This window comes from Sciurus carolinensis, unplaced genomic scaffold, assembly GCF_902686445.1.
Source record: "Sciurus carolinensis unplaced genomic scaffold, mSciCar1.2, whole genome shotgun sequence".
NCBI classification, from domain to species: domain Eukaryota; kingdom Metazoa; phylum Chordata; class Mammalia; order Rodentia; family Sciuridae; genus Sciurus; species Sciurus carolinensis.
The window spans coordinates 561,974-634,062 of NW_025920213.1; the positions used below are offsets into that span (position 1 = coordinate 561,974).

At 38.2% G+C, this 72,089-nt stretch overlaps 1 protein-coding gene across 1 annotated transcript; it reads left to right on the plus strand.

The window, feature by feature from the left end:
* Positions 1-863: 863 nt before the first annotated feature.
* Positions 864-39,014, plus strand: LOC124975119 (zinc finger protein ZFP2-like). The gene is made up of 3 exons (XM_047538003.1): positions 864-987; positions 20,859-20,985; positions 34,455-39,014. The coding sequence occupies exons 1-3, from the start codon at positions 985-987 to the stop codon at positions 36,410-36,412; spliced, it is 2,088 nt and encodes a 695-aa protein (XP_047393959.1). The 5' UTR covers positions 864-984; the 3' UTR covers positions 36,413-39,014.
* The last annotated feature ends 33,075 nt before the right edge of the window (positions 39,015-72,089 follow it).

Below are 72,089 nucleotides of genomic sequence, written 5' to 3' on the forward strand. Positions count from 1 at the left end.
GTTATGGAAAATAATATTCCTACAGAACAACCCCCAGGAAAAAATGAAAGGACACTGTGGCTTGGGAGGAGGGAGGAAAGTTGTTCAAACATTAATCATCCCCTGGTACACCTTTTCCCAGTAATAATGGCCCTGAGGGAAAAGTAAACTTTCATTCATTCCTAGGTTCATCCCCAGCCTCTCCACCAAAAGCAAACATTCGCCCCTTCCCAACCACAATGGGTCCTGAATGGAGAGGCAGATGCTGAAATCTGGGTCTTGAATTTTTACCCTTTCCCATTACAGGTCGAGTCCTGGAAAGAGAAAAGCAAATAGTGACGCTGTAGGTAAGTGGGTCCCAGAAGAAGGAAGATAAAAAGCGAACACCGAGTTGTCTTTTCCCAGTGACAATGAGTTTCAAACCTTTTATAACTGCCTTGCTGAGTTAGAATTTTAAGCGGCACGACTAGTTTCCTGACTGAACAGTATGTCCGCAGTCTCCAGTGACTAATTCGTCCTCATTGTAGACGATAAATCCCAGACTCCTGTAACCCGCGGGCACTTCCACGCCCGGTTGACGGACTTCACTGCAGAATAAAGGGAAGCCTGCTGGCCGTCTGAGGTCTGCTCCGCCCCTTGTTGTGTTTCCTCGTGGCTGCTTACGGTCCTGGAGGAGAAAGACCAAGGAAGCAAACCCGGCCGAGAACCGTCGTCCTGTTGGCGAGCGCTCCGTGGTTGGATGCCCTCTGCCGTCACTCAGGCCTTGCTCAATGGGCTCCGTCGCGGGCGGCCTGGAGTCCGGTCCAATCAGGTGCGTGCGTGAGGTCCGTCCAATTGGGCACGCAGCCCTGAAGGGGGCGGGCTTCCGCATCCAGGGCGCCGGGTCCCCGAGCGCCCTGCGGCCTGCGCGCCGCTGGACCGCCGCCCTCTGCGCCTGCCGTCTGCGCTGCTCTACCGCCGAGCGGCTGGAAAATCCGCAGGACGCTGGGCGCCCGTGGCCCGGACATGGTGAGTGACTGGTGGGGAGGCAGTCTGGCCCTGGGGGGACTGGCCACGGCGGGACCTGGAAACGGCGGACGGAGACTGCGGGCCGTCACCTCCGGAGTCTGCAGACCTGAGCCCTCTGGGGCAGCTCAGCCCTCGTCCTCTCTGGCCGCGCTGGTGCCGCGCAGGTTGGCGCAGCCGGGACCCAGCACACCCTCTCCGATCCCTGCACGGCTGCCTCAGCCGCTGAGTGGAGCCCTGTGTTGGCACCAGCTGCCCGCAGCCTGGTATCTGCACAGATCTTGGGGTGGAAATTGGGACGATCATCAGGAGAGAGCCCCGACTCTGTGTGTGGTTCCTGCGTGAGAGAAGCTGAGGTCTGGGGACCCCAGTTCCTCCTCCCTCCCTACTTTCTAAATGCAGGGGAAGCCGATTTCAGATCCAGCCGGTCCCGCAGCCCAGCTCTCCATTAGCCGGTGAATGAACTGCCCTTTCCAGCTTCCCTTCTACACTCCAAAGGCCAAATCCTCCCCTCCAAATTGTCAAATGTTTGTTTCCCATGCTACATTTGAAACGGACACAGTATTTTTCTAATATTTTTCTCCAAGTACTGAATGGCACTTTTTAAAGATTTTGTTTTCTGTTTTGAGCAATTTTTCATGAGAGGAAAGCAGAGAATTTTTTGACTATTTGTGGAAAATAATGTGTCTGCCTTTCCCTTTGTCTTTCCTCTCCACAAAAACTTACAGATGTTTCGAGTTGAGGTTCCCCCAGCAGAGGTCACTGTGCGAGGCGTCCTCACTCCGCCCTCCCATCTTTCCAGGGCCCTGGGTTTCAGAACTGCCTGACACAAGGAGCCACGACTCCATGTCTAAGACCTGGAGTGTCTGCTGAACACCATTCCCGGGGTCTTGTGCTCCTGGAGAGTAGTTGGAATTGTCAGGTTGAGGTTGGAGCCTCTCAGGGGAGGAGCCGAATGTCCTGCCCTGGTTTCTCCTTCAACTAAAAGGCATCTCTTTCTTTTAGCAGCTACTGTGCATAGCACTACAGTGAAAATGAGAGCGCAGTCCTTTGACATGCTGATTCGGACCCCTTTAGATGTGTACCCAGAATCGCTGTTACTGGGTCATATGGCAGTTCTATTTTTAGTTTTTTGAAGAACCTTTATACTATTTTTTAAAAAAACTGCCTACAGTTTATATTCTAACCATCATTCTATAAGGTTCCTTTTTCCACGTCTATACTGTGGAGCGCTTGTTGTCTTGCACCTTTTAGATATTGGCCATTTTGACAGCCCTGCTCAGGCTGCAGGAGGTTTGCTCTTAAGTCCCTGATGCAGGTTAGAATCCAAACTGTCAAGTTGCCACTGGAAGAGTGTGCTGAGAGTTTTTCTGGGATCTGAACCTTTTAACCCCTTTTCTTCACTACTGGTGGGGATCATAGCCCAAGGAAGTCCTTGCACACCAGTGTAAATCCACTTGTTTGTGATCCAAGGAAATTTGCACATGCTCAGTTACCTTTGCTCACAGAACTCAAGTTGGGATGGAGTCCCTGAAAGAAAGACTGAGGGTCCCAGTACATGGGCAAACTCCTTACAGGAAGAATTGGAGTAATTACAGGGGTGAACTGGGGGAGAGAGCTTAGGAAGTGCCAATCTCCCATTCAGGTTGCCAGTGGCAGACATTATTTTCCTCTTTACATTTATGATTCCAGCTAGATAGGAGCTCAATGTCTGCAACTGCCGTCAGCAACAGAGTATGCTGGCAGATCCAGAGCTGTTCTAGGGATAAACTGACACCTTTGGCATTTAACTCACTGTCTTCTCTGGTCTGACGTAATGAAGCCATGGAAGTACTTGCATGTCCATTAAAAATATATATATATATATATCACTTTTTCTGTGGTCTTATTTTAAAAAAAATTTTGTTGTTGTTGGACATTTATTTATTTATATATTGTCCTGAGAATCAAACCTGCTGCCTCACACATGCTGGCAAGAGCTCTACCACTGACCTTCAACTCCAGCCCTTCCTGTGGTCTTGATACTTGTGGATATGTGGTCTTTTCCTCTCTGAATACTGAACAGATTAAGATGCAAACCACAGAACACTTTAGAATTAGGATATGTATAGTCCCAATCTTCCTCTCCTAAGTCTCTCAATTCATTTGTGACATGACTTTGTCTAAGGACTTGAAACACGAGTAGATATTTATTCAGTGTATCCATAGGTGGAGGGAGAGTCAGGAGTCTCCTATTCTGAATTTCCTACATTATCCTCCATTAACATCTACTTTTTTTGTGGTGCTAGGGTTTGAACCCAGACCTTGCCTGCTCTGCATGCACATTCCACCAGTGAACTGTGTGCCCCCAGCCCCAGCACCTGCCTTTGGATTGGGCTGATCACCGTTCAAATCTAGTGTCATTCTTGACAGACCTTTATTTTATTCATTTATTTTTATGTGGTGCTGAGAATTGAACCAAGTGCCTCACAAATGCCAGGCAAGCACTCTACCACTGAGTCACAAACCCAACCCTCATAATTCTTGATATGTTTGGATTCACATTAGCCTTCCTATGGCTCTTGACAATAGAAAATGTACATAAATGTGGATTCAGCTATGCATTTTGTTTGTAACATGAATCCTTAGTCATTATTAATGCATAATTATAGTTTTATAACATGTTAGTGTCAGGTAATGATAGCTATTTGTTTTGCTGTACCAATCAGAGGGTTTTTGTATATAGTTTTGTATATACTTTACTTTGCAGATGAATTGTAGGGTGTTTTGTTTTGTTTCTTCTTTCACTAAAAGGAAAGCATCCTGAAATTTTGATGGATATTATTGAAAATTAACTGGTAGGAAAATGATCATCTTTGTAAAAGGATGAGTTTTATCATCTACAAGTGGTGTGTGTAATTGAGGTCTTTATTTGGTTCTGTAAATTTTAATTTTCTGGTAAATTGTACATAGTTCCTTTTAAAGCATGCATACATGTGAAGTAGCACATGGATGAGAGACGGCTCTATAATACATACCTCATGATTTTTATGGTTTAATTGAATGTAATGTGACCAAAATTGTGGCTGGCCCGAGTAACCATTGCTTCCCACTGTCTTATTTGTCTCTTCTTAAGGGTCCACCCTCTTTCCCCACCCTTTGCATTTCAGTTGTCTGGCCCAGTACTGCTGTGTCCTCATGTGTTCTTATGGTTCACGTGTGCAGTTCTACAAGTCTGTGCTGATGGTGAATCATGTATCCTCATACATGATACAGTTTCTGTAAGCATAGAACAATAACTTACGTTTCATCTTTAGTTCATGATAATTTACTTCTTCCATATCTTGTTTTCAGTATTATTTAATTTTATCTATCTGATGTGATTTTGTTTTACATTTTTCTAATTTCTTAAGATTTGGAAACTCTTATGACTATTGATTACTGAACTATCTCCTAAATTGCTTACGCCTGCTTTTCTTTGGTGTCCTTGTCTTTTCCTTTTCTATTAAAAATGTTTGGTTATATGTGAGGGAATTATTTTCAACTATGCCACTTCTCTTTTTACCTTTTAATGGTAACATTCAATGAATAATTTTTTCTTTTAATGTTGCTGAATTTTATGATTTTTTAGTATGTTGTTTTGTATAATTTTGAAAATAACTCAAAATCATTTTGGTTTTTAGAAGTGAAACCAAAGGAGCCCTACCACTGAGCTACATTCTAGTCCCATTTGAAATTTTATTTTAAGACAAAGTCTCACTAGGTTACCCAGGTTGGTATAGAAATTTCCATCCTCCTGCCTTAATTTTCCAAGAAGCTGTTATCATAGGTGTGTACCACCATGTCCACCATGTAACTCCCTTTGTTATAATAATTTTTTAATGTTTTATGTTTTGCATTTATATTTAAGTATTACCTCTGAAAATGATTTATGATGTGATATGAGGAAAGGTTACAGTAGCATTTATCAGTCACACAGATATCCCATTTCCCAGCAGAATTCTTTGGAGAAGGTGTCATTTTTCTACTTTCCTGCAGTGCAAACTCTTGTCATTTAGCACTATCTAAATTGCAAGTGTCTTTTTAAAGGTTCTGTCTTTAGATCAACAGTTCTGTTGATTCAACTTATTATGAGGTGTACACTGACTGCTGTAACCTTATAGCATATAGGCATGTATGGCCTAGTGACTTTGGGTTGGTGACGGACTGCATGTATAGTGAGAGTTATCACATATAGCCTCGGGGTGTAATAGTGTATCATCTAGGTGTCCTGCCCTCGGGTGATTGCAAAATGAAAAATGACTTTACGGTGATTTACAGCATTATCATCTACATGCAGTGTAAGAGTTTTTTATTTGCTTCTGTAAATTTTAATTTTCTGTTCAATTTTACATATTTCCTTTTTTAGCTGTAGGTTGACATAATACCTTTACTTTTATTTATTTTACTTTTATGTGGTGTTGAGGATCAAACTCAGTGCCTCACACTTGCTAGGCAAGCACTCTACCACTGAGCCACAACCCCAGCCCAACATATTTCTTTTTAAAGCATGCACACACATGATTTACCATGGTATATTTTCCAGAATGTTTATCCTACATTAAATGAGGCAGCCTTGAATATGTGTGTACATATGTAAATACGTATATATCATATACATATACATATATATGTATGTATGTGTGTGTATGTGTGTGTGTGTGTGTGTAAATGATACATAATTTTTTTCTCAAATTTAACCAGAACTCTTTCAATCTTATTTGTCTGCTAAAAGCATGAACATTTGACTTTGCTGACATTCTGTGGATATGCTTATTTTCATTATCTTAAAATTTTGTTTTTTTGTCTCGGACTGTTTTTTGTACTCCTTTTCATAAAATTTGCCTTCTCCAAACTATTGAGACTGATGATTAGCTAATGAAGTCTTAGACTCTTTATTAAACCATTGAAGAATATGTGTTTTCTTATTTACTTCAGCTTTAGGTATATCCCATTTTCATAGCTTTATTATGGTGTTCTTGACATATAATAACCTGTGCATATTTCAGGTATATACTTTAATCTTTTGAGATATGTGTTCATCCATAAGACCAGCACCACAATCAACATAGTTAATATATCTACTCCCCTAAAGTGTTCCCTGGTCCTCTTTTAAAATCCTTCCTTTCTGCTCTTCACCACTTTTTAAAACTAATTTTGATCTTATTGGACAAAGCAAAACATAGAATTTGTTTCAAAATTATAGATCAATGAAATTATCACAGAGGGGACACACCTTGTAGCTACTGTCTACATCAAGAATCAGAACTGCAAACCATGGCACATGCCTGTAATCCCAGTGACTCAGGAGTCTGAGGCAGGAGATCAAGTGTTCAAAACCAGCCTCTGTCCACTGTATTCTCCTTATTTGTAACTACAGAAATTACCTTTTTGTTCCAGTGAGTACTGCTAAGGTGTTCTTTAAAGCAACCTAATGAAAAACAGAAGTGTACAAATTTCTTTATTCAATTATAAGAATATAAGCTACTAGGTGCAGCTGTGGGCCCATTGTCACCTACCTGCTGTATCAGGACTTGTATGTGCACATCTCATTTTATTTTCACAAATATGTAAAGTATGAGTACTGATTTTTAATTTAGAAATGAGGGAAATTATTTTCCAGGAGCTAAGTGTACTTCTCCCCATTGATAATTACTTATCAAGAAGCCTGTGAACAGCAGTCACCTCAGTTTCATCCCCTGGGGGTTTTACTCACCTGTGAAGGTCTTCATTTCCTAAGTGTTACACAAGAAATGCAGTAAAAATATGTAAGACGTGTTGAGAAAAAAAGAGCTTCTGCAGCAATATTAATACAATGTTACTAGAAAAAAGATGAGATGTAACAGAGCTACCTCCTGTGACCTCCAAAATAAGATTGGCTTCAGAACTAAATTCTCACGTGGATCAAATGAAAATTCATTTTAAATATTAGAGTCATTTATAGGGTTGCAAGATTAGTCTGCCTTAGGACTTAAGGGATGTATTTGGAAATAAACATGAGATACTCAAATTGGGAGGTTTCTCAGGGGAAAATGTCTTATATCCCATTCCAACACGTCTCCAGAGGAGAGAGGGAAGGCTTGTTGAGTCGAGCGTCCAGGACTGTGGCTGGTGAAGGTGGAAAAGGCAGTCCCAGCTGTTAAATAGATTAGTTCTCGAAGGATATATTTTAAAATTTACAGGCAGAGTAAATTCAGTGGATCTTCATGAATTCACTTGTAAGATGAAGAGAATAGGATGTGAAATAACACATCAGAGACCATCACACTTTGTAAGTAAAGTTTTGTTTAATTTTTATTTCAATTTTTTCATGAGTTTAGGTGCCTACATACAAAATACATTTTTTATCATTGGCCAAATTCCAAACGTACCTGAGAGCCTCACATTACTCTTAGTTCTCTTAGCTACCGAAGGTCTCACGAGTTGCCTCTTGTTTATAATTTGGTTGTCACACAGCTCCTGTGAGGAGGTGACGTACTGGCCTCAGTGAGTCTCGGCTCTGTGCCTGTGTGTGTGTGTGTGTGTGAGTCAGCCTCTTGTGTCTTGCTCTGCCTGGAATAAAGATCTCTTCACGAACACACCTTCAGGCAGTGTTCAGATCAGATTGCTGGGGAGGTGTACCAGGAACAAAGTGGACAATGAGATGATGGCTGAGGAGGCTCAGGTCCCTGTGGTGCAGAGGCCACAGGGCAGAGTCGCACATCTGACAGGAAGTGCTCCCTCTCACATAGCAAGAGCTTTCCAGTCCTGCTTCTGGAGCCCTCTCAGTGCCTCTCCTCTGACCAACTGAGCCCTTCCGCCTTTCTCCCTGACCACTTACAGTGTGCATGTCTCCCTGAGCTCCGTGCCAGGTTAGTTTTCTGCCTTCTGATAGCTATCTTCTGTTGGGCTCAGGAAAAACCAGTATTTATTTGCAGTTCATTCACATTTTTCTTCTTTAATGTATCAGAGCAAATCTGAGAAACTGATTATTTTAAATATGTATTTTCTATATGTAACAAACGTACAGAATATTCTATATTTAAGTATAAATTATATATAATTAATGACTTATTTATATGTAATTCATTATATTTTACATGTAATTTATTCATTAATATATCTCCTTACATAAATTCTGTTTAGAGTATGTGCTTGAACTATGTACTTGTGTAGTATTATATATCTATACATCTAAGTTACATCTGTACATATATATAGATAAACAGATGTAGATACAGATACATAAATCATGTATCCATATATATATTTCTGATTTGAGGTGTTCATACATTCATTGAAAAGACTATATTTTCTCCATTGAAATTTTCTTGTGAATGAACAGTTATGCTTGTTTTAGTGTATTTCTAAGTTTCCAGTCTGTTCCACTGATTTGTTTGTATATTCCTTGCCAAATATCTCTCTGTGTTGATGACTGTAACTTCATAGCAAACCTTAAAGTCTATAAGCTTGTTTCAGAACCTTTTGGTTCATTCTTTCTGTTCTACAGAAACAATTCTGACATCTATGGGGAAAAAAAGCAATTGTCCTTCTTCTTTCTCAAACTCAGAACCTTTTTTTTCTCTTTTCTTTCCTTGGTATTTTTCCATAACTGTTGATAGGAATAGTTTTTTGTTCTTTAACTTGTTAGTATGATGGATTATGTGATCATATGAATTTTGAATCAGCCTCCCTTGTGTGAAATAATCCCTATTTGATTCTAGTGTAAAATTTTGGAAATGGAGCATGCAAAACAAACCTATTTTGTGCTGGAAGATATTAAAATACTTTAAAAATAAATTAAGGGTTTGGGACATATCAAAAAAGTAAGTCTAAGATGTCTCCTAGTGACCCAAGCTTTAAAAATGTGGGACACAAAATAAATAATGACAGCAGTGGTTTGCTATCACCCAAATATCCATGAGTTAACATTCATATATAATGGTTACATGAGAAAGGTAGGAAGAAAATAAAGTGGGGACAGATCATCCTTTGAGAAAAATTCTAAGTAATAAGTATAGGGGGATTATAGATAATAGAAAGTCACTGGTAAAATACTGTAGTAACAGCTCCCATGAAAGGTAGGAAGAAAATAAAGTGGGGACAGATCATCCTTTGAGAAAAATTCTAAGTAATAAGTATAGGGGGATTATAGACAATAGAAAGTCACTGGTAAAATACTGTAGTAACAGTTCCCATAGGCAATCTTCACTGAGGAATGCAATATTTGTGGGTGAAACAAGTGAGAACATTATATTGTTTAGCTTAATGTAAAAACTCTTAAACACCCATTAAAATAATTTTCTCTTAATTTCTTTGACATCTATGAAGATTTAGAGCAAAAATTATAAAACTGTATTGTGGAATTTATACTGTGAAAATTCAGCACTTATAATTCTTGCACAAAGGATAGAAAAAAAAACAGTCTAATGTCTTTATATATTTTATTATTAAAATCATACTATAAGAACTATGCAAATTATGGTAGATACATGTTATAATCCTTATACTAGTGGGTAAAAATCAAAAGCTATGTCATTGAAATACTGGTAAGAAATTAAAGTGAATCGAACAGGTATTTGTTTAAGAATATGCTTAGACCCTTCAGTTCTAATGGTACAAAACAGGAAATAACCCAGATGTTTTTCAGTGCTGAAGTGAATGAACACTTTGCCATGCATCCACATAATAAAACACTTCTCAGCAATACCAAGGAGTATATTCTGAAGCACACATCCTTACTGAATCTCAGAAACATGGTGTGCTAAGTCAGATAATCCTAAAATCATGCTTATTGTATAAATTCAGGCACAATGAACCTGTGGTTCAAAACTCCTAACTGTAACTTACATTTGGGGGAGGAAAATTTGACTGGGAAGAACCACAGATACTTTTCTTGAGATATTATAAATATTCTGTGCTTAAACACAGTAAGCACAGTTAATTTTTGTCACATTTGGGATGTGTACATCTGAACTCACCCAAAATTAAATAGAGTGGGGTGAGACTGGGGAGTGGGTAGACACATAGGGGAAGTAAAAATGGTGCATAATTAGCAGATGTTGAATCTGGGGCAGGAATATTGTACTATTTATGTGTTTTTAAAATTTATATAATAAGCCATTTGTGTAAACATCAATATCTTATCTACACTGTTAATTCTTAATATCTTGGTTGCCTCTCTGGATCATAGTGGGAGAAATCAATTATTGGTTTATCCTGAGCAAGGCTTATTCTTATTCCTTTGTTATACAAATGTGTTTGCTTTGTGAAAATTCATGAAGTTTCACATATGTGCTTGTGTATGTTTTTGTGTGCACATCATATATTAGTGTAAATATTAAGTATGATTGATTTGCATAAAACTCAGTGTCTTAGAATAACAGCAGCATTTTGGTTTTTGTTTTAGAGTAGGACATGTTTGCTTATCTTATGGATTCTAATATTCTGAGGAATTTATCTACGTCCTATGTCCTTGGGTGGCCACCTGTATTTTTTATTTCAGCCCCAATTTGGTTGATGACCTTGTTTATACTTTTATTTTTATTTTATTTTATTTTTTTACTACAAAAGTGCTTTACTACTGAGTTGCATCTCCAGCCCTTTTAATTTTTTTTCCTTGTGGGACAGGTTTTCACTAAGTTCCTGGGATTGCAGGCATGTACCCCTGTACCCAGCTTAACCTTTCTTTGGATTGAAATTTTTCCCAGGAAAATCCTTTTACACATTGATGCTCATCATGAGCAGGCTACATAGTGCAATCTCAATAAATATGAACTGAGTTCTATGAGTAAAAATAATGGCTATAAAAATGAATTTTTGCAAAGGCTACAAATTAAGTAAAGCAGGTGTTACAATTTGGATAAGTGTTCACCAAAGTCAGTGCATTAATGGGTTGGTTCCAAGTGTGCTGGTGTTGGGAGGTGGTGAAACTTTGTGGAGAGAGGCTGAGTGGGTGATCATTGGGTCATTAAGTGGAGAGCGTGCAACTGAAGGGGGTTGTGGACTCCTGGTGTTTTCTTTGTTCTTTGACTTCCTGGACATGAGGTGATCATTTTTGCTTTGCTATGTGCTTCTTCCATGATGTGTTCCCTTACCTCCAGCCCAAAGCTACAGGGACAATCAGTTATCAACTGGACACTCCAGAACTGTGATTCAAATAAGTCTGTTCTCTATATCAGTTGATTATTACAGGGTTTTTTTATGGTAATAAATAACTAACACTTTGGGTGAGCAAATGTTTTATGTATATTTACAACTAGTTCTTAAAATTTTTTTTCATTAAAGCAGCAATTTTTAGGTTTATGTGCATATGATAAATTCATTAAAATCTTTAGGAAGCCAGTGGCACACACCTGTAATACCAATGGCTCTAGGTTGAGGCTGGAGGATTGCAAGTTCAAAACCAGCCTCATAAACTTAGTGAGGCCCTAAGTAACTCAGCAAGATTCTGTTTTCAAATAAAATATAAAAAGGGCTATTTTTTTCAGTGGAGAGATGCTCTTTCCATGCTGTCTTCAGGCTTTCTTGATGACTTTTTGTGGGACTACCAACACAATGCAAGCTGGCTTAAGTTTCTTTTCTTCCCAGGCATTGCCTTTAAGAAAATACCAATTAGCTGTGAGGGTGTATGTCAGTTTGCCCCTCCACCCATCACGGTTTTTTCTCTATGTCCAGGGTACTCTGTCCAATGAAGGTCACATTGACTGTACTGCACCAGGGATTGAACTCAGGGTCCCTTAAACCCTGAGCCATATTCCCAGCCTATTTTATGTTTTACTGTGAGATGGAATCTCCCCAAGTTGTTTAGAGCCTCTCTAAATTTTTATGACCTCACTAAGTTGCTGATACTGGCCTCAAACTTGTAATCCACCTACCTCAGATTCCCAAGTCACGGGGATTAAAAGCTTGCACAACCACAGCTAGTCCATACAGAGATTTTTAGGGGCCTCCGTCTTCAGAAACCAGCAGGGCCAAAAGCAGGTGCTGTCATACCTGGGAACCCCATGAGGCCATTGTACATGCTGAGGTCTGTGTGCAGAAGGCCGGACTCCATTCAGAGCCATCTGCTTTCAGGCAATAGGGCAAAGGACCATAACACCAGAGTTGGTGGAGTTGCCTCTCTTCATCTGCCTTGGCCTTGGGTCAGAGCCTAGGGGTTGGACCTGACCTCTGAGGCCAGACCAGGGGCTCCTATTTGTCTCTGTGGGTAGGAACCTTGCTACTTGTGGTCAGCTGCAGTGCAGCCTGGTTAGTCCAGGGCCTTCAGCCTTTTTAGTCAGAACTTAGCTGATCCTTTTGGCCAGAGTTCAAGAGGTTGCCATTTTCTCTCTACTCCAGCCATTTGCTTTTATCCACAGCTGCACTTTTCTTTCTTGTCTTGTTTATCCTGTCCTTCTTCCTATACATGTGGGTTGATGGGTCACTTCACAGGAGAAAATGCTCTGCCTGCATGATGAGTGTCTTCGGAGCAAACGAGGTGTCCTGTAAATCCTAACGAGGAGACTATCCCTGTCCCAGGTCATAATCTAGTGGTTCCCACACCACTGATATGTCCTTTTGAGTCTTTTCCCAACTTGGGCAAAGGAGGCAGAAGGCAGAGCAGAGACCAAGTCCTCTTCACTTCTCTAACCCCAGCAGATTTTCCAGGATTTTCCTTCTGATGTAGGGATGGTTTCCTGACCAGAGTGGATGAGCTGCAGCTGCCTGGAACTGGGCTAAGAGTGCAGTAGACTTGTTTTTGGTGTCTTGCTGACCTTGCACATCAGTGGCAGTGCCTTCTTACACCATCATCTCAGTTTCAGGCTGGTCAGACTCTTCCATGTACTTCCCTCTGACGGAACAATTCCAACAGCAAGATCAGAATAATTAAGGAAATCATTCAGTGACCTGATTGTTACCATAAAACATCAGCTTTTTAAATGACAGACTTGTACTTATTTGCGGCCCTCTCAGCCTGGATTGTTCCTAAGCATCTACTGGTAGAATCAATGCAGCATTGTCCATCTCGTAAAGGGCCAACAACATTCAATCAAAAACAGACACAACAAGAGAAGGTCCCTTAAAATAGGGCCAAAGAAGGGAGCCTTTGAAAAGACCTAGGGGGAAATGATGGGGGAAAATCTCCTAAGATCCTTACTCCCACCCACATAAGCACAACTCCGATACCAGTGGTGACATAGATGTCCACAGAATGAGGGACCAGATGTGTGAAATCAAGGGTCTCCATGTGCACCCTGGAGGAGCTTACCAGATGTCCATGTTGGCATGACTTTACTGCATTCATTTTCCTTAGTAGACCCATGGTGGAGCAACCCACGCCATTCAGGGAGAGATGCAGGAGGTCCCTGAACCAAGGAGCCTTGGCAGCTGCTGGGAAGGCCCCTCACACCCTCTCTTTACTTACAGGAACAGAGCCTCCAGGACAACCTGAGCAAACCCACCTGGCTCCTAATCTCCTGGCTCGGTTCTCCATGCGCTCATCAGCCACCTTGCATCCTCAGTGTGGAAGTGGGGTTGCTCAGAGTGCCAGGCCTGCCCACGCAGGCTGGAGCAGGCCACTCAGTTTTCTTCTTGGTGACCAAATTTGATACTAAGTGCTTGGTCCTTGTTCTCAACAGTGACCCAATAATGAGAACAATTTTGTGAAAAAGGAATGTTATTCTTTGCTACCAAATGAGAAGCATAGTGGACTCCTGTCTCAGAGGCTGTGAGTCTAAATGCCAGGTGAACAGATTACCTTTGAAGCCGTGACTCAGAGCTTACCCTCCATCGTGGTGAGGAGTCATAATTCACTTGTATCCTTGAGAGAGCCATTTCTTAGAACTTCTGGTGCCAGTCCTAATGTCTGCACTTCTTTGTTTCTGTGGTATTTGAGCTAAAGGACTTATAACCTGGCTTAAGTCCTGACTTAACAGGAAAGTTAATCTAATTTTCCCCATGGTTGTGGAGGCATACAGGGAAAATAGAAAGGAAGACACAGGTCTGTTTTTTAAAAAGCCACAGTGGTAGAGCAACAAGGGTTATGTTCAAAGAATGAAGTGGACCTCTGTTACATTCATAGGCAGAAGCTAATAGAACACCTGGCAGATGGGAAGATGGGGGTTGATGAAGAATGCAACATTAAATCTATCTGAGCATCATGGTGGAGGCCGGTAGTCCCAGGGACTCAGACACGGAGGTAAGAAGGTTACAAGTTAAAGGTCAGACTGGGGAACTTGGTGAAACTATGAAAGATCAAAACAATGGAAATGGCTGGGGATGTAGCTCAGCTGTGAAGTGCCCTGGGTTCAGTCCTCAATACCATGAAAAGCAAAAAAAAAAAAAAAAAAAAGCAGACATAAAATCAAAGAATCATTTGCTGTGGAGCCAGCATGTGCTTAGGAGGGCACAGGAAAAGAGTGTGTGTTGGCTGAGGCTCAAGTGGGTCAGACTTGATGGAACTGTAGGCAGGAGGAGAATTTAAGCCAATTTTAGTTAACAAATACTCTGGTCTATCCACTAAAGCAAACTGTTCAGGTAATTGTTTATGAATGTTTGCATTGCTATAATTAAGAAGGACAATCTGAAGTCATAATGGGATGGGTGAATTTTTTTTTTTTTTTTTTTTTTTTTTTTTTGGTACGGGGTATTGAACCCAGCATTGCTTAACTACTGAGCTACATCCCCAGACTGTTTTATGTTTCACTTGGAGACACAGTTTCACTGAGTTGCTTATGACCTCACTCAGTTGTTGAAGTTGGCTTTGAGGTTGGTTTTGAACTCATGATCCTCTTGCCTCAGCCTCTGGAGGTGCTCGATTACAGGTGTGCATCACGACACCCAGCTCAGGAAGGGTGACTCTGTAGTAAGCTGCTGTAGAAGAACACAAAGCAGGGGGGAATATTTTCACTCAGCTCTTTCCTAGGATTACCTACTTGCCCCATCTTCTGCACTTTCCACGTTCTGTGTTTCTGTTCTATAACTTTCTGAGCTACGAGAAGCTGGTATACATAGTCAAGTGTTTTTCTTTATTCTAAATAGTTATGTCAAATTATTCAAAATTTTAGGTAGTTGTATGATCCTCCATTTTATAGACAGTTGATAAGAGGTGTAGAAGATATTATGAGGCCTGTAACTGGATTTTAATTAGGCCAAATACTGTAGGTTTGAGCCCCAGATGTGTGGTGTTTCTAACAACCAGTGCCAAAATTGAATTACTGGATAACTAGTTGTTAGTACATTGGTTGATATTTTACAGATTCACACTTTTGTTGTTAGAAATGGTTGCAGAAAAAAGACATTATATGTTGGGACCTTAAACTGACTCTAGCTATGTGTCATTCACTGGTGAGAATTGTGATCCTGGAAGAGGGAGCATTTCCACATTGTGAAAAAGAGACGTGGGGTGTATCAACCCTTTTAATTCTGTGTCTAGAATTTAGATACAGGAGTAGCCTACTTAAGAAGGGGGAGAAAACTGCTAGCTCCTGAAGATCAGAGTGAAGCTGTGCCAAAATGCAAAGGTCCCTCTGAGCAAGGAACTGGCTGAGAAGAGCTGAAAATAAGAGTGTGTCATTCTGACATTATTCACACAGGGTTTGGATTGCACCTCCTTGCACCCTATTCCTGTGTGGGGCCTGACACTTCCCAGTCGTGAATTCTGGGTGGGAATTGCCAATCAGGCCTACAGTCAGAAAGGAGGGGTGTCTTTGCACAGTTTCATTGGACTTCTTCTGCCATATGTCTAGAGCTCTGGAATGTCCTCTGTTTATGAGGCACAGTGGCTCTGCTGGGGCCTTTTCACTCTCTGAACTGCAGGTCATGCAAGACCTCTAGGAAGGGTGCTAGGATACCTAGGATGTCAGAAAACATAGAATCTGCAGCTTTTTGGAAAAAGGAAGAGTCATCTGTGGAGGGGACTGTGACCTGCCTAAAATTAGCTCCAGATGCAGCTGGTATAAGTTTACTACTGTGCCTTTATGGCTTTTGAACACTCTGGATCATGCAGTTTGAGATCAGCAGATAGCTGGAATGTCAGGACGTTCTGTCACTAAGCACAACCATCAGTGGTTATCTCTAGATCCCCCCAGTTTGTGCAGAGTACACAAAACATCATCCTGGGAGAAGCCAAATTGGTTGATATGGTTCCTGTATTGGAGGTGCTTTGTTGACAGCAGACGGCAGCTTTTCCTTTCTCCCCAGGGTAATTCATTTTGTGTTATTTTTCCACAATGAGTGGCAGGATCACTAAATTTAGAAACTATTTTCTCTATAACTGTTTATAGGGCTAACAGCAGATCCTTCATTTTTGAGTTTCCTCCACAGATGCCAAAATATCAATTTTTCCCTTTGCGGATCAAGGATTATTAAAAATGCTTACCCATGCAATATTTGAAGCTGACACAGTGTTTTGTTATATACCCCTATGTAATGGATGATGCTTTTGAAAATGTTTGTTTCAGGTTAATTTCACATGGATAGAGAGCAGAGAATAATCACTAGACTCTGCTTTAAAAAATCTTTCTACCTCCTTTTTCTTTCTTAAGGAGTTACCACCATATTTTGGAGAAGTATTCTGGCTTATATCTGGGGTGTCTCCAAAATCTCACATGATGAAATATGGTCCCCAGTTGCAGCAAGATGGAGAGATGTGCTTTTAGACCATGCCTGGATCATGGGAACTCTGTCTTGTTCGTGGACTAGTTGAGGTAGGCCCGAACAGGGTCATCTTCTCCCAGTGCCTTCGGATTTCTCTGCTGCTTGCCTGCCTTGAGCTGAACACCTTTTCTCCACACTTTTCTTTTATGATGTTTCTGTTTTGGAGTGAGCCTACCACAGACTGAGTCCTCTGAAGATGTGAGCTAAAATAAATGTTTCCCATTCTAAGTTGTTACTTTTAGCTATTTAGGTCACAGAAATGAAAAGCTCAGTACAACAGAAACTTTACTGGGTGGCATGTCCTTATCCAGTGTCCCATTTTTTCCCCATGTGCTGAATTTCAGAACTAAAAGAAGTATTTCTCTTAGGTTGTAGACCATCAGCCTCCTAGTTGTCTCTTTCCAGAGGACAGACTGAGGATTGGGGTGGAGACGTGGCAGAAAAACTGGTGGTCCTGGGGCTTAAAGCCATCTCCTTATATCCATTTTATCTATATCTAGTACCCCTTGGAACATGAATGTTTTTCCCGTAACCTCCATTTCTAAGAGATTTTTGGTAGCCTACAAATTGGATCATGGTGGTGAGGGTGAGATACAGAATTCATTCTCCTCTCTGTATTATCTCTGAGTTGTGAATGCAAGGAGAATATCCCAAAGTTCAAGAAAAACCACGCCCTTCAGGATGTAAAAGAATCCACAGTGTACTTCAGTGAATAAGAATAGGAATGGGAGAACGTCCAAGGTGTCAGGACGTCGTGACTTTAACCTTGGGTCTGACATGTCTGTATTAGTCTGCTCTGCTCTTCTGGGCTCTTCACCTTGAAAAGAGTTCTTTACTTACTTCAGTTTCAACTTTTCCCCAAGTGTACAGTATATTTTATTAGTAGAGCTTCAAAGATAAGAAAATATATCCAAAGCTACAGGATAGAGTTGGATTTTAGTAAAGGAAGTCAGCCTTACATCAGTTTATCTAAATGTTTTATTTGCATTTCTTCTTTTCTAGAGTGTTCTTTCTGAATTTCTCATGGGCTCCATATTTTAGGAGATGATTTCAAGTGAATTCCAGGGCTTAGCCTTGAACATTATACCAGCAATTGTAAATAGGGAAAATCTCTCTCCCATTTTGGCTGCAGAAAAATGGATGCAGTTTTCAAAAATTGAGTGGCAGCTTCATAGCTGAATTTCACATTTACCAAGTCATTAGCTCCTCATACATGAAGGCCTGTGACAGTCAATCTTATCATCTGGGTATTGGAGCTTAATACTAAATCATGTGATATAAATTTTGGTAAATTCTAGAATCATTCATGTGATTTGTTTTAGTAAATGGTTTGTTATCATGGAGATAGCAACCAAACATTACATTTATTTTCTGAAAAAGATGGATGCTTTTGCTTGTCTTCGTGAGGTATGAAGTTTAAGTGCTTCACACACTTGTTGCCTCTCACAGACGTCGACACTGATTTTGGCCAGGCGTGGTTGGTGGTATATGTCTGGGATGCCAGCTACTCAGGGGGCTAATGCAGGAGAAGTGCACATTTGAGATCAGCCCTGGCAGCTTGTTTCAAAATAAGATTGTTTTGGAGATTGCTTCAAATGAAAAGTAAAATGACTAAGGATGTTGCTAGTAGTGAATCTGCAAATATTTCCTGGGTCCAATCCTTAGTACAAGACAAAATTCATTGAGTGTGGACTTCTGTGCATTAAATAGTGGGTCCTTTCTCATTTAAAACTAAATGGATAAAGTTGGGAAGAAGAGAGGACTGAGCTCGATGACTCTTAGTTGAGTTAATCTTGAACCTATGAAAGAAGGTCCTTGGGACCCATGTGTTTTGTTTTTTGAGACCCTTGTTTTCCAGGTATGGGTTTGAATTTTAAGCAGTCACTCCTGAGAGGGAAGTCTAGAGAAGGAGGAGGTTTCCAGGTGTGTGACCCAGGTCAGGGAGGCACTGAATTTCCCTCCCAAACTACCTTATGTTTGGAACGTGCAGACCTTTGCTTCTCTACCACTGAGGTTTGTGTTTAACGTGTTTCAGTCACTTTGCTCCCTTTTCTTCTCACAGTAGTCAACTTTAACTCTTTAAAGTATGTATCCCCATATATACCCCATATGTCAGGAGGCTTCTCTTTTTACACTTTCATTTGGGCCATGCCAGGCCTGCAGGATTGAAAAGGTTTTCTTTTTGATAAATGGACATTGGGAAAACTTGGTGTCTTAGATTCCCATTGGGGATGTTTTCAGGCTATTTGATTTTGCTGAAGAAGTGAACCATGCTTTGTTTACTTTCTATCTGGATGCTCCATCATCAATAAATACACAAGTATTAATAAAATGTACATCTTTGCCCCTAACAAATTAGTAAGTCCTGAAAGAACAGAATGATTAGAGGCAGCTCAATGGTATAGAATGCCAAGGGAAGTCTTCTGCAATACCCTATTATGTCATTTTGTTTTGATTTGGCCACTGATATAACAGCCTCATGATGTATCCTCTTATGTTGATTGACACTTTGTACCAATTGTTCTGTTTGTTCTACAGCTCTTTTAACCTTATTTGCTTGGTATAAATGCTGTCTACCAGACCTTCCCTATAAACTTGCTTTTTCTCTTTGTCTTTAGGCATCTTGGTAGAATTTTTCTAAATGATCTACATAAACCATCAGATTTGATACAGAAACTCTTCTTTCTGAGTAATTTGTGTGTGTGTGTGTGTGTGTGTGTGTGTGTATGTGTGTGTGTGTTTCTTGCTTTGGGGAATGTAGCCTCTACCTTTTGTTTACCAGAGACACTGGCTTTATTACTGGAGGTCCTGAAGCAGGCCACAGTCCTGTAGACTTTCATTTTATTCTACCTGCAGCTCAAAGACATACACCTCATAACCTCCTTGCATTTTTCCTGAATGAAGTAAGAGTCATCTTTTCAAGTGTCTGAAAATTTTCGATCACGGGAAAAATTGAAAAGTATAAAAGACTCAGTAACTGTTGCTCTTATTTTATTTGCTATCTTTAAATGTGTGCATCTCAATAGTGTCTTTTAAAATTGCATCCACCCCAAATTGGTTTATATGTGTTACATGGAATATACTTCTTTTTATTTACATAAAAAATTGTTGTTTCAATGTATAAAGTTGACATTTCTAGGTATGTGTACATAAAACCTAAATATCATTTGATGAATTTAATTTTGTTTCTACTTATCATGCTTCTATTAGTCTCCTCATATTTATAATCACTGCCTTGCTATGAAAATTCTTCTAACATTCAAATTTTATCTTGACTTTAATGCTCCTTTTTTACTGAATTACAAGTCAAATAAATTTGAGTAAAAATCACACTCTGCCATTTTCTGGGTGTTTGAAAAATGTCGTAAAAGATTAATACCACTTCTACTATCACTCTTCTACTTTTGGTTTTTTGCATTGGTACACCAAAAAACTCTAACAGTGAGAAATATATATTTGAAAGAGCCAAAAAGAATTGTTGCTGATAGTCATTATTTTGGGAAAAGTACATAAATTCCTTAAAATACTTGAACTCAGATTTATCAATAATTTTTTCCTGAAGTGGTCTACCTCATTTCTAATAAAGAGTTTCTCTTGGAACACTAGCACTAAGATCACTAGATTGTAATTATTGCTACATATTCAGAAAACCAGGTCCCATCCCAGAACTGCTGAACCAGAGTCTACATTTTAGTAAATCTCTGATTCATGGTTGTGCATTTAAAATTTAAGAATCACACTTTTTATACACCATAACTTTTTTTAACCATATCTTCCTTGTCTGAAAAATAGACAATTTATCTTATATAGTAAATAACAATTAAAATGCATATTATTGTGTTAATGCCTTAACTTTACATTTTATTTCATCAAAGTGAAGTATATAAACTTTTTTTTAACTCTTGATCCTCTTGTCAGTGTTAATAGAGAATATGAATGTGTTACAAAGTGTTTTCTTTTTTTAAAAAAATGCTTTTTTTTAGATATTGAGGGACCTTTGTTTTACTTATTTATTTATATGTGGTGCTGAAAACTGAACTCAGGGCCTCACACATGCCCAGAAAGTGCTCTACTACTGAGCCACAACCCCAGCCCCCCAGGTATTTTCTTGAATAATAAAAGCCACTCACCTACTTGAGAGCCAGTTCTACTAACTTTCATTTCATCTTCAGTCAACCTACAGCTCTGTGAATGATCATGTGGTCAACGTGCTATGAAGTTACCCTTTCTTATTGCAGGAGCCGTTGACACTCAGGGACGTGGCCATCGATTTCTCTGAAGAGGAGTGGGAATGCCTGGAGCCAGCTCAGAGGAGTCTATATAGAGATGTGATGTTGGAGACCTGCAGAAACCTGGTCTTCCTGGGTGAGCAGAGCTTCCTTCAGAATTCCTCATTAATCAGAATTCCTCATTGTATAATTTCCTTCCCTTTCAGAATATCTTTTGGGATATTCATGGATGAGTTTCAGATTTTTGCTTTCAAGAAAAAGGATTGGGCAGTTTTTGTTACAGAGAAGAAAATGTTAATGCCATTTCTTTCAGTCCTTTCTAGACGTGATGTATACACTTCACTTTAGGTTAGTGGTACTTTCAGTAATTGAGTGATATAAAATGATGTGACCTAAACGTCAAAGTGCATCTTCCCTTTATGGTACCATCAGTGCTACTACTATTAAGCGTCAGTTGTCACAGGGAAAATCCAATGAAAATATCTTATTTTCTCTAAGCTATATTTGGGCACCTTCCTCTGGAGCAAAGGAGAGAGCCCTGAGCCATTTCCCAGGTGGATAGATATTCATGAAGCAGAGGACACAGTTGAGAGATCCAAAAGTCAAGGAGGAAGCCAAACTTCCAAATGATTGTGGAGAAATTATTATGCCACAGAAAAGATTTTCTAGAAGCTTAGGTTTATTTCTCTTACTGTTCTGGAAGGACACGTATTGCCCTATGTTTAGAATGGTTTCACCTTCTTTAGTCTCTTCCTTCTCCTTGGTTGATGTCCCAGTACATTCAAATTAACAGCCTACCACTCCCCTTTGAGGGGGTCAGCATGCTGTGACAGCATTCCATTATTTGGGTGAGTCTCTCAGAAATTCATGCACATTTCTTGAGACCTCTAGGTGAAGCCATTGTGATATATTAGCATAAAGCAATTTCTCTAATATTGCTTATACATTTATTCATTGAACGTCCCTTATCAAGCTCATTATGAATACTTATAATGAATTTTCTGTGGAATTTTTCTGCCATATAATGAATGTCAGTGATTCACAATGGCTGCTCATTTTGTACATATGGTCACAGGTAAAAATTCTAGTTTTATAAAAGGCTTTGTAAAATAATACATCCATGGTTATTTAGATTTCTTTTGGTTAAATTTTCTTTTTCTTTTTTTTTCTTTTTCTGTGTTTTATTTTATAGGGTAAATTTCATGTTGTAATGCAATGTTTTCATTTTTTACCTAAACTTTATGATTTGATGGCAATTTCCAATATTTCACAAATTAGGGCTATGCAAGATGAAATTAAAATATGCCTGATGCTTGTTTCCCTTGCCAATAAAATTATATTTCCTTCTATTTTTAAAAAAAATTTGTTTCTATTGCCAATAAAATTATATTTCAGATAAAATGTGTCACATAATGTTTGTTTTAAAATATGTTTTGCATATGATAATTAATTGCCACACCTGCTTCTGGTCACTTTGTGTGTGATATTCTTATATGCTTTTCCCTTCATATTGTGTCCATAGATTTAGTGTCTCCTGTATATCGCATGCACTTGTATTTTTTTTTGTAAGCTTCCTTTGCTTCTTTTAATGCTTTTTCCTTGTTTTCTTATTGCTTTAACTTGTGGTCCACTGATTTTTATGGTGATAGTCTTTGATTCCTCTTTCTCTTCCCTTCGTTCTATGCATATTTGTTTTGTCATTTATTTTGAGATTTTGTAAAAATTATTTCAATCTTATACTACATTTTAAAGTGGCAACAAATTAACTTCATTTCATAACAAAATTCAAAATTTCTATCCTTTGAAAATTGTTATCAATGGCACAATTATTTTTATATTGCATACCCATTAAGAGTTTTACAATGATTTTTATGTTTTTGTCTTTCAAATTCTATTGAAAAAGTGTTGTATAACACATCATTCCAGTAAAATTGAATTCTCTATTGTTATATGACTTTTTCTTGCCAGGAAATCTTTAAAATTTCATATGACTTGTGTTGTGCCCATTTATTTTATTTTCAATATGAAGCACTCATGTGGTACTGAAACCAGAAGTTCTTAACCACTGAGCAACATTCCTAGCCCTTTTTAAATTTTCATTTTGAAAACGTTGCTTATGGCCTCACTAAGTTGCTGAGGATGACTTTGAATTTAGGATTTTCCTGCCTGCCTTCCATCTTGTGGGGAGTCCAGGCTTGTACCACCACACTTGGCTAACATATTTTATTCTTGATGAATGCTAATAGAATGACTGCAGTGTTTTCTAAGCACTAAAATGATAATTATATGAAATAACACATTTGTTAATTAGCTAGATTTTGTCATTTCACCAAGTATTTATATTTTAAAATATCATGATATACTTAGTAAATGCATGTAATTGAATTTGTAAATGAAATGAATCAGTAAATAACCAAAACTACAAGACTTAGAAAGCAAGGCTGCCACCATCTCCAAACCAGACCCTGGGAGTCCATTGTCAGGGTGCCTGCAGGTTTGCTTGCTCTCAGTCCCCTCTATCTTGGGATGCTGTCTGTTTTAGTCATATATTTCACTGCTATAACTAAAGGATCTGAGCAGAACAGCTGTAAAGGAGGAAAGGCTTACTCGAGGGTTCATGGTTTCAGAGGTCTTAGTCCATAGAAGGCCAGCTCCATTCTTCAGGTAGGGGAGAGGCTGAACATTATGGCAGGAGAGCGTGGCAAGGGGAAACACCTCACATGGTGATCCGAAAGCAGAGAGACTCCACTTACCAGGTACAAATATATACTCCAAAGCCAGGCACCAATGCCCACCTCCTCCAGCCACACACCACCACTTCAGTTACCACCAGTTAATCCCTGTCAGGAGATTAATTGACTGATTGGGTTAAGACTCTCACAACCCAATCATTTCTCCTCTGAACCTTCTTGAATTGTCTCACATGTGAGCTTTTACAGAACACTTCACATTCAAACCATAACACTAGCCAGGGTCTGGAAGTCTGATATCAGGGTGCCTGCAAGTTTGCTGCCACATCTTTGTTCCTGACTGCCTACATCTGGGGATACCAACCAGGCCTGGAGGTCCAGTACCAAGGTGCCTGAAGATTTGGTTGCATCTGAGGTCTTCCTGCTGGATGTGCTAGTGGCCACCATCTTGCTGCTGCATCATATGGTCTCTTCTTTATATAAGGACATTCCTGATAGTTTCTCTAATTGCAAATTTAAACAACATTGAGGTCTTGGGGCTGCAACATGGTGGAGCATAAGGAATATGAAATCCAGATTTGTGACTTTGCAACTAGATCTGTGTGACTCGGTCTCAGCCTAACAATCCTGTGGAAATTCAGAAACTGGGAGCATTTCATCACAGGATAGGAAGGCTGGAGAGAACCAGGCTTTCCCCAGCTCTGCAAGTCCTGAGTGTGTGGGGATGGATGGGGCTGGCTACAGTGGGTCAAATGTTTGGTAGAAGGTATGAGGGCATCTTGCGATCACCTTGTCCAACCAGCCAGTTTGGCACCCACTAGACCACAGCTACCATCAATTTCCAGACTCCCACAAATATCAACTGAAAAGGGAAACTGAAAAACTTTTGAACACCAAGGGAAACAATTGTTCAATTTTCCATTGAGATCTCTTTTTGAAAAAGTAGTTATTACTATTTCTCTCCCTCTCACTTCTCCATCATTTATGAAACCAAGTACTTTTCATGCATTACTTTATTGAGGACTGGGATGTCTAAATAGTATATTATGGTTTTGTTCTGTAGTCTTATATTTTCACTGCTTTTTCTTTTACCCTTTTTTATTATGTTCTGTATATTTTCCCTCTCACTTATCTGTTTCTCTGAATTCTTTCTCTCTTTACTTCTTCTAACAGGCAACCTCTATTAATTCCTCTTTCACTCTTCTTATGATTTATTTTTTAAGAATGCCCTTAATTTTCTTCCTGATGCTTATTTGAAACATATGTGTAATTAGACCATTAGGACAAGTGCCACATTTGAAGATAACAATATGGAGATGTACAAGCATTAGGGATTCTTGACTGCTTGAATGAACTACTGTATTAACCCAGAATCATTTATTCTAGACTTAGAAAATGAACTTAACTTCTAGATTATAGAAATCACTATTAGTGATTTTTTTTCTTTATGGGCAGATCAATTGAATTACAGAATATTATTATACTTTGTTATGGGATCTGAAATATCCCTCAAAACTCGTGTTAAGGGCTTGGTTACAAATGTAGCCTTTGGAAGGTGATGGGATTTTTTAATATAAATTTTCCTTACCTATTTAATTACTTATTTTATTAGTTCTATTTGTTATACATGAGAGTAGAATACATTTTGACACATTGTAAACAAATGGAGCATAACTTCTCCTTCCTCTAGCTGTACATGGTGCTGAGTCACACCAGTAGTGTAATCATACATGTATATAAGGTAATATCTCTCTCATTCTACTGTCCTTTCCATCTGCACCACCCCTTCCTCCCCTTACTCCTTTCTGCCCAATTCAAAGTTTCTTCATGCTTCCCTAATCCGCCCCCAACCCATGAATCAGCATTTGCTTATCAGAGAAAATATTTGGCCTTTGGTTTTTTGGGGATTGGCTTATTTGACTTAGCATGATATTCTCTAGTTCCATCCATGTACCTACAAATGTCATAATTTCATCTTTATGACTGAGTAATATTCCATTGTGTATATGTATCACATTTTATTTATCCATTCACCTGTTGAAGGGCATCTAGATTTGTTCCATAGTTTAGAGATTGTAAATTGAGCTGCTATGAACATTGATGTGGCTGCATCACTGTAGTATACTGCTTTTAAGTCCTGGGGGTATAAATTGAGGAGTGGAATAGCTGGGTCAAATGTCGGTTCCATTCCAAGGTTTCTGAGAAATCTCCATACTGCTTTCAAAAGAGGTTGCACCAATCTGCAGGCCCACCAGCAATGTATGAGTGACACTCATCATTGCTTGTATTCTTGATAATTGCCCTGCTGACTGGAGTGAGATGAAGTCTTAGAGTGGTTTTGATTTGCATTTCTCTAATTGCTAGAGATGATGAACATTTTTTCATATGCTTGTTGATCAGTTGTATTTCTTCTTCTGTGAAATGTCTGTTCAGTTCCTTAACCCATTTACTGATGGGGTTATTTGTTTTTTTGGCATTAAGTTTTATGAGTTCTTTATATATCCTGGAGATGAGTGCTCTGTCTGACTGGGGTAAAGATTTTCTCCCATTCCATAGGTTCTATTTTCATATTATTGATTGTTTCCTTTGCTGAGAAGAATCTTTTTAGCTTAAATCCATCCCATTTATTGATTCTTAATTTTACTTCTTGCCCTTTAGGAGTCTTGTTAAGGAAGTTGGGTCCTAAGCTGACGTGATGAAGACTTGGGCCTATCTTTTCTTCTATTAGGCATAGGATCTCTATTCTAGTGCCTTATGCTTTGACCCACTTTGAGTTGATGTTTGTGCAGAGTGAGAGATAAAAGTTTAATTTTATTTAGTTACATATGGATTTTGAATTTTCCTAGCATTATTTGTTGAATATGCTACCTTTTTTCAAGTGTACATTTTTCTTTGTCTAATTTGAGGTAACTATTTATGTGGGTTTTCTCCATGTCTTCCATCTGTACCATTGGTCTACCTGTCTATTTTGGTGCCAATACTATGCCATTTTTGTTACTATAGCTCTATAATATAGTATAATATGGTATTGTATGCCTTCTGCTTCACTCTTCTTGCTAAGAATTGCTTTGGCTATTCTGGGTCTTTTATTTTTCCAAATGAATTTTATGGTTGCTTTTTCTAGTTCTATGAAGAATGTCATTAGGATTTTAATTAGAATTGTATTGAATCTGTATAACACTTTTGGTAGTATGGCCATTTTGACAATATTAATTCTGCCTATCCAGGAGCATGGGAGGTCTTTCCATCTTCTAAGGTCTTCTTCAATTTCTTTCTTTAGTGTTCTGTAGTTTTCATTGTAGACGTCTTTCACCTCTTTTGTTTGATTGATTCTCAAGTATTTTATTTTAGTTTTTGAGACTATTGTGAACGGTGTAATTTTCCTAATTTTTCTATACATTCATCTCACCTATAGAAATGCATTTGATTTATGGGTATTGATTTTATATCCTGCTACTTTGCGGAACTCATTTATGAGCTCTAGAAGTTTTCTGGTGTAATTTTATGAATCTTCTAAATATAGAATCATGTCATCAGCAAATAGTGATAGTTTGAGTTTTCTTTTCCTATTCATGTGCATTTAATTTCTTTTGTCTGATTGTGCTGGCTAGAGTTCCAAGGTCTCTGTTGAATAGAAGAGGTGAAAAAGGGCATCCCTGTCTTCTTCCAGATTTTATAGGGAATGCTTTCAATTTTTGTTCATTTAGAATGATGTTGACCTTGGACTTAGCATAGATAACTTTTACAAAGTTGAGGTATGTTCCTCCTATCCCTGGCTTTTCTAGTGTTTATAACAAAAGAGGTGCTTTTTTTGTCAAATGATTTTTCTGTCTATCAAGATAATCATATGATTCTTGTCTTTAAGTCTATTGATGTGATGAATTACATTTATTGATTTCTGTATGTTGAACCAACCTTGCATCCCTAGGATGAACCCCACTTGATTATGGTGCACTATCTTTTAAATATGTTTTTGTATGTGATTTGTGAGGATTTTATTGAAAATTTTTGCTTCTATATTCATCATGGATATTGGGATGAACTTTTCTTTCCTTCATTTATCTTTGTCAGATTTTGGTATCAGGGTGATATTAGCTTTATAGAATGAGTTTGGAAGGGTTCCCTCTTTTTCTATTTCATGAAATACTTTGAGGAGTATTGGTGTTAATTCTTCTTTGAAGGTCATGTAGAATTCAGCTGAGAATTCGTCTGGTCCTGGGCTTTTCTTGGTTGGTAGGTTTTTGATGATATCTTCTATTTCATTGCTTGAAATTGACCTCTTTAAATTGTGTATGTCCTCCTGATTCAGTTTAGGTAGATCATATGTCTCTAGAAATTTGTAGATGTCTTTGAAATTTTCTACTTTATTTCAGTATGAGTTTTTAAAATAGTTCTAATTATCTTCTGTATTTCCTTTTTCATCATAAATTTCAGTATTTTGAGTTTTCTCTCATTCTCTTTGTTAGTGTAGCTAAGGGTTTATCAATTTTATTTTTTTAAACAACAAACTTTTAATTTTTAAAATTGTTCCTTTGTTTCAATTTCATCGATTTCAGCTCTGATTCTCATTATATCCTGTATTCTTCTTGTCTTGTTGATTTGTTCTTCTTTTTCTAGGACTTTGAGATGTCATTTATTTGTTGACATTTTATTATTTTAATGTATGAGCTCAGTGCAACAAACTTTCCCCTTAGCACTGCCTTCATAGTGTCCCTGAGATTTCAATATGTTTCATCAGTGTTCTCATTTACCTCTAAGTATTTTTTTTAATTTTCTCCCTCATTTCTTCTGCTATCTGTATCCTTCAAGAGCATGCTATTTAGTCTTCAGGTGTTGGAGTACACTTTATTTTTTATTTTATTGATTTCTAGTTTCATTCCATTATGAACAGATAGAATGCAGGGTAGTATTTCTATTTTTTTTTTTCTTTGTATTTGTTGAGGGTTGCTTTGGGGCATAACATATGATCTATTTTAGAGAAGGGTCCATGTACTGCTGAGAAGAAAGTGTATTCTTTCAATGATGGATGAAATATTCTACATATGTCCATTAAATCTGAATCATTGATTGTATTATTTAGTTATATAGTTTCTTTGTGTCGTGTGTGTTTGGAAGATCTATCCTATGGTGAGACTGGTGTGTTAAAGTATTATTGTGTTATTGTGTTGATTATTATTGTGTTGTTTTATTATTATAAAACAGTATTATTGTGTTGATTCTTGAAATTGAGAAGGGTTTGTTTGATGTCTGTACGTGCTCCATTGTTTGGGGCATATATATTTGTGATTATTATGTCTTATTGATATATGATTCCCTTAAACAGTATGAAATGCCCTGCTTTATCTCTTCTAAGTTTGAAGTCCACTTTTCTGATATGAGGATGGAAACCCCTCCTTCTTTATGCAATGTGTGTAAGTAATATGTTCTTTCCCAACCTTTCACCTTCAGTCTGTGGAAGTCTTTTCCTAGGATGTGAGTCTTTTGAAGGCAGCATATTCTTGGGTCTTGTTTTTTGATGCAGTCTTTCTGTCTCCATCTTTTGATTGATCAGTTTAGGTCATTAACATTCAGGGTTTTTATTGATATATGATTTGTATTCCCAGTCATTTTGGTTTTAACTTGACTTAGTTTCTCCTTTGATCGACCTTTCCTTTAGTGTAGTTCATCCCTTTGCTGGTTTTCATTTTTTTAAAAAAATTTCTTCCTCATGGAATATTTTGCTGAGGATATTCTGTAGTGCAGGTTTTATAGTTGTGAATTCTTTTAACTTGTTTATCATGGAAGGTTTTCATTTCACCTTCAGATCTGAAGCTTGATTTTGCTGGATATAGGATTCTCAGTTGGCATCCATTTTCTTTCAGAACTCGATATGTTATTCTAGGACCTCCTGGTCTTTAGGGTTTAGGTTGAGAAATCTGCTAAAATCTGAATTGGTTTTCCCCTATGTGTAATTTGATTTTTTTTTTCTCTTGCAGCCTTTAAAAATTCTATCTTTATTCTGTATTCTAGTCATTCTCCTTATAATATGCCTTGGTGTAAGTCTGTTGTAATTTTGTACATTTTTGGGTCCTATAAGCCTCTTCTATTTGCTTTTCCATTTTATTCTTTAGATTTGGGAAATTTTGTGATATTATGTCATTAAAAAGATTGTGCAATTTTTTTGGTTTGTTTCTCCACATTTCCATCTATTCCAATAAATCTTAAATTTGGTCTTTTATGTTATCCCATAATTCTTGGAAGTTCTTTATGGTTTCTCACCATCTTCTCTGTGCGATTGACTTTATTTTCAAGAGTGTATATTTTGTCTTCACTGTCTGAAGTTTTGTCTTCTAAGTGGTTTAGTCTGTTGGTGATAGTTTCTGTTGATTTTTTTATTTGGCTTATTATTGCCTTGATTTCAAGGATTTCTGCTTGATTTCACAATCTCTGCCTCTTCATTGAAGTGGTCTTTCAATTCCTGTAATTTCTCTCTGAAACCATACTTTATTTTAACTCGTAGTCTAACTATGTATTTTCTAAACTTCTCTGACATTTCTTCAACTGTGCTGTCTGTGGATTCTGTTGTTGGAACATCTTGGTTTTTGAGTCACTCTTCTCCCTTGTTTTTTTTATGTTGTTTGTGTGTCTTCCCATCTAGCAGTATGGATCTGATGCAGTGTAGTTTCTACCCTGTAATCTTACAGTGTTCCTGAAGGCTTCCAGTACCTCACCTTTAAGGGGGGACCAATATTAACAGCACCCAATGCAAACAAGTATACAACTTAAGGCATCTACAGTTTTGTCAAAATAAATAGAAATGATGTGTTCAATTATTGTCTACAATATAAACAATAAACTTACTAAAACGGTTTACCATTTCAAATGAGGGAATAAAAGAAGTATAAGATGTGATGTTTATGAGGGAGGAGATAAGATAGAGGTAAAAATTTATATTAAGAGCAAGGGAGGAATTAATAGAGGTTGGCTTTTAGAATGAGAGAAGTGAGAAAGCAAATCCAGGGGGACAGATAAGTGAGTGAAAAAAATACATACAGATTTATTAAAAAAAAAAAAAGTAAAAAGTATAAGAATACAAAACAGAACTGTAATAATCTATTCAGATATCCCAGTCCTCAGTAAATTGATGCATGAATAATATTTGGATTCAAAGATGGTAGAGGTGTGAGAAAGGGAAAAATAAAAGAAGGAAAGTCTCAATGGAAAATTGAATGATTGCTTCCATTGACTTTCAAAAATTTTCTCAGCTTCCCTTCTCCACCAATAGGTGAGGTTTTTCTGAAGTTTAATATTAGCTCCAGTCTGGTGGTACTAGGCTGGTTGGGTGGGTGAGCCAATAGCAAGATGCCTCATACTCTCTTCCAGTCTTCCTACCTATTGTAGCTGGCCCCTTCTATCCCTGTGACCTCCAGGACTCACTGAACTGGAGAAAACCCTGTTTTCTTCAGTTTCTCCAACCTGTGTTCCCCCAGGCACTGCCTCTAGTCTTGTACTTTCCACAGACTTGCCAGACTGGCCCACGCGAACCCACCTGCAATCTGATGGGCCTGGGCTTCAGCTTCCCTAGGCTCTACCTTGCTGCAGTCCCAATATCTCAATGTCCTTTCATCTTGCAGAGGGACCACCAGGGACTTGCTCAAACAAAGGAGCAACCCTGCAAAAAAGGCAGCCAGATGGCAGCCACTAGCACATCTAGCAGAAAGACCTCAGGTACAACCAGACCTGCAGGTACCCCAATATATCTCCTGGCCCTGGCCAGTGTCTGCCATGTGAGACCAAACCTGTGGGTACTGGGATAATGGACTTACAGGTAACAGCAAGCAGCAGGCAGTGGGTGATCTGCTGGCAGTCTGTGGGTGTTCTGCAGGCTAATGGTGGGCAATTGGTGGGTGGATGTCCAAAAGCAGGAAATGGGTAGGTGAAAAGTGAGTGATGGGCAGAGAAGAGGCGGGCAGGCAGGTGGGAAAGTGGGCAAATGGGCAAATGGTGGATAATAGGTGGTGGTCAGAGAATGATCTGTGTTCAAAAGTCTGGCAATATGCTGGCAGACAGTGGGCAATCACAGCTCACAAATGGGGGTAAACAGCCGATGATAGATGGGCAGCAAAGGCTGCCTCGCAGAAAAAAATTATCTCCTCTGTTTGAATCCCAAGTCATGGAACAACAAGAAATGCAGCCTTCCTCTAGTCCACCATCTTGAATCTTTTCCTATAAATTTTTATTTCTAACTTCTCTCATCCTTCCTCATAAACATCACATCCTACATCACTTCTGTTCTGTTTTTGTTCGTGAGTTAAAATTGTAAACCCTTTGTGCAAACCTACACTTCATATCACAGACAATAATTGAACACATCGTTTCTGTTTATTGTAACAAAACTCTAAATATCTTAATAGGAGCTATTTGGTTTAAGGCTGCATATTGTTTGCATTGGGTACTGTTAATATTGGTCTCAACTTTAAAGGTGAGGTACTGGAAACTGAACTGCCTCAGATCCATACTGGCAGATGCGAAGACACAAAAACAACCTAAAAAATGCAAGGGAAAAAAAATCACCCTAAATAAACCTAGATACTACAATAATAGAATCCATTGACAACACAGTAGAAGAGATGTCAAAGGAGGACTTCAGAATGTACATAGTTGATCTGATCAACAATGTAAAGGGTGATGTAAGGAGTGATATCAGAGATATTCTGAAAAGAAATGAAGCAGAAATTCTAAAAATGAAGGAATCAATAAACCAAATTAAAAGTTCAATGTAAATATCACGAACAGACTAGATCACTTGGAAGACAGAACCTCAGGCAATGAAGACAAAATATATCACCTTGAAAATAAAGTTAATTATGCAGAGAAGGTGGTAATAAACCATTAACAGAATGCCCAAGAATTATGGGATAACATAAAAAGACCAAATTTAAGATGTATCAGAATAGATGAAGGTGCAGAGATAGAAACCAAGGGAATGCATAGTCTTTACAATGACATAATATCATTTTCCCAAACCTAAAGAATTTAATTTCCAAAACCTAAAGAATGAAATGGAAAATCAAATACAAGAAGCTTACCAGACCCAAAATGTACAAAATTACAGCATACCCACACCAAGTAACATTATAATGAGAGTGAGTAATATACAGAATAAAGATAGAATTTTAAAGGCCATGAGAGAAGAATACCAAATCACATATATGGAGGCACCAGTTTGGATCTCAGCTGATTTCTCAACCCAGACCAAACAAAACTAAACTTCAGATTTGAAGATGCAGTAAAAACCTTCCATGATAAACAAAAGTTAAAAGAATTCACAATTTAAAAAGCCTGCATTACATAACATTCTCAACAAAATTTCCCTGAGATGAAATTTAAAAAAAAAAAAAAGAAAGCCATCAAGGGGAAGAAGTACACTAACAGAATAGTTGATCAAAGGAGAAACTAAGTCAAATTAAAAACTAAAAATAAACCAAATGTTAAGGAATTCACATAAAATCTCAATAATAGCCTTAAAAGTGAGTGACCTAATCATCAATCAAAAGACATAGGCTGGCAGATTGGATTAAAAAACATGACCCAAACATATGCTGTCTCCACGAGACTCATCTCAAAGCCAAAGACTTGGACAGACTGAAGGAAAAAGGGTGGGCAAAAACCATATCATTCATATGGATCACGTAAATAAGCAGAGGTTTCCATCCTCTTATCAGATATAGTGATGCAGCCACATCAATGTTTATAGCAGCTCAATTCACAGTAGCTAAACAATGGAACCAACATGGGTGCCCTTCAACACATGAATGGAGGAAGAAAATGTGGCATACATACAAAATGGAATAAGATAGAATGAAATTCTTAAAGAAAAATGAAATTATGGCATTTGCCAGTAAATGGATGGAGATGGATAATATCATGCTAAGTGAAATGAGCCAGGCCCAAAACTCAAAGGCCAAATGATTGATATGCTGTTGCTAATTCACAATAAGGGGTGGGGGTACCTAGGGAAGAATAGAGGTACTTCAAATTAGGCAGAGGGGAGTGATGGGAGGGGAGGGAGTATGGGTAAGAATGATAGTAGAATGAATGGGACATTTTTACCCTATGTGCATGTATAAATACAGGAGTGGTGTGATTCTACATCATGTACTACAACAAGAATGAGAATGAGAAGTTATACTCCATTTATATATGATGTATCGAAATGTGTTCTACTGTCATATATAACTAATCAGAACAAATTAAAAAGGGAATCATAATGGAAAAGCAATTTGACATCATTGTAATAAAACTAAGATTTTTAAATTAAAAGATGAAGAAGCAAGTCCTTAGTCTTGATCACCATGGGTTGACTTTATCAAGTCACACTGACATGCTGCGTGTGTGTGTGTGTGTGTTTCCATTAAAAAGAGTTGTCCATATTTCTCCTTAGACACCATAGGCTCTTTACCCTTGTTGAATATCTGTGTTGTTGGCATCCAAAATCCATCTTTTACATCCAGTTCTCTGTCTTGTTAGACAGAAAGTTGTTTTCAGACAGTGCCCTAGAAAGCCAGAAATGTTCATGTTTCACATTTCCCCTTTTCTTTCAAGAACTAAGATAATTGGTGGATTTTTCCTAATTGTACAATGGTGTATTATTGAGGAGGAAAGCCTGTAGTGGTTAAAACTAACAAATTTTCCTTTCCTCTACTATATTAATCTCCTTCATGATGTACTCATCTTGAATACTGTGAACAATCACATGGTTTAGGTAATTCACACAAATTAATTTTGTCTCTCCATTGTTACTTTATTCATATATTTATGGATTAATGATGGTCTTTGATATATTATTCTGCCCAGCTTCTATAATTTCATGTTATATTTGCAAAGTGTGTTCCAGTGTAATAAGTAAAATAATTGTTATTTTCATTTATTTCAGCCATGACCTCTCATCATACCCAGGAAATTTCACCAGAGCCTGGCATAAAGTATTTATTTAAAACAGTGATAAAGAGAAGATATGGAAATTTTGACCTTGACTCTTTCCAACAAACTAAAGTGCAGAACAGTATAGGTAAGAGTAAAGATCAGAAATCGTATTATAAAGGACAAGACAAATTAGTGGGAACTGTCCATAATGGAAATTTTACTGTCAACAGACCTCAAGAACATTTAATATCTCAGAAAAGTATTCAATTTTTGCCTGAAGAACAAGTTTCTAAAAGTGATCATATTGAAAGTTTCTTTACAAACTGTTCATTATTCTGCAATGAACAAAGAATTCCTTCTTGTGCACAAACATACACTTTTAATGATTTTTGGAATGCTCCTATGTACTCATCACTGCTTAATCAAAATTCAGATGTAGATTTCTGTAAAGTATGTAGCACATGTAATGAAACAAGCAACACCTTCAGCCAGGTCTCTGCCCCAAGCAATTACCAGTGCACTTATGTTGGAGGAAAAGAGTATGAATGTAGCAAGACACAGAACTTCAGCTCTGGTTGCAATACGAGAAAACACGAGTGTGCTCATTGTGCACAGAACCTTTACCATGACAACAGGTGTGGGAAAGTCCCTCCTCAGTGCTCAGAGCTCATTGCCCCTCCAGGTACTCAGAGCCAAGAGAAGCCTTGCACATGTGAGGAATGTGAGAGAGCTTCCCATCCAACTGCAAGTCCTCCTGAACACAGGGGAGCTCAGCCTGCAAGGGAGCCATGCAAAGTGAAGGAGCATGTCCAAGCATGGAGTTCTGCACCCCTTTCTAAACATGTCGGGTACCACAATAGTGATCAACACAACAAGTTTAAAGAATGTGGCAAAACTTTTAATCGAGGACCATCCCCTATTAAATACCACAGGATTCATACTGGAGAGAAACCCTACAAATGTGAAGAATGTGGCAAATCCTTTAAAAATTGCTCAACCCTTTCTAAACACCTGAGATGTCATAGCAGTGGGGAAACCTACAAATGTAAAGACTGTGACAAAGTTTTTAAAAATTTTTCAAGCCTTACTCAACACCAAAGGATTCATACTGGAGAGAAGCCCTACCACTGTGAAGAATGTGGGAAAAGTTTTAATCGTAGTTCAAATCTTATTCTACACCAGAGAATTCATACTGGAGAGAAGCCCTACAAGTGTGAAGAATGTGGGAAAGGTTTTACTTTCAGATCAAACCTTATTAAACATCAGAGACTTCATACTAGAAAGCATCCCTACAAATGTGAAGTATGTGGGAAAGGTTTTACTCAAAGAGCACACCTTACTCGACACCAGAGAATTCATAATGGAGAGAAGCCCTACAAATGTGAAGAATGTGGAAAAGGTTTCACTCAAACACAAAAGCTTACTGAACACCAGAGAATTCATACAGGAGAGAAGCCCTACAAATGTGAAGAATGTGGGAAAGCTTTTACTCAGAGAGCACACCTTACTCGACACCAGGTAATTCATAATGGAGAGAAGCCCCACAAATGTGAAGAATGTGGGAAAGGTTTTACCCAAACACGAAAGCTTACAGAGCACCAGAGAATTCATACTGGAGAGAAGCCCTACAAATGTGAAGAATGTGGGAAAACTTTTACTCAAAGGGCACACCTTACTCGACACCAGAGAATCCATGCAGGAGAGAAGCCCCACAAATGTGAAGAATGTGGGAAACGTTTTACTCAAAGAGCACACCTTACTCAACACCAGAGAATTCATACTGGAGAAAAACCCTACCAATGTAAGGAATGTAGCAGTGCTTTTAAGGATCATTCATCCTTAACCAAACACCAGAGAATTCATGCAGGAGAGAAGGAAAGTCCCAACCATAGCACCCCAGAACACCTGCTAGCTTTCCTGCACATGCTACAAGTACCCAGAGCACTGGATTTGAACATATTTCCCTAGCAACTAACCACACACTCAACCACCTTCCAATGGTGTGTAGTTTTCCAGGGAGTTTTCCCTTGACTTTCTTTCTTTCTTTTGTTTGCTTGCTTCCTTCCTTCCTCCCTCCCTCCCTCTCTCTGTCTCTCTCTTTCGTTGTCAGCCTTTCTATTAGTCTCTTCTTTCTTCCCCTCTTGCCCACCCTTTCCCTCTTCCACTGTCAGTTGGTTTTTCTTTGCTTCTTTGTAAATTTAATTCCTCTTTCAATGAAGATAATCATGCATCTCCCGAGCCATCATCCTACAAGAGTCCATATGTCCTTGAAGAGTGTGTTCCTGTGACCTCCCTTCTCATCCACACCAAGTTGATACACCAGGTTGAGAGTTCACCTATATCTATTGCTTTCCTACTGAAGTAGGAAAAAATGCTGACTTCAAGAGGCTGCTAAGCATTTCCTGTTTTTACTTTTTTATGTGACCAATCCAGTCTCATAATTTTCCTTAGCACAAGGATTCTGGTTTAATTTTCAGCAGTTTCTTTGCTACCTGAGGAAATTTGTGCAGTTATATCTTCTGTGTCCAGGAAAAGCTGAGCAACAGTGTGACATAATGCAGCCCCAGCTGAGACTTCAAAGCCTACCTCAACACAGTAACAAAAAGACCATGTAAACAAGAAGAGAACAATCTTAGCTTATTTTCATAGTTCTTACTTCTTTGGTTACTTGACAAAGATTATTCTTTTGGCCTTAAGCCCTGCAGAATAATTTCTTTTAAGACAAGGTACTGCCATTCACTGACAGACCTCCAGTGTTGAGTAATCCCAAACCCAACACTGAAGCTGGATAATTGGAAAGTGGAGAATGGTTCTCTCTGAGCCAATAAAAACACATGAAGAGGGCTGGGGAATGTAGCTCAGTCATAGAGTGCTTACGGGTTTAAGAGCTAGCATTATAAAACAAAGTAACAAAGAAAAACCTTCCTCCAGACTCAGAGAAAGAAAAGAAGGAGAAGACTGGACAATACATTCTAGGACTTCTCATATACTTCAAGACATAACATAGTGTGATGCCTAAGCTGGCATGAACTACACACCATGAAAAGTGAAATTGACAGTGTGTCTCGAAGGGTCACCTGTAGAAATTAAATAGATTCCCTCTCAGGTCCAACTTCCAGGCTTCTGCAAAGGGCTCAGAGGAGTTTTCTGTCCCCACTGAATTTGCAGCCCCTGAAATTGGGTCTAGTAGACCCCAGAAGGAGCTCATGAGGAAAGACCAGTAGACTCTGGCAGCATGGGCTTTGTGCCTGTGGAACTGGGGGTGGACAGCCTTGTTTGCACTCCAGAGAAGAGGGAATGTCTGGCCTTAATCACCCCCACTCCTCCCTGAGTCAATGACTGCATAACAGTCCAGCTGCTGAAGAAAGCTGATGGCCCCTGGAGAATGACCGAGGACTATGAAGAGAGGAGTAATGTGGCGACTTCTATGCAGGCAGCAGTTCCCATGGTGCATGAATTGGATGGGTGTAGCCCAGATCCCCTATCAAAGTGGGGGCATATTTGGAACAAAGGAGTGCTTCCTGCACTAGTCCCTTAACCCATGAGCTCCAAAGGATCCTAGGACTGGTGGAGTATGCACCTGAGGTAGCACCAAACACTGCTGATGAACGTGAGCTGACAGAGTCATCAGACTTTAAGGAAGAAGCAGCCCCAGTGGGATTTTTAAAAATTTAATGTAATTCTTAGGAGATTTATTCGGGTTGTGTGTGTGTGTGTGTGTGTGTGTGTGTGTGTGTGTGTGTGTGTCAATAGTTCATTTCTTTTTACCGCTGAATAGTATTCCATGGAATTTATGTTTCATAGTTTGTTGAACTGTTCATTCATCAAGGGCATACAAGTTGCCTCCACATTTTGGCTAGTACAGATAAAGCTGTTATAAACATTTGCGTATAGGTGTTTTTTGCTTGTCTTAATAATGGAAGCTGATTTTTCTTTCACATCTCCATTAGGGTTTTTATAGTCTTCTCTTCTGTGTTCATAGGAACTGGTTTTTCCTTTTTGTGCATGGCAGCACATTTGACTCTTCTTGGGATACAAATGTAGTCTTAATAGGCACCTTTGCAGTGAAAAATATCTGAAAAGGATGCTCAATTAAAATAGGCATGACTTTATTGTTCTTAATACTCTTTATTTAACTTGGGAACCAAGGAGGCTGAGTTACCTTTCTTTCAGAATTTTGGTTTTTGCAATTATATCATTTTATTCTATAGTACTTATTTCTTAGGACAATTATCAACTATTTATGAAAAAATATCATGAAAACCAAGATATCAAAAAAAAGATTATATATTATTGTTATCAACATTATATGGCAAAAAGAACTTTTTATTTTGAATATCTTAGAAAGACAAAACCTATTTTGTTTATTTACTTGAATAAAAAATAACACATAGAGCAATAATTTTAAAGAAATATTCATTTTGGGGGAGTTGGGATTGTGGTTCAGTGGTAGAGCACTTGTCTAATATTTGCAAAGCACTGAATTTGTTCCTCGGCACCACATAAAAAATAAGTAAAGATATTGTGTCCATCTACAACTATAAACAGAAGGAATGAAATTTTATATTTTATATTATTTTATATTATATTACTGACAACTTTAACTTCTTTGTCAAAGATTTATTTGTGAAGTTAACTGAAAGGCATTTGGCTTATCTCTTTAAATTTATGATCACTCTTTAATCCATAAGCCAATAAATGGTAATATGTAGACTTAAGCACACAGGTACATTAATGTACTTAAAAATAGAAAACCCAGGCACAGTTGGGAACGCCTGTAACCCCAGAGTCTTGGGAGGCTGAGGCAGGAGGATCCTGAGTTCAAAGTCAGCCTCAGCAACAGTAAGACACTAAGCAACTGAGTGAAACCCTGTCTCTAAATAAAATACAATATAGTGTTCCGTCCAATGGAACTGGCACGGAGAAAGGAGACACCACTAATCTTTAGTTTGACGAGATTTATTGCGTCCTCCCTGTTTCTCTGTCTCCTTTTTTCTTTCTCTATCTTCCTTCTTCTTCCCTCTCCCTCTCTCCTCCCTCAGACTTCTAGCTTATCAGCCAATTATAGCAAAGCTTTCTCTCACGCAGGAGAGCATGCAGAGGAATGCCAGCATACACTATATAAATCATGAGCTGTCCACACGCGGCATGATATTAGATAGCCAATCCTTGAGCCTGGCGTTAACACGTCATAAGTCTCCAAGGAACTAGTAACAACACGCAGCCTTTTGGGGTACTTCCTTATTTTGGTAGCCAGTGCCCTTTGGCTCACTGCCAGGTGCCATCTTGTCCAAGACGGCCCTCAACAATATAGGGCTGGGGGATGTGGCTCAATGGTTGGGTGCCCCTGAGCTCAATCTCCAGTAACCCCCAAAAAATTTAGAAAAAGATTTTACAGCTTTTACTTATTTGGTATTAGATTCCATAGATAGAAGACAAGAGAGTTTTAGATATTTATTACATAAAGTATCTGACAAAGCTTTTATAAACCAAAAAGAACTGCCACAGATTTATCGTATAACACAGACATGAAGGAGGGCAGTAATTTTGGGTATATTGAGAGAAAATTCTGCCCTTGATGGGGGACTCAGGAAAATAATTTAGTTGACCACATTGTCCTTCAATGGGAAGATCCATACTGACCATCACCATTGTTTATCTTTTTGCTTAGGATTCTTGAAAAAGAAAGGACATCTTTCTTTTAGTCCCAGGTGAAATTGAGTAAACCCTTGAATAACTGGTTTTAAGAAAAAAAAAAGCAGGATAGAAACAAGTAGATGAAAGGATAGAATACCTACAATTAGGAAAAGCAAAGTGGAACAAAACTATATGAAGACTGCAAAACCAATCATGAATTAATAGAAAGTCCATGGAATAAAAAGGAATGATTTGACCAGAAAATGAAAGTTATGCTTACTTTAGTAAAAGAACACAGAGTGTTTGTTAACACAGAGTGTGCTCCAAACTAAATTAGAGTCACACCCAATATTCCAGAGTGTGATAACTCTTAAACTTGGGATGGGTCCACTTAGCAAATCAGGGACATTGAACCACATCAAATTTAAGAAGACATGTTACAGATTTTTCCATGAATCCTTTTGTCCATGTTTTCAAGAAGAATCAAAACTCTTAATGAAAAAAAAAAAGACTTAGAATGATTATATTTAGACTTTGATGAGACTTAGCAATTGACAGTTCATGAATAGTACATTGTGATAAAATAATAGTTGATCATTTAATCAGCTATAAATCATAACCAGAGTTATAAAGTATTCATACAAAGATTTTAAAGAAGATAGTTTTTTAAAAAAAAATGTGAATTGCTATTTGAAGAATTGGGTTTCAAAAGAAATTATAACTGAATAAAAACAGCCAGAAACCCAAGCAATTAGCTTAATGAGAAATAAACTTGTTTCCTGATAGAGTTTTAGTAAATTTCACCAAAATCAGATCAATATGTCAACAAAACAGTTATTCTGAACATGAAAATTTACTTTGCTTTATGCTATTGTATTCAAATTTGATTTCCTTGAAAACATTTGATAACATTTTTTAAAAATTTAATCAACCAACTCTCCCACACATAAAAAGCTTCTCCTACAAGTTTTATCCTCCATAAAGCTTTTGGAACATAATTTAAATTTTATTCAAAATATAATTTTGATTTTATCTTTTTATTTTGGCACATTTAAATAAAATTTCATTTTAAAACACCAGATCCTTGTTTATCCAAATATATTTTCCTTTCTTATTGAGTATTTACTCATTCTAATAAATTTCTTTATGTCTCTTTTACTCCAGTTTACTGGTATCTTTTTGTGTGATTTCTTTTACATTTTGAAACAATCTTTTTTTTTTTCTTACTTTACACAAATCACTTTTTTCTTTATGAAAGAAAATACCTCTGTCTTCCTTGTAGTTTTTAATTAATCAAAACAGTTTAATTTCTTTTTTGTATATAAAATAACTATGTACCAACTAGTTAGGAATTAACATATTTACACACAAAACTCAGGTAAACAGATAATCATAGTGAAGATTTTACACTATTATTATCATTATCTCTCAACTAAGATGAAATGCAATCCATGGATATTGTACTTTAAACATCTTAGACCAAAACAGTCCTGATTGAATGGCCACCTGGCAAAAATCTTGTCGATTAATAATTTAAAAGATATCTTTAGTTTTATCTTACCAAAAAATTAAAATTAACATTTACTTCTCAGAGATTTGTTTAATTCAGGTGAACTAAAATGTTGTATTATGTACTTTTAAGTTCATGAACACTCTTCATACATAAGCCAATACTAATGCCTTGTAAGCAACATAAATGGAAGCACATATGTACATCAATATATAAACAAACAGAAAGGTATTTTATAGTTTTTATTTACTATGGAATAGATACCTGAAAGTATGAAATAAGAGAGTAAGCGATATGCATTACAAAGAGGATAGACCCACATTAAAGATTTCAGAAACCAAAAAGAGCCTGTAACAGGTATTTTTTTATATAACAGACATAAAGACTACACACAGTTGGGACTTGTTGGGGCAGAGTCAGGCAGTCATGGTGGACGCTGGAAAATGATTTATGTGTGCACCCTGTTCTCCACATAGGCAATATCCACACCCAGGTAACAACAGCTTTCCTGTACTCCAATTTGATTCAACTGAGGAAGAAATGAAGTAAACTGTCCCATTCACAATGACCTCAAAAATAAAATACTTGAGAATTAATGAAACCAATGAAAAGTATAGAACACTGAAGAAAGAAGTTGAAGAACTTAGAAGATGAAAACATCTCCCCTGATCTTGGATAGGCAGAATTAATATTGTCAAAATGGCCATACTACTAAAAGCAATATGCACATTCAATAGAATCCCCATCAAAATACAACGACATGCTTCATAGAACCAGAAATATCAGTTCTTAAATTCATTTGGAAGAATAAGTGATCCAGAATAGCCAAAGCAGTACTGAGCAAGAAAAGCAAAGCAGGAAGGATCAAAATACCTGATCTAAAATTATACTACAGAGTGGTAGTTTAAAAAAAAAAGAAAACGGCATGCTATTTACATCAAAATAGACTGGAGATCAATGGAACAGAATATAACACATAGAGACGAATCCATGTAACTACAGCTACCTGATATTTGACAAAGGTGCCAAAAATATATTTTGAAGAAAAGACTGCCTTTTAAACAAATGGTGCTGGGAAAAATAGATAGCTACAAGTAGAAAAATAAAACAAGACCCTAAGTAAAATCAAATCAAAATGAATCAGACAGGAATTAGACCAGAAAGTTTACAACTCTTAGAAGAAAACACAGGGTCAGCACTATCATAATTATCTTCCTTAACAAGATCCCCAAAGCACAAGAAATAAAACCAAGAGTCAATAACTGGTATGCCATCAAACTAAAAATTTTTCTGCACAGCAAAGGCAATGATTAAGAACATGAAGAGAGAGCCTGCAAAATGGGATAAAATCTTGGCCAACTACTCCTATGGTAGGGGATTAATATCCAGAATACACAAAGAACTCAAAAACCCTAACCAAAGAAATAAAACCAAAGAAATGAGCAAAAGAAGTAAACAGAAATTTCTCAAAAGAGGAAACACAAAAGGCCAATAATATACGAAAAAAGTCCAACATCTTTAGCAATCAGAGAAATGCTAGAAAATGTGTCTTCAAAACTACACTAAGATTTTTATTGCATCCTAGTCAGAATTGCATTTATCAGGAATATGAACAACAATGAATAAATGCTGGTGAGGTTGAGGGGGAAGAAATGAACACTCTTTCTGTCAGACTGCAGACTAGTACAACCATTCTGGAAAGTCGTATGAAGACCCCTCAAAAACTTGGGATATATTCATCATAGGACCCAGGTTTTCCACTCCTTGACATTTCCCCAAAAGATCTAAAATCAGCATAGTCTAGCGATACACTCACCTCAATGTTCATAGCGCCACAATTCACAGTTGCTAAATTATGGAATCGACCCAGATGTCCATCAGTAGATGAAATGATTAAGAAATTGTGATACACACACACACACACACACACACAGACACACAAATGGAGTTCTACTCAGTCATGAAGAAGAATGAAATTATGGCATTTGACGGTAACTGGATGGAAATGGAGAAAATCATGCTAAATGAAATTAACTCAGAAACCCAAAGGTCATATGGTTTTTCTCTCATGTGGAACTTAGAGTAAAGTAAAGAAAGGGTGAGGGAAGGAGAAGTTTATATAAAGAATCAATCAAATACAAAATAATAGCCAAGCAACACTAGTAAAGTAAAGAAAGGAGAACAGAGAGGGAGGAAAGGAGGAAAGGGGGAAAGTGGCAGTGATGTTAAAATGAAATAGGTTTCCATGTGTGTATTTAGGGTTGAAAAAGTCTCAGTGTTGAAGGTCTGAAAGCAGTACTAAAATCAAAGCAGTTTCCTTTGAAATGTGTGTACATAGTCCCTCAGTTTGTCAGAAGGTTAAAACATAAATTATTTTTAATAATGTCTAATTTTTTACAACTATATGTGAAGGGTTTTTTTTATGAAATTTGTAGTCTGCTCAGTTCCATCAGTGTTGGGGATGTAGTTGAGTAGTGGAGTGCTTGCCTAGAATGTACAAGGACCTGTACATTTCCAGCACCCCCAAATAGAAAGCAATAAAGGAAGAACGAGGGAGGGGAGAAGAGCAACATAGATAGAGTTAACAATCAGTTATGGAAGTGATTTTGCAGAAGATCATAGATATCTTTGCTGAAAACGTTGAGTTCCTGGATCCAGGTTGGGTTAGGCAGTAGGCAGCTAGGGAGGGGAAGTTCCTGTGTGAAAGTTCTGCTTGGCCACTTGGAGGTCAGTATTAGAGAATGAAGGCCTGCACCTGGTAGTGGACCCTAGCTCAGGCCTCAGGGTGCTTTGGACTCATCCATGTGATGGAAGTGTTATATCCTGTTCCTGAGCTGCAGCAGCTGGCCTCATGCCTTTGGGTCAGTGGGTAAATCCTTACTTAGTGCCCAACTAACAAGAGTGGTGTGCCTTTGCTTGTCCTTTCAATTTGGCTTGGCAGATGGCTTTGTGAACTACCTGGGCTTGCTTTTTTTTTCTAGTACATGAAGCTGAAAGTCCCTGATTCAGTGATCTGACCTGGTGAGTAGGTGAACCTGGGAGCAGGAGGCCTGGGACAGCAGCTGCATTCCAAGTTACTGGGATGGGCATGACTGGGCCCATAGCCCTAGAGGGCAAAATCCCACATCTGCAAGGACTGGGGCCTGGTACCTGTCATTGGGGGCGGTGCCCTGTGTCCAATGCCCCCTCTCAGTTGAGTGTGGAGGGAGGGTCTGGCCAGTGGTGATTTCAGCCTGAAAGTGCTCTAGGATATTGCATCTGTACTTTTCTCTGGTTCCAGGGGAATTCCAACACCATCAGGGGGAGTACTGCTTCAGAGGAAAATTCCAGGGAAAGGGGAATGCTTCTGAAGGTCACAGAGATGCCACAGAGCACGGGCATGGTGGGAAGGACAAAGGAGAGGCCAGATGTTGTTCCACCTTTCTGCCCGAAGACTACATGACTTTAGCTCATGCTCTGGGATCCTTTGTTTCTTCTTGTGTGCAATGGGAAGGAGAACATCATTGGTCCTACCTGGTCATGTGAGCATTGAATGTAGCAGGTGTGAAGTGTTCAGAAATGTATGGTTACATTCATTCCTCTGAACATGGAAATGGACCATGAGAGGTGAGTTCATAGTAAATTTCAGAACAAATCAGGTCTTGAAGGTGCTTGAAGATTTTCTGAGGTTGTCAGTGAGCAAACAGATGGGAGATGCGTGAGAGTCTTGCATACTGGAGGATTCTGGTTTCCAGTAGAGCAGCAGGTCATGTTGGTTACTTGTTCAATGCAAACTTCCAGACACCGACGTCTCTGCCTGAGAGTTCTCAGGCCCAGGTCTGGGTCATGCATACCTCCAGGGAGATGGTCCACACTGAAGGGCTGAGTAAATGGCCTATATACCAATGATGTATAGGTCTGACCTAGTTCAAAATTGAGAGAGCCTCTTTATTATATTTTCACCAATGGGATTTGGCTGCCAAGAAGACCTGGGACCCAAGTCAAGTTATGAAAGAAAATCAGAAGGGGCTGCAGGCATTTACTCTTAGAAAGTCAGTTTCCCTCTGCTTATGTCCATTGTCAAAGCAGTCCACATGGACACGATTCACCTGCATTTCAGAGCTAAGCTTAATGGGGCCTGCATAGAATTTAGATGGGAGACAACCTCACTTCCAGGTTCTGCATTCCCAACCATGACACATCCCCAGTCATCCAATTTAGACTTTGTTCAAACACCAACTAACTGCTATTCCCTTACCACAGTTCTGTCACCCAACCATCATGAAAAAAAAAATCTTTTCAAAATTGTTGTGGCTACTCTCAGTTTGTGTTTTTAACCTCAAATACTCTGATTGCTGATATTCAGCAAGTTGTGGAAATTGTGTGCCATATCATTTTTTGGAAATAATGGAATTAGTAGAGTGCTTTCCCATTAAACTCTTTCCAGGAAGGGCCCATATGACAGTGAATATATCTATGAATTTTGCCTGACAGTTAAAGAAAACACCTTGTAGAATTGCACTAAAAACTTCATAGTGGAAATCAGTCAGACCCCATGGCTGCTTGCTCAGCCTCCAGCAAAACGAATGCAATGTGTACTTTCTATTTTGTCAAGGGAATTATGTCAGATTAACTATGTGATTAATGACTTACAATGTGCTTGGGTTATATTTGAGCTGCCAAATTTTATTTTGCATAGCTTTTTATTTTTTATTTTTATTTGTTCCAATTAGCTACACATGGCAGTTGAATGCATTTTGACACATCATACATAAATGGAGTGTAACTTCTCATTCTTCTGATTGTAGATGGTAAAGAGTTATACCGGTCATGCAATCACATATGCGCACAGGGTAATAATGTCAAATTCTGTTATCCTTCCTACCCGCTAGTCTCTCCCCCACTTCACTCCCCTCTGTCTAATCCACAGTACCACTGTTCTTCCCTAGGCCCCCTGCCTTATTGTGATCAACCTTCACATATCAGAGAAAACATTTGCTCCTTGGTTCTTGGGATTGGCTTATTTTGCTGATATTCTCCAGCTCCATTCATTTTTCAGCAAATACCATCATTTCATTCTTGTTAAAGGCTGAGTAGTGTTCCATTCTGTATTTATACCATATTTTCTTTATCCATTCATCTGTTGAAGGGCACCTGGGTTAGTTTCATAGTTTAGCTATTGTGAGTTGAGCTGATACAGACATTGATGTGGTTGCCTCACTGTGGTATGCTGATTTTAAGTTCTTTGGGTATAAACTGAGGAATGGGATAACTGGGTCAAATAGTGGTTTCATTTCAAGTTTTCTAAGGAATCTTCATATTTCTTTTCAAAATGGTTGCACCAATTTTGCATTCCCACCAGTAATGTATCTTTTATCCCACCTCCACACCAGCATTTATTGTTGCTTGTATTTTTGATAATTGCCATTCCAACAGGATGATGAAGTCTTAGAGTAGCTTTGATTTGCATTTCTCTAATTGCTAGAGATGTCGAACATTTTTTCATATATTTGTTGATCAATTTCTTCTTATGTAAAGTGTCTTTTTAGTTCCTTATCTCATTTATTGATTGTTTTTGCAAGTTTTTTGTTTGTTTGTTTGTTTTTGGAGTTAAGATTTTTTAGTTATTTGTATGTCCTAGAGATTAGTACTCTATCTGAGGTGTCAGTGACAAACATTTTCTCCCATCTGGAGACTCTCTCTTGTAAAGGTTAATTGGGGTCCAGTTATAAGGGTTAAGGGGAGAGCAATAAAGAGGCAAGCACATAGAATGGCAAAGAGCAAGAAATATCTCCCATGGGAAAGCCATTCCAGTTTATTATCTATTCCAGGGTCATATCATGTTACACTAAATTACATAGTACAGTTAGCTTTGTGCATGTGCAGATCTCATAACTTGCTTGCATCTTAGAGTCCACTACCACCAAAGATTATTATAAAATAATGTCTCCAGACCTCAAGGACAGAGGAGTTGCAGAGTATTTAAACAGAGCGCCTTTTGTCCTGAGGTGTTTCCTCGACTCTAAGGACTTTTACTCCTCTGTATATTGACTGACCTGAAGTCCCTCAACTCCCCTTTTTGTTTTGTATGGCCTTTTGAATAGACATGACTTGTCTTCTGTTTAAGGAAGGTAGAGGGAGAAAGCAATGCAAACATTGGCAAAAACAAGTACAGCATAATAAGGCAAGTATCAATAAACATCCTCCAATGAAAAGCTGTTTGATTCATGTAAAATTTGGTAGCCATGAGTTTAAGAAATCTAATAAATCCCAACTTCCATCATCTTGTTGTACCTTCTTTACAATGTCTTTAAGATGATCCAATTCCCTTTGAATAGTGTTACTGTTATCAGTTAAATTGAAACAACACATATTGTTAAAATCTTGGCATCACATGTGATGTAACAACAGTAAATAATCAATAGCAGCCTTATTATCAAGAAAAACTTGATGATACAAATTTCAGAAGAATTAAAAATTTTTGCTTAGTACGGGGGAACCATCAACAAGGACACAACAAAGAAATTACACAATAATAGCCAGCATAGGTGTGGAATTTGGGGTAAGTTTGACAAACAGAGCTGTAACCAAGTTTTCTGGGGTACAGTTGTTTTCTATGCTAGCAGTTGTTGAGCAGATGTTGTTAAACTCTTTATATCCCCCCAAGTCACTAGATGATTAGAAGACAGAGGATCTCTTGGGCCTTTTGTTCTTGTTGGAGGCTTTTTCTTTGAATCAGGGTCCTCTTCATCCAGGGTCAAATGGAATTTGGGAATTGGATTGTGAAGTCCTCAATGCTAATTCATGATGATTGATGGGTCTCACACACCTGGCAGGAATCCATACAGAACCTATAGGAGTAAGAACAGCAGCATATCCCCTCCCCCAAGTATCAAAGGTGCAGGGTCCTACCATATCGGATCTGGTGGAATTTGGTATTTTATGTAAATCTTTGGTAGTAGTTCCTTAGGGGTAAAGTGCCTGTCCAAGGCAGAGGACCAGTGATGTGTAATATCTTCATACTTTATATTAAGAGCATTTATTGTGAACAAAGCAATATTGAGAGCATTATTAACATGAGCAAGTCTAGGTCCCCTTTTTTGTTTTTGTTTTAAAAGGCACATTTTAAACGTGTGATGTACACATTCAACTAAGGCCTGTCCAGTAGGATTGTGAGGAATTCCATGGGTTAGAATTATATTACATTGATTACAAAACTGAGCAAAGGCACTAGAAGTACAAGCAGGGACAATGAAGTTTGCCCATAGTGGCAATGCAAAGGAGCACAGGAGAGACACAGGCTGAGACCTTCTCTGAACAATGTGCACTGTCCCATATAAGGCCTGAGGATGTATCTGTGGTAACATGTAAGAAGCAATAGGGACAAAAAGAAGAAAATGAGATATACCCATGTGCCAAAGGGCATTAGAGTGTTTAGTTTCCCAAGTAGGGGAACGAAAGACTGTGCAATGAGAGCAATTATTAATGATGAAATGGGTCCATTAAGAGGAAATAGAAAAGGTTTTTCATTAAAGAATGAGCATTTTGATGAAAAAATGTGTGATTCCATAGCATCTAAAAAGAGAAGCTAAAGTGATTTTATAATAGCATCACCATGAGCATTTCCTTCAGTGAGCGGTCCAGGAATCTAAGTGTGGCTATGTATTTGAGCAAGAAATACTGGAGCTGTATGGTCCTGTAAAAGAGATTGAAGAGTGATAAACAGGGATAACAAATTAGAGTCCAAATGAGGTGACAAAATTGTAGAGGAAATATGAAGCATCACTTTGGCCAAATACTGAGAATCTGTAATGATGTTTAAGGCAGTGGGAAACATACAAAGAACCAAAATAATTGCAGCAGTTAATTCTGCTCACTGAGGAGAAACTTGAGGCAATGTGTAGTAATCAATCCATTTTTTCTTCAGTGAATATACATACCACACCCCATTGTTTTCCTCCATCAGTATAGGCAGTAATCCCACTGGCAAGTGGAATGGAGAAGATTATAGAAGAAGGAGCATGACAGACTTGACCCAACAAGGAAAAGCATTCATCCAGAGGTGTATGGAAAGCCATCGGAGCTAAAAAGTCAGTTAAGACAGCTTGATAATATGAAGAAAATTGTAAGTACTGTAAATGTAAACTCTTTTCATAAGTAAGATAAACTACATGAATATCTATTCCTGTAAGAGATAAAATATGATTGCAACCTTCTGAGATCAATTGAACATACATATCAGCTTAAGGGAGAACATTTCTTCCTGAAAAGTGAGGAGAATATAACCGTTCTATTATATACAAGTTTTGATTATAAATGGCAACAACTGCAGCAGAGTCAAGGCTTTCCTATAAAGATTACTAGAGATGAAGGAACACTGAATGTTGAGAGTCTGTCTGTAAAAACCGTAGATAACTTCTCATTAACACACTGAGGAGCTGCAGTCAGTGCAGGAGTTAAGTGGAAAAAACTGGTGGAATTATGTTGATTTTTCAACAGCTGAAAAAAGGTGACAACATATCAGTAGTTAAATATATGGTTGAACCCAATTTAAATGTCCTAAAAATTGTTGTAAATGAACTAAGGAAAATTTGGAAGGAAGAGTCAGTTTTGGAATATGAAGAATGGAATAATGTTGGAGTATCTTATGTCCTAAAAAGTTAATAGGGAGTTGTCATTGAATTTTTTCTGTGGCCACATGGAGGCCAGATTTAATGGAATGTGTTGTAACTTAAAGTATCTTCTGTAAGTATTGGCCCAGCAATCAAAATATCATTCATATAATGATAAACAAGAATATGTGGGAATAATTGTCAGAAAGGCTGAACAGCCTTATTCACAAAATGTCGACATAGTGTGGGACTATTTAACATGCCTTGAAGAAGAACTTTCCATTGATATCTATCAGCAGACTTATGATGGTTGAAAACAGAAACTGTGAAGGCAAATTTTTCTCAATCATCAGGAAAGAGCAGATTAGGAAAAAAAAAAACCAGTATTTTAAGTCTATTATATATAAGGAAAAATCTTGAGGGATTAAATTAGGATTAGGCAATTCACATTGAAGTGAGCCCATAGTTTATATACATTTATTAATTTCTCTTAAATCTTGTAATAATCTCCATTATCCTGATTTCTTCTTTATGATAAAAATTGGTGTATTCCATGGGCTGGCAGAAGGTTCAACATATACCAATTGTAACAGTTCTTGAATGAGGGCCTCTGCAGCTGCCACTTTCTCCCTAGACAATGACCAGTTTTCTACCCAGACAAGAGTGGTGACCTTCCATTTTAATGGTAAGGTGGTAAATTCTGCAGAGGTCCCTATGAAAAAGGGCAATTCCATAGATATTTATAATTTGTGTAAGATGTCTCTGCCCCATATAGGAAAGGGAATTGCCATAATTTACAGTTGAATATGAGTAATAACTTGTGGTTTGGAAAGAGTGGAGCATTGTAACCATAGAGAACTTTTAGACAACTGCTTATTATTTCCTCTGATGCCCCAAACTGGGGTGGCTCCCTGTAAGGATCATGCATGAGGCCACATTGATTCAGGTATAACTATAACATCCACACCAGTGTCCAGTAACCCTGTGTTTGACTGTTCATTTAATCAAAGTGTTAATTTTGATCTATTTTCAATAATAGGTAAACATGCTCCAATAATAGTGGAAACAAATCCTGCATTCCCTCTTTCATTTAGGGGTTGTTCAGCAATAATATAAGGAATGACAGTTAATTGAGCTATGGAGGATCCTTTGGGGAGATTTAAGGGCATGAGACCAAATTTGAATGTATATTATAGCAGTATAATTAGAATCAATCACTCCAGGAATTATAAATTTTCCTTCTTTAGCACTGTGAGAGGGGGGCAAAATTAAACCAAAGGTACCTTTAGGTAGAGGTCCTTGAATTTGGGTAGCAATTTTACATACTTCCCCAGGGAGTCGTATTTGAGCTTCCTCAGTAGTAATCAAATCTATTCCTGTGCTCCCCCTAGTGGCATGAAAGGATTTGTGGAAGGAGCTTCTGTTTGAATTGGAAATATTTTTGAAGGAGACATCTGCATTGCAGATGAAAAGGTTTCCTCCTCCTTGGACCCTGGGTCGGGAGGTGACCCATAATTGGGTTTCCCTACATGTCTGTTTTAGATCTGCATTGATCAGTCCAATGAAATCCTTTATGACAGATTGGACATTTCTGATTGGGCCATTTTTGTGGTCTTTCTTTTATCTTACAATTCCTTTGAATTGTTTTACAGTTTTAACAAAGTTTATTGAGGGGCTTTAAAGCAGCAACCAGTAAAGTCACTTTATGAGTTTCAGTTCCAACATTCTGACCTGCCTTTGTTAAGTCAGAAAGTGTAGTATATCCACTTTATGGTAAATAGACTTTATTCTTTCCTTGGTTGGCATTTTCATAAACCAGTTGTTTGGTCAGAAAATTGGCAGCCTCCAAATTGTCTACTTGTCTTTCGATGGCTTTAGTTGATCAGTTAACAAAATTAATAAAAGTCTCCCCTGAGGCTTGTTAAATTATAGTAAAGGACTTGGAAGGATCCTGAGTGTCTGGGATCCTCCTCCATGCTTTACAAACTTAGGTTTTAATCTGGGTAATGGCAGCTGTGGGCAACTGAGCTTGTTGTTGTAATGTCTCTCTTTACCCCATGCCAAAGAAGTCATCATAATCAATATTAACATTTCCTTGAGCATTACCCTCAGCTTGAACACAGACTAAATTAGAGTATTCTTGTAGAAACACTGTATTTGGAGGAAGAGAGTAACCATCTTCACCAGTGCTTTCCAATCGTTAGGAACCAAGGCATGACCCATTCCCAGACAGTCCCGCTATCATATTAAGAGTGAAATTACTATTAATTCCACTCTCCAATAACATCCTTCTTAATTCTCTAAACAAAGCAAAAGGCAATTGTTCATATTCTGGATGATTAGCATTGTTTAATCTAATGGAATAGACAGGCAAGATATGAGTTTCTCCCTCTGCAGTTGCCTGCCTGAGACATTCAGATAAATGACTGTACTGGGGTTGGAAAAAGAGGAGGGGAAGGAGTAGGAATGCAAGGACACCTGAGAAAAAACTTCAGTCTTAGAGACTACTGGAGTAGTTTGTGGCTCTGTCAGGGCTATTTTTGAGCTAGCATCTTAGCACAAATATCAAGCATGTAACACAGGTATAAGAGATTTTGACTCTTCATGCAATTTTTTACCTATGTCTTCCCAAACTTTGGGTCTTAAGGACCCACTTTCTGGATACCAAGGACAGCAAGAATTTATTTCAGATGGCAAAGCAGCAAGAGCAGCATTACTTACAGTATGTTTAGCTTTACTAAGCAAATAAGAAAGTTCAGTTCGATGATGATGTTGAGCGTCAGACAGGGGATTCCCCATAGCTTACCAGTGGGATTGGTACCAGCCGATGAGTGATGCACATCAAAACCTGTTCCAGGCTGTAAGCTATCCCATTCTCCTGTCAACTCCTCCAGAAGTGTTCCTGCTCAGGGCACTAGCTGTAAATGTTAGTTGGGGTCCAACTATAAGAGTTAAGGGGAGAGCAATAAGGAGGCAAGCACACAGAATGGTGAAGAGCAAGAAGTGGCTGCCATGGGAAAGCCAGTCCAGTTTGTCATCTATTCCAGGGTCACATCAAGTTATCTATGTTACATAGTACATTAGTTTTGCACATGTGCAGATCACACAACTTGCTTGCTTCTTAGAGTCCACTACTACCAAAGGTTATTATAACAATATAATGCCTTCAGGCCTTGAGGACAGAGGAGTTGCAGCATTTCGAAGCCATTCAAACAGCACCTTTGGTCCTGAGGAGTTTGCTTGACTTGAAGGACTTTTGTTTCTCTGTTCATTGACTGACCTGAAATCCCTACACTGTCTTCACATTATTGATTTTGGGGGGAGGGGGGCTGGGAAGAGGCTTTTTAATTTGAATACACCCAATTTATTGATTCTTGATTTTACTTCCTGCACTTTAGAGGTCTTGTTAAGGAAGTGAGATCCTGAGCAAACATGGTGAAGATCTGGTTCTACTTTTTCTTCTGTTAGGTGCAGGGTCTCTTTTCTAGTACCTAAGTCTTTGGTCCACTTTGAATTGAGTTTCAGGCAAGGTGAGAGGTAGGCGTTGAATTTCTTTTTGTTACATATGGGTTTCCAGTTTTCCAAGCACCATTTGTTAAGTAGGCTATCTTTTCTCCAGTGGATGTTTTTGACACATTCGTCTAGTTTGAGATAACTGTAATGATGTGGGTTTGTCTCTGTGTTCTCTATTCTGTACTGTTGATCTCTGTGTCTCCTTTGGTGCCAATACCATGCTGTTTTTATTACTATAGTTCTGTAGTGTAGTTTAAGTTCTGGTATTGTGACACCCCCTGCTTCACTCTTTTTGCTAAGGATTGCTGTGACAATTCTGGGTCTTGTATTTTTCCGAATAAATTTCATGATTGCTTTTTGTACATCTATGAATAATGTAATTGTGATTTTAAAGAGAATTGCATTATATTTGTATAATGCTTTGGGTAGGATAGCCATTTTGACAATATTAATTCTTCCTATCCAGGAGCATGGGCGATCTTTCAGTCTTCTAAAGTCTTCTTTAATTCTTTAGTGTTTTATAGTTTTTATTGTAGAGATCTTTTACCTTTGTTTTAGATTGATTCCCAATATTTGATCTTTTTTGAGACTATTGTGAATGAAGTAGATTTTATAACTCCTTTTTCAGTAGACTCATCACTGATGTATAGAAATGCATTTGATTTATGCGTATTGATTTTATATCCTGCTACTTTGATAAATTCATTTGTTAGTTCTAGAAGTTTTCTGGTGGATTTTTTGGATCTTCTAAGTATAGAACCATGTCAGCAAATATTGATAGTTTGTATTCTTCTTTTCCTATTTGTATCCCTTTAATTTCTTCTTTCTAATTGCTCTGCCAGAGTTTCAAGAACCATAGAAAGTGAATACAAGTATCAAAAGAGTGCATCCTTGTCTTGTTCCAGTTTTTAGGGGGAATGTTTTCAATTTTTCTTCATTTAGAATGATGTTGGCTTTGGGTTTAGCATATGTAGCTTTTACAGTGTTGAGGTATGTTCCTACTCTCCCTATTTTTTCTAGTGTTTTAAACATGATTGGATGCTATATTTTGTCAAATGCTTTTTCTGCATCTTGAGATGATCATATGATACTTATCTGTAAATCTATTGATGTGATGAATTACGTTTATTACTTTCTGTATGTTGAACCTATCTTATATCCTTGGGATGAACCCCACTTGAGTGTGAATTATCTTTTAAATATGATTTTGTATGTGATTTGCCAGAATTTTATTGATTATTTTTGCATCTATGTTTATTAGAGATATTAGCCTGCAGATTTCTTTGCTTGATGTGTCTTTGTCTGGTTTTGGTATCAGGGTGATACTAGCCTCATAGAATGAGTTTGGAAGGGTTCCCTTGTTTTCTATTTCATGGAAAAATTTGAGGAGTATTGGTGTTAATTCTTCTTTGAAGGTCTTGTAGAACTCAGCTGAGAGAATCTGTCTGCTCCCGGGTTTTTCTTGGTTGGTAGGCTTTTGATGGTTCAGCTACTTCATTGCTTGAAATTGATCTGTTTAAATTGTATATGTTCTCCTGATTGTATTTGGGTAGGTCATGTGTCTCTAAGAATTTGTTGATGTCATCAAGACTATTTTTTTTGAGTATTAATTTTCAAAATAGTTTCTAATTATCTTCTGTATTTCACTAGTCTTCATCCTGATGTTTTATTTTTTATCACAAATTTAACAATTTGGGTTTTCTCTCTCTATTAGTGTGGCTAGGGATTTATCCATTTTTTTATTTTTTCAAAACAACCAACTTTTTGGTTTGTCAATTTATTAACAAGTTCAATTTCATTGATTTCAGCTCTGATTTTAATAATTTCCTGTCTTTTGCTTTTGTTGTTGATTTGTACCTCTTTTTATAGGACTTTATGATGCAAAGTTTGGTCATTTATTCATTGACTTTCTATTATTTTAATTAATAAGCTCAATGCAATGAATTCTTCTCTTAGCACTGCCTTCATAGTGTCCCAAAGATTTTGATATGTTGTATCCTTGTTCTCATTTACCTCTAAGTATTTTCTTAAATTTCATCTCTGATTTCTGCTATCCATTCATCAGTCAATAGTGTATTAGTTAGTCTCCAGGTGTTAGAATAGCTTCTATTTTTATTTTATCATTGATTTCCAATTTCATTCCATTATGATCAGATAGAATTCAGGGTATTATCTCTATTTTTTTTCTATTTGGTAGGAATTGCTTTGTGGTATAAGATATGGTCTATTTTAGAGAATGATCCATGTACTGCTGAGAAGAAAGTTTATTTGCTCATTGATGGGTAAAATATTCTATGTATGTCCATTATGTCTAAATTATTGATTGTATTATTTAGATCTATACTTTCTTTGTTTAGTTTTTGTTTGGAAGATCTATCCAGTAGTGAGAGAAATGTGTTAACATCACCCAATATTATCATGTTGTGGTCTATTTGCCTCTTGAAGTTGAGAAGGGTTTGTTTAATGTACATATGCTCCATTACCTGGGGCAAAATATTTATGATTTTTATTTCTTGCTGAAGTATAATTCCCTTAAGAAGTATGAAATATCCTTCTTTGTCCTTTCTGAATAACTTTGCCTGGGGGTCCCCTTTATCTGACATGAGGATAGAGACCCCTGCTTGTTTACACAATCCATGTGAGTGGTATGTTTTTCCCATCCTTTCACCTTCAGTTTGTGTATGTCTTTGCCTATGAGGTGAGTCTCTTGGAGACAGCATGTCGTTGGGTCTTTTTCAATCCAATTTGCCACTTTGTGTCCTTCTATTGATGAGTTTAGACCATTAATATTCAGGGTTATTATTGAGATATGATTTGTATTCTCATTTTGGCTTATATTTGGTTTTTAATTTGACTTGGTTTCTCCTCTGACTATTCTTTCAGTGCAGTTCCTCCTTTTGCTCATTTTTACTTTTTTTCATTTCCTCCTTATGGAATATTTTATTGAGAATGTCCTGCAGTTCATGCTTTCTGATTCTGAGTTGTTTCACTTTCATTTATCATGAAAGGTTTTTATTTCATCTTCAAATCTGAAGCTTAATTTTGCTGGATATAACATTCTTGGCATCCATTTTCTTTTAGAGATTGATATAATTCCAGGACCTCCCCTCTTTGAAGGTCTGAATTGAGAAATCAACTAAGATCCTAATTGGTTTCCCCCATACATAATTTGATTTTTTCCTCTCATGACCTTTAAGATTGTATCCTTATTCTGTATGATAGTCATTCTGTTATAATAATAGAATGTGACTTGCTGTGTGTCTGTTGTCATTTTGTACATTTGAGGTCCTATAAACCTCCTGTATTTGATTTTTCATTTCACTCTTTAAGATTGGGAAATTTTCTGAAAATATTGTGCATTCCTTTAGTTTGTACTTCCAAGCCTTCATCTATCCTGATAAATTTTAAATTTGGACATTTTATGTTACCCCATAATTCTTGGAATTTCTGTTCATGGTTTCTTACCATCTCTGCATGGCCAACTTTATTTTCAAGATTATTTATTTTGTCTTCATTGCCTGAGGTTTTGTTCTCCTGGTGGTCTAGTCTGTTGGTGATACTTTCCATTGATTTTTAATATGATTTATTGATTCCCTCATTTCAAGGATTTCTTTTTGATTTATTTTCAGAACTTCTCTTTAATGATGTGATCTTTTACCTCCTGAAATATATCTCTGATTTTACTCCTTACATTGTCCTTTACATTGCAGATCAGTTTAACTATGTACATTCCAAACTCCTCTGACATTTCTTCTCCTGTGTTGTGAATGCATTGTATTATTACAGTATCTTGGTTTGTTTGGGGCACTTTGTTCCCTTGTTTTTTCATGTTATTTGTGTGTCTACCCATGTAGCAGTATGAATCTTATGCAGTACAATTTCTGCTTTGTAGACTTATGGTGTCCCTGAAGGTTTCCAATTCCTTGTCTTTAAAGAAGAGACCAATATTAACAACATCTAATGCAAACAATACATAGCCTTAAACCAATATACAGCTCCTATTAAGACATCTATCTTTTTTTTTGCAGTAAACAAATTATGTGCTTAATTATTGTTTACAATATAAACAGTAAGTTTGCTAAAATTGTTTACAAATTCAAATGGTGGACAAATAGAACAGAAATGGTGCAGGATGTGATGTTTATGAGGAAGGAGGAGATGAGAGAGAAGTAAAAAATTGTAGAGTGAAAGAGGAATTAATAGAGGTTGACCGTTAGCAGGAGAAAAGTGAGAAAGAGAATCCAAGGAAACTGATAAGTGAGAGGAAAAATATATAGAAAATAAAAAAATTAAAAAGAAAAATAGTAAACATATAAATACACAACAAAACTGTAGTATACGGTTCAGACATTCCTGACCTCAATAAACTGATGCATAAAAAGTACTTGTTTTCAAAAATTAGAAATGAGAGAGAGAGAGAGAGAGAGAGAGAGAGAGAAATCTTGATGGAAAATTCAACAACTGTTTCTATTGTCATTCAAAAGCTTCTCAGCTTCCTTACTCAGATGATAGATGGGGTTGTCTGCAGTTTGATGGTAGCTCTGGTCCAGTGAGTTCTGAACTTGGTCACTGAGTAGCTGATAACAAGATACCCTCACTCCTTCTTCCAACTTCTGACCAATTGTAGCCAGCCCAGACCATCCTTGCACACCTCAGGACTCATGGAGCTGGGGAGAGCCCAGCTCTCTCCAGTCTCTCCAACCTGCCTTCCTCCCTGGGTAAAGTGCTTCCAGTCTCTGACCCTCCACAGGATTGCTAGGAAAAGACTGGCCCATGAAGGCTCGGCTGCGAACCCACAGATATGGGCCTCGGTCTCCCCAGTTTCCACCACAATCCAGTCCCAATATCTCAATGTTGATCCAGTTTGCAACTGCAGAGACTACCAAGAAAATGCTCACACAAAGGAGTGACCATGTGAAGAGCAGCAAGGTGGCAGCTCCTACCACGCCCGCAGAAAGACCTCAGTTGCAAGCAATTCCAATGGCACATCTGCGAGAATGGTGATGTCCAGAGAGTGATGATGAAATTGATATGCAAGTAATTATTGCTATTATTTTTTTCCAGAGTGTCTCTGAGAAACATGCAGAGGCGTGTGCTTCTTGTGGACATGCAGAAGGTAAGAACCACATAGGATACAAAGTACCTTGCAGAGAATATTGCCAAAATATATGGGCACTAGTGTATAGTAAATGTTCAAAGAGTGTGTCTGTTACCTAGCTATTGAACAAAAAGGAAGGTAAGGAGTGGCATATCATATTAGGTTTCAGACACAGGTTTAATTGCGGATATTGCTAAAGAAGTGAATGGCGAGTTTCCTTTAAGACATGCTTTTATCTCAGGTAAATTGGAAATAAGAAAAAGGAGAGAAAAAGAGGGAAGTAAGACTGAGAAAAGCAGTGAGTACACAAACAGGAAAAAGAATCAGGGGTTCTCAGGAGAGGTTGGGAAATTCAAGCCCCACATGAGAAGGGAAAGGAGGAGTTTTCACACTGTGGGAAGAACTTGTGAGTTTCAAGTTCTCAAGATGAATGAAAGGGAGTATAGATCTTTCCCAACCTTGGTGATTTTTTCAGAGTTGGAAATGGATTGAGGAGTGAAGACTTGATTCAAAAAACTAAGTTCATTGATCAAAAATGAGTGGGAATACATGAACTCTAATGACTTGCAACATGTTGCCACTCTCTATGACAAAAAATATATGGTGGAAACAATAAATGGAAAGTTAGAAAGAAGTATGAATAATCAAGGGGAATCCCCAAATCCACAAGTAACTAAAGTGCACTTTGAAAGATTACAGATCCTTCAAAACTTTAATTGAGGGAAACTCCAAGGGAGGAATACAGAGTTGCATTCTCATTCATGTAGATGAATTGGAAGTTGATGAAGTTCACACTGGAACTGAGAAGTATGGACTCATCTCTGGGGACCATGCTCCCAAGCTCCTTCTGACTCAGCAGGTCCTGGCTTCAACATGTCCATTACATTCTAAGGTGATTCTATTGATCCTGCTCTGCAGAAAACATCATTTGTAGCCAGTGAATAAATGTTCTTTCAGGAAATACTAAAGAACATCTCCTGGTTCCTACAGTTCAGGACACAAACACATCAAATGCAAGCATAAATCTGGTTTTCATTCTGAGCAGGTCTCTTGAGAACTGTGAGCAACTCAGAAGACGAGATGGCAAAAGTATATGACTAAGATATATATATATTTTTTATTTTGGCAGGCAAGAAAGAGTGACAAAGAGTCATACAAAGAATGAAAAATGCAAATAAACAGCTCCCACCTTAGAGTTTCCTTTGGAAAACCTAAAGAGGAGGGAAATGAGAGAGAAACCAGGAATTGCGATGAAATGGAGAGTGTTCCTCAGTTCTTTTCCCTTTGTCTGCTTTCAAATGCAAATCTGATGCAGAGATGATTGGAACCCATGGGGGCTGCAAGAATCAGGGCAACCCACAGCTCCCAATTTTTCCCCTCCTTATCTAGTAGGCACCAGAGTGTGTGAGACTTCCATGTGTCACTGAGGTGAGTGAACTCGGATTTTTGAAGCATTCATTGTATAAAAGAAGGCTAATATTTCTTTTGCTACTCTTCTTAATATCATCATTAATTGTTTTGTTTCCACCAGTACTTTGTTGGTGTGCTGTTGGAAAATCAGGCCCTTGGCATGCAAGGATAGCAGGGTACTGGTGAGATGAATTTGGAACTCAAGAAAGCAAATGTTGTGATCACCTGGGAGATTTGGGCAAATACACGGAATCAAGATATGCCACTCCAGATTCATTTTTATAACCAGAAGCTATTATGCAGTGTATTGCTAAAACACCATCACTGTTACTCTTAGTGAATTTACCATGTACTGTCAAAAGATTTTGTTGACATCTGATAATTCTGCAAGCTTTCAGAACACTTTTTTTGGGACTGCTTTTCTGAACTCTGTATGTATTAGCAAACATTTGTGTGTGTGTGTGTGTGTGTGTGTGTGTGTGTGTGTGTGTGTGTCTGGGAACACACGCTTCACATGAAAGAGCAAAAAGAAACTTGATGGTGGTGAAACCAGGGGACACAGGAAAAGGAGACGCATCATTTGCCAGCATGGGTGTGAACAAACACAAACAACCAAATGTGTATTAGGAGTTATTCTAAACACATATCTAAGCTACAGTAGCTCAGAAAACTGTCTCAGGTGAGTAAACAAGTGTAACTTCCCCTGGAATCTCATCATAACTTTGGACTTAGTAATTACAAGGCAAATGACAAACAGGAAATGTACTTATCATAAAACGGATTAATTGATTCTGAGAAGACTCACTCAAGATGCCAGCTGCCACATTTTCATGCTCCTTTGGCACTGATCTTCTCAGGGTCCTTCTTTCATCCTATGAATACAGATGACTCTGCTCTCCAGCATTCTCTTTCTTGCCTTTGGTATATATGCTGATATCTTTGTATTTATGGTCATTGCAGCCTGGTTTTACCATTGGATACCTCACTGCAAATTTTTCAAAGGTTTATTCCCGAGTCTGATTCAGAACATTTGAATCTTGCAGCTTTTGTCGATACATATATAATTTATTTTACTGCTTTCCTGTAAAATGCATCTCTTATTTACTGATGAACTCTCTATCCAGAATTTTTGACTAAAAGTTATAAATCAAGAATATCCTTGCACAGAGCAATGAAATGTTTACTCATATTTCTTTGATGTGCTTTGTTTATAGTCTTCTCAGTGGTGGAAAATGAGTGAGATTCTTTTGCATGCTGATTAGTTGTTTTCCCATTGAGTGTCTCCCACAGATCTCTCTAATTCTCAGGTGTGTTGTTTATATGTTAGTTGCACAAAAGTGCTCACCAACATCCTAAATGAATTCCCCCAACATAGAAGGATATTGCCATAGAAGAGACTACATGGTAAATAAAAGCAACATTCACAATTGCTCCATGATTTTTTACATGATACATTGGAAACCTTGAGATACAGTCAGGAACAGCATCTCACATTTCTGTGGTCCAGCTTCTTTCTTTGTTCTTTAATTTAGACTTCATTCTTTACTGGTCACTGTACATTTTCTATTCTCTGTATTTTGGAAACATTCCTGCCAATCAACGTAGCATCTACTTCATAGATTACTGAATCCTTCTCATTAATCATCACCATTCATGCACATGGCCTTGATGTCTACCTTCTGGTAGCTTTTAGGTTGATCCTGGTCTCATGCTTTATTGCATATCCAACCATCAGGTCTATTTAGAACATGGAAATCTTTGTACCTTCACTTTTATTGGTAATTTCATAATAAAAATTCTGCCTCACTTGTATTTTTTTTGCATGTGGAAACAATACCTTTATTTATTTATTTATTTTATTTAATTCATTTTTATTGTAAACAAACGGGATACATGTTGTTTCTGTTTGTACATGGAGTAACAGCATACCATTTGCATATTCATACATTTACATAGAGTAATGATGTTTGATTCATTCCGTTATTTTTTCCTTCCCCCAACCCCTTCCACCTCTCTTTTCCCTTTATACAGTCCCTCCTTCCTCCATTCTAGTCCCCCTCCCACCCCCCATTATGTGTCATCATCCACTTATCAGTGAGATCATTCGTCTTTTGGATTTTTGAGATTGGCTTAACTCACTTAACATGATATTCTCCAATTTCATCCGTTTGCCTGCAAATGCCATAATTTTATGATTCTTTATAGCTGAGTAATATTCCATTGTGTGTGTGTGTATATATATATATATATATATATATATATATATATATATATATATCACAGTTTCTTTATCCATTCATCAATTGAAGGACATCTAGGTTGGTTCCATAGTCTAGCTATTGTGAATTGAACAGCTATGAACATTGATGTGGCTGTATCTCTGTAGTATGCTGATTTTAAGTCCTTTGAGTATAGGCCAAGGAGTGGGATAGCTGGGTCAAATGGTAGGTCCATTCCAAGTTTTCTAAGGAATCTCCACACTGCTTTCCAGAGTGGCTGCACTAATTTGCAACTCCACCAGCAATGTATGAGTGTACCTTTTTCCCTACATCCTCTCCAACACCTATTGTTGCTTGTATTCTTGATAATCGCCATTCTAATTGGGGTGAGATGGAATCTTAGTGTAGTTTTGATTTGCATCTCTCTTATTACTAAAGATGGTGAACATTTTTTCATATGTTTGTTGATTGCTTGTAGATCTTCTTCTGTGAAGTGTCTGTTCATATCTTTAGCCCATTTGTTGATTGGGTTATTTGTATTCTTTGTGTAGAGTTTTTTGAGTTCTTTACATATTCTGGAAATTAGTGCTCTATCTGAAGTATGAGTGGCAAAGATATTCTCCCACTCTGTAGGCTCTCTCTTCGCATTGCTGATAGTTTCCTTTGCTGAGAGAAAGCTATTTAGTTTGAATCTATCCCAGTTGTTGATTCTTGCTTTTATTTCTTGTGCTATGGGAGTCCTGTTAAGGAAGTCTGATCCTAAGCCAACAAAGTGAAGATTTGTACCTACTTTTTCTTCTATAAGATGCAGGGTCTCTGGTCTGATTTCAAGGTCCTTGATCCATTGTGAGTTGATTTTTATGCAGGGTGAGAGATAGGGGTTTAGTTTCATTCTGTTGCATATGGATTTCCAGTTTTCCCAGCACCATTTGTTGAAAAGGCTATCTTTTCTCCATTGCATATTTTTGGCACCTTTGTCTAGTATGAGAAAATTGTGGGGCGGGCCAAGATGGCGGACTAGAGGGCGGCTGCATTTCATGCTGCTCCAGGACGCAAGATTCAAAAGAGGAGATAGTGAGAGACTTGGGACCAACTCAAAGCTGCCGGGTGAGTCTCTCCTGTTGGGGAGGCGTCCCGGATGGGGCGGTAGCCCTGGAACGCAGGGAATTTGTGAAGTGGAGTTGCTCGGCGAGACGCCCCTCCCCCCACTGGAGCGGTAAACACGGACAACTGGGATCATCGTAGAGGAGGCGGCTCAGCATAGCGCTTGGACTCGAGCAGCCGCTGGGGCTCCGGGCGGCAGCCTGGGGAGGAGCTGCGTGGTGAGCTGTTTGGACCCAGAGTGACCGCTTCCGAACACCGGGGGGTTGCCCGGAGGAGGAGGAGAGGCCCGGCGGGTCGCTTGGGTCTAGGAGTGACTGCATCAGAGCCACGGGCGGTTGCCAGAGGAGGAGCTGCGGGGTGAGCTGTTTGAACTCAGAGTGGGCGCTCCTGAGCGCCGGGGGACTGCACGGAGGAAGAGGAGGAGCACGGCGGGACGCTTGGTCTGGGAATGACTGCATCAGAACCACAGGCGGTTGCCAGAGGAGGAGTTGTGTGGTGAACTGTTTGAACTCAGAGCTAGTGCTCCTGAGTGCCGGGAGGTTGCCCGGAGGAGGAGGAGGAGCGTGGCTTGTTGTTTGACCTGGGAGTGACTGCATCAGAGCTGCGGGCGGTTGCCGAAGGAGGAGCTGCGTGATGAGCTGTTTGAACTCGGAGCAGCTGCTCCAGAACACTGGTGGCCTGCCTGGAGGAGGAGAGCGGTGGGACGCTTAGTCTGTGAGTGACTGCATCAGAACCACAGGCGGTTGCCAGAGGAGGAGGCGAGTGGTGAGTTGATTGGACTAAAAGCAACCGCTCCGGAACTCCGGTGGCCTGCCTGGAGAAGGAGCGTGGTGAGTCACCTGGTCTCGGAGCCACCGCTCCTGAACACCCGGGCGGCTACCCCAAGGAGGAGGAGGAGGAACAGGGCGGGTCACTTGGACTTGGAGTGACTGCCTAGGGCTACGGGTGGTTGGTGGGAGGAGGAGACCCAAAGTGAGTTGTTTGGATTCCTAGTGACTGCGTCGGAAACCGGGCGGCTGTCCGGAGGAGGAGGTGTGTGGCGGGTCTCTGTGTCTCCGAGCTATTGTACGGGGCTCCAGGTGGTGGCTCAGGGGAGGGGCTGCATAGCCAGGCGATTGGTGCAGAGCAGGGTCCCAGGAGCTAGGTGGCTTCTTGCTGGAAGAGCCGCACAGAGACACGCCTAGGGGCGGAGCGAAGATTCAGGGCGGCGGGCAGACTCTCTGGGAGAGGCAGCCTAAGGAGACTCGCCTGCGAAGGGTGAGGCTCCCAGGCCCAGGACGTAGGTCCGGGCCCCTGGGATCGGTGCAGAAGAAGACAGCCCAGCCCAGGGGGTAGTTGTAGATTGAGGGGAACCTCTAGGAGGGCAACTGACTAGCGAGACGTCCCCACCGAGTGACTCTTCCCGGCCAGGGGAGGTTTTCCCACAGGGACAGTAAAGTCAGAGACATAGGCACAAACAGGCCTTGCCTCAGCCCGCAGCCTACTTCCCCGTTGGATGACCATTGGTCAACAAGTGGAGACACCTCTGCCCACTAGCAGGGAATATACGCCACCTGAGGGTCACCACCCTAGAGAGGCAGCTTCTTCGTGGAGCTCTGCATTATCAACCTCCTCCAAGACTTCAGGCTACTGAAGGATAAGAGGGGATATACTAACAATCTTCAGGGACATTATAAGTTGATAGAGGAAATCTGCAATATCTTAATGACCCACTGATCCCTGAACAATATGAGAAAACAAGGGAAGAAAATGCCCCAAACAAATCTAGATGTTACATCAATAAAATCCAACGACAGCATGGCAGAAGAAATGACAGAAAGGGAGTTCAGAATGTACATAATTAAAATGATTAGGGAAGCAAACGATGAGATGAAAGAGCAAATGCAGGCATTGAACGATCGCACCAATCGACAGTTAACAGAGCAAATTCAGGAAGCAAAAGATCATTTCAATAAAGAGTTAGAGATATTGAAAAAAAACCAAACAGAAATCCTTGAAATGAAGGAAACAATAAACCAAATTAAGAACTCCATAGAAAGCACAACCAATAGGATAGAACAGCTGGAAGACAGAACTTCAGATATTGAAGACAAAATATTTAACCTCGAAAACAAAGTTGAACAAACAGAGAAGATGGTGAGAAATCATGAACAGAATCTCCAAGAACTATGGGATATCATGAAAAGGCCAAATTTGAGAATTATTGGGATTGAGGAAGGCTTAGAGAAACAAACCAAAGGAATGAACAATCTATTTGAAGAAATAATATCAGAAAATTTCCCAAATCTGAAGAATGAAATGGAAAATCAAGTCCAAGAGGCTTATAGGACTCCAAATACACAAAATTACAACAGACCCACACCAAGGCACATTATTATGAAAATACCTAACATACAAAATAAAGACAGAATTTTAAAGGCTGTGAGAGAAAAGAACCAAATTACATTCAGGGGGAAGCCAATACGGATTTCAGCAGATTTTTCAATCCAGACCCTAAAAGCTAGAAGGGCCTGGAACAACATTTTTCAAGCTCTGAAAGAAAATGGATGCCAACCAAGAATCTTATACCCAGCAAAACTTACCTTCAAATTTGACGATGAAATAAGATCATTCCATGATAAACAAAAGCTAAAAGAATTTACAAAAAGAAAGCCAGCATTACAGAACATTCTCAGCAAAATATTCCATGAGGAAGAGATAAAAAACAAAGAAGCAAATCAGCAAAGGGAGGAATTATCCTAAAGGAACTGTCAAATAAAGGAGGAACCAAGATGTGTCAAAAATTTTAAATATGAACCAAATGACTGGGAATACAAATCATATCTCAATAATAACCCTGAATGTTAATGGCCTGAATTCATCAATCAAAAGACATAGACTGGCAGATTGGATTAAAAAGAAAGATCCAACAATATGTTGCCTGCAAGAGACTCACCTCATAGAAAGAGATACCCATAGACTAAAGGTGAAAGGATGGGGAAAAACATACCATGCACATGGGCTCAGCAAAAAAGCTGGAGTATCCATCCTCATTTCAGATAAAGTGGACTTCAAGCCAATGTTAGTTAGAAGGGATAAAGAAGGACATTTCATACTGCTGAAGGGAAGCATAAATCAGCAAGATATAACAATCATAAACATCTATGCCCCAAACAGTGGCTCATCCATATATGTTAAACAAATCCTTCTCAATTTTAGAAACCAAATAGACCATAACACAATAATACTAGGTGATTTTAACACGCCTCTTTCACCATTGGACAGATCTTCCAAACAAAAATTGAACAAAGAAACCATAGATCTCAATAACACAATCAATAATTTAGACTTAACAGACATTTATAGAATATACCATCCAACCAAGAGCGAATACACTTTCTTCTCAGCAGCACATGGATCCTTCTCCAAAATAGACCATATATTATGCCACAAAGCTAATGTCAGCAAATACAAGAAGATAGAGACACTACCTTGTATTCTATCAGATCATAATGGATTGAAGTTACAGATTAATGAAAGAGTAAAAAACAGAAACTACTCCAACACCTGGAGATTAAACAATATGCTACTATATGATGAATGGATAACAGAAGATATTAGGAAGGAAATTAAAAAATTCTTAGAGGTAAACGAGAACAAAGAAACAACATATCAAAATCTCTGGGACACTATGAAAGCGGTACTTAGAGGAAGATTTATTTCATGGAGCGCATTTAATAAAAGAAGTAAAACTCAAAAAATAAATGACCTAACACTACAGCTCAAAGCCCTAGAAAAAGAAGAACAGACCAACACCAAAAGTAGTAGAAGACAGGAAATAGTTAAACTGAGAGCTGAAATCAACGAAATTGAAACGAAAGAAACAATACAAAAAATTGACAAAATAAATAGTTGGTTCTTCGAAAAAATAAACAAAATTGATAAACCTTTAGCCACACTAACAAAGAGAAGACGAGAGAAAACCCAAATCACTAAAATTCGGAATGAACAAGGAAATATCACAACAGACACGACCGAAATACAAAACATAATTTGAAGCTATTTTGAAAAATTATACTCCAACAAAATAGAAAATTTCGAAGACATCAACAGGTTTCTAGAGACATATGAATTGCCTAAACTGAACGAGGAGGACATACACAATTTAAATAGACCAATTTCAAGTAATGAAATAGAAGAAGTCATCAAAAGCCTTCCAACAAAGAAAAGTCCAGGACCAGATGGGTTCTCAGCCGAGTTCTACAAAACTTTTAAAGAAGAACTCATTCCAATACTTCTCAAAGTATTCCAGAAAATAGAAGAGGAGGGAACTCTCCCAAACTCATTCTATGAAGCCAATATTACCCTGATTCCTAAACCAGACAGAGACACATCGAGGAAAGAAAATTTCAGACCAATATCCTTAATGAACATCGACGCAAAAATTCTCAACAAAATTTTAGCAAATCGCATACAAAAACATATTAAAAAGATAGTGCACCATGATCAAGTGGGTTTCATCCCAGGGATGCAAGGTTGGTTCAACATCAGGAAATCAATAAATGTCATTCACCATATCAATAGACTTAAAGTCAAGAATCACATGATTATTTCGATAGATGCAGAAAAAGCATTTGATAAAATACAGCACCCCTTCATGCTCAAAACACTAGAAAAAATAGGGATAGTGGGAACATTCCTTAACATTGTAAAGGCCATCTATGCTAAACCCATGGCTAATATCATTCTTAATGGTGAAAAACTGAAAGCATTCCCTCTAAAAACTGGAACAAGGCAGGGATGCCCTCTTTCACCACTTCTATTCAATATCGTCCTTGAAACTCTAGCCAGAGCAATTAGACAGACCAAAGAAATTAAAGGGATACGAATAGGAAAAGAAGAACTCAAACTATCCCTATTTGCTGATGATATGATGGTATACTTAGAGGAACCAGGAAATTCCACCAGAAAACTTTTAGATCTCATAAGTGAATTCAGTAAAGTAGCGGGATATAAGATCAATGCACATAAATCGAAGGCATTTTTATATATAAGCGATGAATCTTCAGAAAGAGAAATTAGGAAAACTACCCCATTCACAATAGCTTCGAAAAAAATAAAGTATTTGGGAATCAATCTCACAAAAGAGGTGAAAGACCTCTACAATGAGAACTACAGAACACTAAAGAAAGAAATTCAAGAAAACCTTAGAAGATGGAAAGATCTCCCATGTTCTTGGATAGGAAGAATTAATATTGTCAAAATGGCCATACTACCAAAAGTGCTATACAGATTCAATGCAATTCCAATTAAAATCCCAATGATGTACCTTACAGAAATAGAGCAAGCAATTATGAAATTCATCTGGAAGAATAAAAAACCCAGAATAGCTAAAGCAATCCTTGGCAGAAAGAGTGAAGCAGGGGGTATCGCAATACCAGATCTTCAACTCTACTACAAAGCAATAGTAACAAAAACGGCATGGTATTGGTACCAAAATAGAAAGGTGGATCAATGGTACAGAATAGAGGACACGGACACAAACCCAAATAAATACAATTTTCTCATACTAGACAAAGGGGCCAAAAATATGCAATGGAGAAAAGATAGCCTCTTCAACAAGTGGTGCTGGGAGAATTGGAAATCCATATGCAACAGAATGAAACTAAACCCATATCTCTCACCATGCACAAAACTAAACTCAAAATGGATTAAGGATCTCGGAATCAGACCAGAGACCTTGCATCTTATAGAAGAAAAAGTAGGTCCAGAGCTTCAACATGTCGGCTTAGGACCAGACTTCCTCAACAGGACTCCCATAGCACAAGAAATAAAAGCAAGAATTAATAACTGGGATAGATTCAAACTAAAAAGCTTTCTCTCAGCAAAGGAAACTATCAGCAATGCAAAGAAAGAGCCTACAGAGTGGGAGAAAATCTTTGCCAATCATACTTCAGATAGAGCGCTAATCTCCAGAATCTATAAAGAACTCAAAAAACTCTACACCAAGAATGTAAATAATCCAATTGACAAATGGGCTAAGGAAATGAATAGACACTTCACAGAAGAAGATGTACAAGCAATCAACAAACATATGGAAAAATGTTCAACATCTCTGGTAATAAGAGAAATGCAAATCAAAACCACCCTAAGATTCCATCTCACCCCAATTAGAATGGCAATTATCAAGAATACAACCAACAACAGGTGTTGGCGAGGATGTGGGGAGAAAGGTACACTCTTACATTGCTGGTGGGGCTGCAAATTAGTGCAGCCACTCTGGAAAGCAGTGTGGAGATTCCTTAGAAAACTTGGAATGGAACTACCATTTGACCCAGCTATCCCACTCCTTGGCCTATACCCAAAGGACTTAAAATCAGCATATTACAGAGATACAGCCACATCAATGTTCATAGCTGCTCAGTTCACAATAGCCAGATTGTGGAACCAACCTAGATGTCCTTCAATTGATGAATGGATAAAGAAAATGTGGTATATATATACAATGGAATATTACTCAGCCATAAAGAATGATAAAATTATGGCATTTGCAGGCAAATGGATGAAACTGGAGAATATCATGCTAAGTGAGATAAGCCAATCTCAAAAAACCAAAGGAAGAATGATATCGCTAATAAGTGGATGATGACACATAATGGGGGTGGGAAGGGTTAGTGTTGGGGTTGGAGTTGGGTTTAGGGAGGGGGGCAGGAATGGAGGAAGGAAGGACTGTATAGATGGAGGGGAAGGGTGGGAGGGGAGGGGGAGAAGGGAAAAAATGGCAGAATGAATCAAACAACATTACCCTATGTAAATTTATGATTACACAAATGGTATGCCTTTACGCCATGTACAAATAGAGAAACAACATGTATCCCATTTGTTTACAATAAAAAGAAAAAAAATAAATAAAAAAAAATTGTATTTATTTGGGTTTATGTCCGTGTCCTCTATTCTGTACCATTGATCTACCTGTCTATTTTGGTGCCAATACCATGCTGTTTTTGTTACTATTGCTTTGTAGAATAGTTGAAGTTCTGGTATTGCGATACCCCCTGTTTCATTCTTCCTGCTAAGGATTGCTTTAGCTATTCTGGGTTTCTTATTCTTCCAGATGAATTTCATGATTGCTTGCTCTATTTCTGTAAGGTACATCATTGGGATTTTAATTGGAATTGCATTGAATCTGTATAGCACTTTTGGTAGTATGGCCATTTTGACAATATTAATTCTGCCTCTCCAAGAACATGGGAGATCTTTCCATCTTCTAAGGTCTTCCTTAATTTCTTTCTTCAATGTTTTGTAGTTTTCATTGTAGAGATCTTTTACCTCTTTGGTTAGATTGATGCCCAAGATTTTATTTTATTTTTTTGAGGCTATTGCAAATGGAGTTGTTTTCCTCATTTCCCTTTCAGCTGTTTCATCGCTTGCATATAAAAATGCTTTAGATTTATGCATGTCAATTTTATAGCCTGCTATTTTGCTGAATTCTTTTATGAGATCTAGAAGTTTTCTGGAGGAGGTTTTTGGATCCTCTAAATATAGAATCATGTCATCCGCAAATAGTGACAGCTTAAGTTCCTCTTTTCCTATTCGTATCCCTTTAATTTCTTTAGTCTGCCTAATTGCTCTGGCTAGAGTTTCAAGGACAATGTTGAATAGAAGTGGTGAAAGAGGACATCCTTGTCTTGTTCCCATTTTTAAAGGGAATGGTTTCAATTTTTCTCCATTAAGAATGATGTTGGCCATGGGCTTAACATAAATAGCCTTTACAATGTTCAGGTATGTTCCTACTATCCCTATTTTTTCTAGTGTTTTGAGCATGAAGGGGTGTTGTATTTTGTCAAATGCTTTTTCTGCATCAATTAAAATAACCATATGATTCTTATCCTTAAGTCTATTGACATGATGGATTACATTTATTGATTTATGAATGTTGAACCATCCTTGCATTCCAGGAATGAACCCCACTTGATCGTGGTGCACAATTTTCTTAATATGTTTTTGGATACGGTTTGCCAATATTTTCTTAAGGATCTTTGCATCTGTATTCATCAAGGATATTGGTCTATAATTTTCTTTCCTTGATGTGTCTTTTCCTGGTTTGGGTATGAGGGTGATATTAGCTTCATAGAATGAGTTTGGTAGGGTACCCTCCTTTTCTATTTCCTGGAATACTTTGAGAAGTATTGGAATGAGTTCTTCTTTGAAGGTCTTGTAGAACTCGGCTGAGAATCCATCTGGTCCTGGGCTTTTCTTGGATGGTAGATTTTTAATGGCTTCTTCTATTTCATTGCTTGATATTGATCTGTTTAAATCGTGTATGTCCTCCTGGTTCAGTTTGGGAGGAGCATAAGTCTCCAGAAATTTGTCAGTGTCTTCGGTAGTTTCTATTTTGTTGGAATACAGACTTTCAAAGTAGCTTTTCATTATGTTCTGTATCTCAGTATGTTCTGTCATGATATTTCCTTTTGCATCATGTATTTTAGTAATTTGACTCTTCTCTCTCCTTCTCTTTGTTAGTGTGGCTAAGGGTTTGTCTATTTTGTTTACTTTCTCAAAGAACCAACTTTTTGTTTTGTCA

What these genes read in the sequence shown, in the direction of transcription:
- LOC124975119 (XM_047538003.1), top strand. An exon ending in CAGAAACCTGGTCTTCCTGG is followed by an intron (nt 20,986 to 34,454) that starts GTGAGCAGAGCT and finishes CATTTATTTCAG; the next exon opens with CCATGACCTCTCATCATACC.